Genomic DNA, 72,089 nt, shown 5'->3' on the forward strand with positions numbered 1-72,089 from the left:
TTATTATTTATTTTTTTAATATAATTAAACGAACATATTACCGAACGTTCACGAACGCAATCGAACGAACGAGACCTGTGTTCGTGTTCATTCGCTAAGCTAACCGAACAAATTTTTTGTTCGTGTCCGTTCGTTAAGCTAATCGAACGAATATAACCGAACTTCCCGCCGAACGGTTCACGAACTGTTCGCTGAACGTTCGGTTCGTTTACAGTGTTGGTCAGTTCTGTTTTAGGCATAATGGAAAACATGAAAACATACCTTTGATTGCATCAGTACAGGTCAGCAGAGAATCCAGATGTAGTCGCAGCATTAGGTTCGACATGATTGTCAGCTTGATCTGGTTCCTCCTTAGGGTGCAATCTAATAATGGTGATGATAAGAAACCGAAAAGGGTATCGGTTAGGAGAAGAGGTCGATTGATGTTATGTGCTATTAGGGTTTGTGAAATTGTCTAACCCTTTAACCTCCACATTATTCTCCTTATATATGCACCCAGGAGGAAACCCTAATTAGTTAATAAGGGTAATTAGGCCCATCAACAATTACAAACTAATTATATAATAGGATTGTTATATATTTTGATCCATATAATGTAAATGATTATAATGGCTACTAGATTAAATATAAAATAATATATTTAATCTTACATTCTCCCACTTAGCCGAGTAATCATTTACTATGAGTATTAGATAAGCCTGATCAGGAGTTAACACTCATTTTAGCCTTAAACAAGTACAATAGCAGAGAAATACAGCCGTTGAATCATTATGCGACTCAGGACCCCCATTAATCATACTATAGCCTTAATTTAAAACCTAATCGTTATGATCAAAATACGCATAAGCCCTTTGTTTGATTTGTAACTTTATTTGTCTATATGCCATTATGCCGGCTTGACATATTCTTAGAGACATACAAAATCAAACTGATGAGGAAAATTAACTAATACTTAGTCATTCATAGTACGATATGCAATTGCGCACGACTATTAATTAATACCCGTCTATGAGCTCTCTTAATAAGACTTATGGGTAATAGCCCTTCAGTTATAGGATCCTTAAGCATATCATGAATGTATTCGATACAAAACTTAGTTTCCTCAATTCGTTCATAAACGAATAATTAATTGCGTATCGAAACTTAATGCAGCACCTCTTGAACTGTTACTGTTCAAGGAGTTATGGAAGCTGACTTTATCACACTAATTCTTCAAAACATTAATTATATGGAGTTAATAAACTTATGAGTCCACTGATAAATTTCCAACAACATTTAGTGACTATGTTATGTCGTTATAACTTAGGTTGTTAAAATCAGTGCATTATGACTCCTCCATGAAACAGGTTTTGTCTGCTGACATAAAGATATACCCGAAATTACATTTTATCACCTTTGAATATCTCAAAGTTAGAGTAATAAACCGGTTTTAATTCTCACTTCTTCTTTAAATTGTAGTCTCTCGTTTCTTTTAAAGATATTGTAATACTCCATTAGATGCTACACATTAATCAAGACATATCTAGTGTGTTGCAATGTGAGTAATATCTAAACGAGTATAGACTTAAACTTACATAAGGCTTCTAATTAATGAAGCGTAAGGAAATAATCTCATTTATCCTATTATCCTCTAAAGGAGAGCAAAATTGTTTGTTACATGTGTGAGGACCCATTTAAGGTTAAACTTATGGAACGGAACTAATATCCCATTGGGTCTATCTCAGTATGTTATGATATCAATCACGTAAGAGATATCTCTGAGATTTATTATATCAAAGTTTGTGTTAACAATGCTTTGACTTATGTAACATATACTTGTCAAAAGAATATCATCTATATAGACAAGTTTATCTTAGTTGCTCCCACTCATCTTGAGGTAGGTACATTAATCCACTTGATCCTTGATGAAAATAATTACGTTAGTTTTTCATCACATTATGATGTTTGCATTAACCCATACATGGATTTTGTTGGCTTACAAATAAAGTGTTCTTTAACCTTTAGTTTGGAACTTTAGGTTGTTATCTAATGAACATGTAAATGTGTCAGCCATTTGTTAAGGAAAATTGTTTTTAATGTTCATCTAATGTAGCTTTAAACTATTATAAGCTACTAGAACAGTGATGATCCTCAAAGAAATCTTTTGTTAGATATGTAATAAAGATTCTTTAATAATTTATCTCTTCCTGAGTACAACCTTTGACAACCAATCATGCCTCTTTGTGTCTTAACGCTTATATTAGGATTTGGTTTAGTTATGAACACTCTTAGGTAATTCAATCAAATCCCAAACGTTATAAGAACACATAAAATCAGTTTTACTAGAAAACTGTTTTATTCCATTCAGATGATTGATTTACGCTAATGGCTTGATTTTAAGAGATAGGATCATTAAACATTTCCAAAATCCATTTCAACTTCATTAGGGAGGGAATGTAATCATCAAAGTTAGTAGGCTTTTAAACCTAGATGACCTCCTAAGTTGATTATTGGGTTCATTAGAAGTTTCAGTTTTAGAAGTTTCAGTTTTATGAATTAGCTCTTAGTTAGGTTGCTATCATTTTCATTCTAAGTTTGTCAGGGTTGGTGCAGTATGGTGTACAAGAGGTGTAATCGGAGTTAAATTCGGAGTGAAATTTAATGACACTCTTCCCCCCGCCTCTTGTATTCCTTGCAAGTCATGATAAGGACTTTGACTGCTCCCACCGACTTTAGAAATCTTTAGGAACTCAGCATGCGTAAGGTCAATATGTAACGACCAACAAATTCTAATAGAGAAACAAGTTAATGACATTAGTTGTTGTAGTTTCTCTTGTTGAGGATTATGTTAGTTTAGGTAAGAAATCTAAGTGTGCCCACAATTAAGCAACAATGAAACTTTTGTAAGAGTAGCATTAGATTTTAATGAGACAAGTTTTGATAGAACAGTGTCGTGATGGAGCGGTGTCTTATACAAGAGGTGTAAATTTAGGTAATGTAAAATTTTCACTCCCCACCTCTTGCAACTATTGCAAGTTATTATTAAGACACTTAATGCTCCCACTGATCTTTAATATCTCTAGAATGCCACAAGAGAAGTTTCAATAAGTTACGTGACGTGGGAACCTATCATATATATACGTTAGACTTTATTTGATTTCTTTAATGTCCAGATATCATAAGAAACTTTAGGGACATATTTAATAGAAATCTTATTAAGTGCATATATGAATAGAGTTCTTCTAAGACAGTGGGCCATATGTGACAAAATTTAGATACAAGTTGATAGTCTGTTAAATGATAAATGAATTATGTCTGAATATTCCATTTGGAATAAGTTCCACGAATGTCAATGAATGACTTATGATGGACCCATGCTTATTCCTTAAGCCAAGTCATATTTTAGGGCTTTAACGTCATGATTTAAAATCACTTAAAATGAGATTAGATGAAAAAAAATCATCCTCATTAACCATGTTATGATTTCTCATGAATTTTGGTTCTAATGGATGAAATTTATAAGTCTCATTTTCCTTTTGTCATATTCTCATTAGCATGATGACAAAAGTTGTGAAAAGTAAGGTATCATCTAGTTTCATCTTAGTAATGTTTCTATCCAGATATTTAGAACAAATAAAAGGAGAGTTTAAAATAAGTGTGACTTTATGATGACCATGCAAACCTCACAACCTTCATAACATTGCTTAATTATGATACTATATTCTGATTAATCTTCAGAATATATAAGGTATCGAAAAGCGTTGTTAGAAGACTGCTTATTATGGTTCTTATAGCCTTAACAATTAGTTTTGTCACTAACTCTCATGTTAGTTATTTGTCGAAGTCTGGTAAAGAAACGTATGGAACTAGAGTCAACTAATCATGTGTTAATTGGAATATTAAAATTATCAGACTTAAATATCATTAGTAAGTTACTATCTAATTAATTTATCCAACTGTTCTTTAGAATAATGGATAGTCTCGTTGCTTATGCCTAGTCTAATGACATAATTATGCAGTGAGATTTTCCCTTGAAGAACCTTAACGTTGGGATTAGCACTTGTAATTTGTCTATGGACCTTAGAACAATCCTCTTTTTAAAGTTTTAGTGGTTGTAAGGTGAATAACATCTTATTTTCCAGTTTCAGACATTTATTTCTATGTACATATGTTGCTTATCAACACACTCGTTATACTTTGGTATTTTTTGAGTGTTATAGTTGATTTATAAGGCATCAAATTGTACAAGTGAAAATCTTAGTATGTAATGTGCTGGAAAAATATACTTATTTCCATGTGTAAGCCCTTAACTTTATGGGTCATGGTATTGTACATTGTTATGTATTCACATATACCACTTAGCTTTATAATTTATAATTTTAAATGAAGGCATGCATCTTAGGAGTTCTACTGATTATTTCACAATTATAGATTAGTCTTAGGAAAGACCTAATCTGGAATAACCTTTTAGTGACAGCACTTATATTACAGAGTTCTTGATTATCATAAGAGACATCATGTTCGATTTATCCTAATCATCATGCTCTACTTTTCTTCTGTAGTGTCTTAAGAGATAATCAAGGATTTAACTTAAGAGCTAATTCTTATAGAAACTTTAAATAAAGCAAACATTTTAGGTTTAGGAATTAGAGTGGATGAGATTTATAGAAGAAAATTATAGTGAGTAAAATTATGGGTACTAAGAATAAGGCAGACAAAATGATCACAAAAAAATAATTGAGGATCATTAATATAAGGATCATTATGTGAAGAGATTGTGATACGTCTATTACTAACATCAAAATAATAGACTACTTAAAGTTCTACTTAAACGAAGACAAAACAACTTTGGCCAGAAGTGTAATCATTTAAGCATGTGTGCAAAGTGGTTGTAACAAATCAGCTTTGGCCAGAAATTGAGACAATCACTTTAGTTATGCACTTGTTAAGTATGCCATCTATGAAGGAATTAAATCAGCTTTGGCCAGATATTAAAACATTCATGCTTATGATGCACACTTAACATAGCTTTCGTAATACTTGAACGATAAGTAGATGTATCAAGTCAGCTTTGGCCAGAAATGATATATCAAAAACTCATTCAAGTTAAGCCATTTTGGTTTTGTAAAACATTATTTGATCCTCATTAATTAACTAATTAATTACAAAAACCAATCATTTAATAGCAAACCACCCGTTAGCGCGGATCGAGTCAGGTCTCGACTGAGTTATGAGATCTCGAGTCAGTTATGAGGTCTCGAGTCGCAACCTTGTTGTCACGAGTCGGAGCCATGGTCTCGACTACTATATCTTATGAGATCTCGAGTCATGATGAGGTCTCGAGTCGCAACCACGGTCTCGAGTCGGAATCATGGTCTCGACTACTGTGTTTTATGAAATCTCGAGTGCTTGATGAGATTTCGAGTCGCAACCATGGTCTCGAGTTGTGACCTTTATGGTCTCGAGTCGCAACCTTATGGTCTCGAGTCATGACCTTATGGTCTCGAGTCGAGACCTTTGTCTCGAGTTGTACAAATTTAAGCCCTTAGTCGAAACCTCAGTGGTCTCGAGTCGATACCCTGTGGTCTCGAGTCGAAATCGTTGTCTCGAGTTATGAAGATTTGAGAACACTTATGATTTCGAGTAGAGACCTTATGGTCTCGAGTCGAGATCTTGGTCTCGGCTCGTTAAAGGGATCTCGAAACTTCCTGTTACAGCTGTTAGTGATAATAACTGAAAAATCGAATTCTAAGGGATTTCGAGATATGTTTTCCTGTTTTAATGATGATCTAATTTTGTCAAAATATTTCAAAAATTTTATCTGATTATCAATTAACAGTTTTCGAATAAACTTAGATGATAAAATTGGATCAAAACAGGAAAAACACTCAATAATCCTAATTACATTCCAAAACATAAAGGAATTTTCGAATTTTCTAAGAACACATGATGAACCCTAAAAAAATAAAATAATAATTCTGGAACCCGAAATCTGAAAATTAAGGCTTCTAAACAGATTTCGGACATGAACTTTAACCATATTGGTCTCGAGTAATGTAATAAACCAATTAAATTTCCGAAACAGTGATATCGATGACTTCATGAGGGACTCGAAACCATGCTGATTGATTATATTAGGCTTTTAAAATTTCTGTTTTCCAGATTTCAATCCCAGAATTAATGGATACGAAAAACAGAACTGACTAATCAACATATGCTCTGATACCACATGTTGGTCAGTTCTGTTTTAGGCATAATGGAAAATATGAAAACATACCTTTGATTGCATCAGTACAGGTCAGCAGAGAATCCAGATGTAGTCGCAGCATTAGGTTCGACATGATTGTCAGCTTGATCTGGTTCCTCCTTAGGGTGCAATCTAATGATGGTGATGATAAGAAACCGAAAAGGGTATCGGTTAGGAGAGGAGGTCGATTGATGTTATGTGCTATTAGGGTTTGTGAAATTGTCTAACCCTTTAACCTCCACATTATTCTCCTTATATATGCACCCAGGAGGAAACCCTAATTAGTTAATAAGGGTAATTAGGCCCATCAACAATTACCAACTAATTATATAATAGGATTGTTATATATTTTGATCCATATAATGTAAATGATTATAATGGCTACTAGATTAAATATAAAATAATATATTTAATCTTACATACAGCCCTACTTAGGTGCGATCCCATTTTGTTCAATGTAATATATTCAAGATTGTTGGAGCACATTAATGTCGTTTAGTGAATCGGGTAGACCAGACCTGCTGAGTTCGAGTTCCAATGTTGTACAGTAACTTTAGCTCCCTATCACTAGCTATTGGCGTATCAGCTTCCTGTTAGGAGTCTCGAGCTTCTTATTTCCGTTTTTTTTATTATTCTTTGTTAGTTATTTGCGATTACTATTAGTCTTAGTTTTGCTAAATGGGATTTTCGAGTAACCACTTCGTCATGTTTGTTTATTTAATAACTTCCATCAAACAATTCGAGAATGAATTACTACACGTTTTCTTATAAACCTAAATTTTATATTAAAATAAACCCTTGTGTTATTAGTTATTACCAGTATCATACACGAACAGAACGTGACGATACACGACCAGAAAGAAACACATGACAATATTCACATATAATATTTATTATCAGTTAACTACAACATACACAAATGTGCGTACAAAAACACACATGTAATTATGTGGGATGTGATAAGGTATAACCGGACGCTAGTGAAAAAAAAAAAAAAGAAGAAAAAAAATCACTTATCCATGACTTGTGGTTATAAAAATGATTTATATCTTTACTAAAACAATTGATTTTTTCTTAATATAAACCCATCCTTATTTCAGAAGTTTCTTCCCCACGGCCTATTATATATATTGGCGGGAATACATTTTTCTAATCCAAAAATTATGTACGACCACGAGTTTGACGGCGCCGCCGCCTTCTCCGGCGGCGGCTTTATGCCTCCTCCGGCTACCCAGACTGCAGACCCTTCACCCTCTGTGTTTACTAAGGTAGGTACCCATTGCTTTTGTTTTTTCACAAAATTAAGGTAGTTATGTTTTGTCATCGTGTGATTTTGTTACATGCAGAAACGTGAGACGCTGCTACCATTGACCGTCAACCAAATCAATAAAGCATTGCTGTTAAATGATGATAAAGTGAATTTTCTCATAGATGGTGTTGATGTAAACAATGTAGGGTTTTGGGTTTTGTTTTGATCTTTGTTTTTTGTTTGGTTTTGAACTTTATAAAAGTGTTGGTTTGTTGAATGAAGGTTAAGTTGGTGGGGATGGTGTTGAATAAGGCTGAGGGAGTTAATGACATTCGGTTTGTACTCGATGATGGTACTGGCCGTATTGACTGCCTCAAATGGTATACAAGTTTTTGTTATGGTAATATGGTTATGGTTATATTTTTGTTTTTGTTATGTGGTTTTACGACGTGATTTTGTTTTGGTTTGATGTTTTAGGGTTAATGAGCCCGTTGACATAAAGGAGATGGAACCGGTTATGTATGTTACGGTTTTTTTTATTGATTTGTGAATCAATATTTAAGTTGGATAGATGTTGTTTGGTTAGAATCTTAACGTTGATTGTATTTAGGAAAGGAGTGTATGTTCGAGTTCATGGCCAACTTAAAGGATTACAAGGGAAACAGCACTTGATGGTCTTTGGTATCAAGTATGATCTTTACTTCTTTAGTTCTTAATTAACTTTCTTCGTTGAGCAATACTTTAATTTGTGTTTTAAGTCATAGATAGTGAATTATGTTGTTTTCGTTAACCTGAAACGCGTATCATATTTGGATTTTGGAGCTTCTTTAAAAAACCTGAGCTATCCCGTGTTACTCAATCACGCATACAATGCTTCAACTTGCAGGCCTGTGACTGATTTTGATGAAATCACACATCACTTTGTGGAATGCATATATGTCCATTGTTATAACACAAGGTTAATGGTAAGGTTTCACAACTTTACTCTGATTTCTTCGTATTTTAGGTGTAATATTCATCAAAGATGAGTTTTTGTAACCTTTAAACTGTAGTTGTTTATAACAAAGATGATGTTTTGTCTGTGTTAGAAACAACAAGCTGGTACTAGTAATCAAACTCATATGCCAGGCTCTGCTGTTAACACACACGCCTATCAAACCGCAACATCAAATCAAGTGAGTCAATATAAAGCCTCTCTTTTCAGTTATCTCTTCGGATTAAGCTTAAGCGATTTAACTAGAAAAGAAACTTGTTAAATGGGTTGAACATGTTTAAAGTGTATCTGAATGCATAAAACTTACTACTAAAAAGGTTGATTAATTTTTATAATCATATCTAGCATAGTTATGAAATGCGCTAGCTAGGCGCACCCAAGGCGCATAGGCATCGGCTCTCGCCTAGGCGAGAAGCGCAAAAAAAGCGCGGACCTGAGAAAAAAAAGCGCAAGCAAATAAAAACATAGAAAAATAATATAACGTATTAAAAACACATTTTTTTTTTCAAATTGAGAAGCCATAACCTGTGAATATGAATCAAAATATAAATGATAAATACATATGAATTGTTGAATATACTGCAGAATCGTCATAAGGTAATATTGTAGTATTTTGCCGGCCAAAAAAAGAGCATAAAATTATAAAAAGATAAGATATCTTAAACTTTTTTTTTTAAATTCAAATATATATAAGATTTGAGTGAGATATGATTTCCAAAAAAATAGATAAACATCTGTAAATATAATCTGTTAAAAATAGATGATCGTCAATAAGATAGGCTTTCAAATCACGTAGCTTTTTTTACCTAGGAGGGAAAAGGCGCAAGAAGGTCGACTCGCCCAAATATGTCGCCTAGGCGGGAAAAGCGAGCGCTTTTCATAACTATGATATCTAGTATATTTATACCTTTTAGAATTATAAAAATTGTCCCAACCCTGTTAACCCATTACTGACTGAATGTTACTAACTGCATCCTATTTATTTATTAATTGTAAGTTCACTGGTCCTTATGGTGCTGCGGATGGGCTCAATGGAATCGATAAAATGGTGTTAGATTATTTGATACAGCCGGCTAGTGTGTAAGTTTTACAAGTACTTTTATCAGTTTGATTTTTTTTTTCAAATATAAACGAATATAATGTTCAAATGTCCATGTATATGAAATCTTATAAGTTAACATAGAGAGAATATTTTATGTATTAGAGCAATGCAACATGGGGTACACCTAGAAGAACTTGTTAAGCAACTGGGCATCCCTTTGGACAAGATAGTGTAACTCTCTTGCTCTTAACTCTGTGCATTTACACACTGACACACATGGAATGACATAGTAATGTTTGTTTTGTTTTTAACAGGGCTGCACTTAACACTTTGGTAGATGAGTCACTGGTTTACAATACGGTCGATGATTATCACTTCAAGACAACTATCAATGTTTGATATCTGTTTCGTCACTCTAGCATTGCTTCTGAACATTTCCCTTATAAGCTAGAATTTTTTTATTTGACCCATTTGAGATGCAACACAACCTAAATCTGTTTATTGGTAGTACTTTTTATAACTTTTATAAAATGTGTGATTATGCAAAGTATTTTCTACTTGAGTATGTTTATGACCAACATGGGAAACCAAATTGTTTTGAAATATATATGATGTTGAACATCCGAAACATCATCATCATATGCATATGAATATGCAGTTGCAGCGGAAGGTTTTTCTTGATTTGCAGACATAGTGATATAAATATGCAGTGTAAGAAATGATGCAGAATATGCAGAAAATAATGAGAATTGAGTGGACAAATTCTGTAACTTGAAAATGTCTTGGTAACCAGCAAAGTTTGCCGGTAAACTACTATATAAATTACATAATGGCGGTTAATCTTGGCGGGTAACTGCCTTGGCAGTTTAGTTTGAAAGTTTAACCCGCTTATCTTCTTAAACCGATTATCATCTTGTCCTAATACGTTAACATCCAGACTACATATCATACACACATACATATTCGAATAATAATAAAGACATAACTAAAGTTTAATTATAATTGTAACGATGATACTTCCAACACAACCCCCTTAAACTTTGGTTATGTTAGAGCCCTGTTGCATGACACTTCGATTAGCATCTTCTACCGCTTTCTTCATGTAGCTGAAATTGAAACGCGTCCTCCTTTTGTGCAAGTTCCAATCATCCTCCCATCCATTTCCAGCAAATAATGCAAATTGTGTCGAATCTGCACCATTGCGATCATTACTTGCATCTTCATCATGAGCAGTACCTGCACTCCGTGTCTTCCTGTGTCTGCCTCCTGAGAATCAGCACCATCATTCACCATTTCTTTCACATGCACTACTTCCTGCACCGATTTGAACTTATAATAGTATTCTAGGACATCAAGGTACATAGCGTATGTAATCCTCATGTAATCTCCATCTTTATATTCAAATCCTAAATCTTTTGCTATGATTGGCCATGTGTTTTCAGTGGTCACTTCTCGGTATCCGCCATCTCTTGCCACCAAAATATACAGACTTAATAAATCTATCTTTCTTTGATCCGAGAAGTAGGGTGGAACAGGCCTTGAAGTGATTCCCATATACTCATTCAGGAACCAGCGGATCATTTCTTCAAACTTCTTTTGAAGATCAACCTTATACTTGAATACGTATTCTTGATCATCGAGCATATTAATTAGGGCCTTGCAATCAGCAAATTCATGAAATTCTAATGTCTTTAGAATCATCAGATTCCAGTCAGCCTCATATTCATTCGAAACATTTAGAGTTTCGAAATAAGAATTCAGATAATCATTTTTAAATTCATCATCTATACCGCACATGTCTTGCAGTCTTCTTCTCTCCTTTAAACCCAATTCCTCCTCCTTCGTCAATCCAGGCACATCATTTATTGTATTTATTACCGGAGATGAAAACATGGGAAAGATTTTGCATGTATCGCCGGATTTTCTGACCGTGAAGCTTTGAAGTGTTAACTGTTCTAGGCTTAAAACATTCCGGTCAATATCCGACGAGTAGAAAACACTAGAAATACACAGTGTTTCGGTTCCCATTTTCATTTCCACTGTACCCACTCCTCGAATGAATAAGAAATTATTCATTCCGGATCTTGTTTCGACACCCATTATATGTTTTACTCGCTTGAAAACATCGAGATTACCCACAAAATGATGATTAAATGTCGGATTAACATACCAGATTTCTTTCCATTGTCCACCGTCGGTTCCGGTGACAATCATCTCCTCTCGGCAGTGCACATCATCTTCTTGCTTTCTGATTCCGGCATTAATTGCTTGTCTAATCAGTTGCGTCGCTTCGTCATTCTCCTTGGCCTTACACATATAAATTTGGTGTCCAGGCAGATGGCAGTAATAACATAATCTTTCACGAGGGGTTCGGCGTTTTTTCTCATTTTTCTCATCAATGCAATGTTGGCAAGGCATAGATGTTGCAGTCGGTTTAACTTTTGCATCGATTCTTGTAGTGGCTCTGATACCACTATGTTGGACATCCGAAACATCATCATCATATGCATATGAATATGCAGTTGCAGCGGAAGGGTTTTTCTTGATTTGCAGACATAGTGATATAAATATGCAGTGTAATAAACGATGCAGAATATGCAGAAAATAATGAGAATTGAGTGGACAAATTCGGTAACTTGAAAATGTCTTGGTAACCAGCAAAGTTTGCCGGTAAACTACTATATAAATTACATAATGGCGGTTAATCTTGGCGGGTAACTGCCTTGGCAGTTTAGTTTGAAAGTTTAACCCGCTTATCTTCTTAAACCGCTTATCATCTTGTCCTAATACGTTAACATCCAGACTACATATCATACACACATACATATTCGAATAATAATAAAGACATAACTAAAGTTTAGTTATAATTGTAACGATGATACTTCCAACATATGAAACCACATGGGGAAAAAGAGTAGTTACATTCTTAAGCTCTATTTGCAAGTCTTAACATAGTTTACGAGCTAGTGCATAAAACGCTTAAAAAAGTTCATAAGGAGGCCTGTTCTATACCCCGCAAACTGTTACAATTTGCTTAAGAACATGCGTTATGGTTTCACGAAAAAGTGAAAAAAAGTGGCTGCAACGTCACTGTCACGTAGTCAAGAGGGCTTTCACTCATTTTCTTTATGAGGTGTATAATGGTAAAAGATAAAAGAAAATAAAGTTTATGTGGTTAATTGTGATTTGTTGAGGTGTGTAATAGTTCGGCCCCACAAAGCTTCGCCTCTACCCCACTCCCTTGAATTACCTCATCCATGCGCCCCTATCAACTAACTCACGCCCCTTTGGGGCAGTGATTAATGCTCCCCCTCGCTGGCATTGACAGGGGCCCGAGCGCATAACATTCATTTCAATGAATTTGATTAACTGAATGCGCAATTGAACACCATTGCCTGAATAAATTTGAAATGTTATCCTTTTGAAGTTCATGAAGTATTGTAAATGTTAAATTACACTGTTCAATATAATATGTTTAAGTTATACATTACCTTGAGGGGGTTGTATAGTTGTATTCCAAAGTTGGAGGGTTGAGAAGAAGCTGATGGAACTGAAGAAGGTTCGGATGGTTATTCAGAACATGTGTAAGACTTTTGTGAAAACTGGTCTTATTACTTTTCAGTTCTCACAAGTGAAATCTCATGCGTTGCCTTTCGTAGGGACTTGGCTTAGTAAGTGTCATGTGGTCATAACCATCCACAATTAGTCCATCTTGAAGATCGGCATTTTGAGGGTGACACATGAAGGCAATTGTCTGCGAACAAAAGAAGAGGATAATACTCTTATGTAGTTGATTAGTCCGCAATGAATAATGTACTTCTTGTCGCCACCCACGCTATCGTTTCTGGACAACTACTTTTGCGTGATGGTATCGACAAGGTTTGTGCATTGGCTAGAGTAAGAGTTTAGGTCGCAAACATTTTTTGTTTATTATTGAAAAGGTTAAAATGTAATTCTACTTAATTTTAACACAATAACTATGTATAGTTGTTTAACTAACTACAAAATAAAAAGAAAAAAAATAAAACAAATAAAATAGACATGATTGGTCAAAGAGGATGGACCCCATCTCTCAAGTGTTTGGCACTCATTATTGGGTTGGCCAAACCCTTCATTGGCGCCCCTCGTTAACTAAGCGTAATGGGTTAACACCCTTAATGGTGAGGTGTCATGGTGATATGTAGTGAAACGCCAACCCATTACACATGACCTTATATCAACTCTTGAATCGAGGTTTCCAAAGTTATAATTAGTTTAACCGGGTCTAAGGGAGAAGGGGCACCCGAGGGTAGTACCCTTGCCCTAACCAACCAAATCCCGCCCATGTCAAATTTCTTATAAAGTACCAATTAGCCAGCGACACCTTACCCTTGTCATAAACTACTTTTTTAATAAAGTCAAATGCAAAGTAAAATTTAAACTTCATTAAAAAAAAATCCGTAATTCAAAATAAACTAATAAAATTAAAAAATAGAAATAAACTAATCCTCGCCTTCCTCCTCGAGGTACGGTAGATCTTGAGCTGCAAGATGGACCACAAGATCATTTCTAAGTCGAAAATGCGTATCTCGATCCATCAACTCCTCAAGTACAGTATTGTGCAATATGATACATGTATACCTTTCGCTCATAATCTTGTCTACAGTCATAACACACATGAGCCTCTTAAGTATGTCCCATTTTCCTTTTAGCACACTAAAAGCACGCTCCACATCTTTTCTTGCCCATTCTTGCAATCTCTTGAACTTCTTTTCATTCGGATCGACGGGATATGGATACGTTTTCATAAACGTTGACCAAGTAGGGTAGATCCCGTCAGTTAAATAGTATCCACGTTTGTATGTATGTCCATTCACTTGAAATGGACACTTAAGTGCGATTCCATTCCGTTCCGCGTTCAATGAGATATATTCAAGATTGTCGGAACACATTGATGTCATTTAGTGAACCGGGCGGACCACAATACGCAAGCCAAAAACATAAAGCTTGTGACGCGACCACTTCGACCATGACCGTTGGGTATTCGTGATCACCTCTCATATATTGGCCTCGTAACTCAGTGGGACACATCCTTCAAACAAGATGCGTACAATCAATGCTACCTAACATTCCTAGAATGGGGTATTTTTTGTACAAATTCGCTACGTCGGTGCTTGTCGGCCTACGCAAGAACTCGTCATCGTACAATTGATTCACGGCATTACAAAAAAAAATTATAGGCATTCCCGTGAAGTCTTTTCGAACATTTATAAGTACTCGTCATTCTCATAGGGAGTATTACCGCTCGCGAGTTGTTTAATAGCGGATGTGACTTTTTGTATTGTGGTAAAACTCTTTTTCATCCGCCCGCCATATCCCTTCTTGATACCAAGGATATTGTGTTTCCACATCACCAACAATTTTTAAGTACAATTGTTTCAACATACGAAACGGGTAACAAAATGTTTCATGATTATGCTTTGGTTCATCAACAAAATAATCATTCATAAGATTTTTGTTACCTTATACGTGATCACATTTGATGATTTTTTTGAATGCCCGACAACGTTGCCATGTCTTCCGCTTCGGCTTCCTCAGGCATCTCTTTAAAAAAGTAAGCTACTATCGGTTGAAAAATCATCTTTAAAATTGTCGATGGGTAAAAAAAACCCAAGTCGTCGTAGGAGAAATTAGCTATTGAGAAATGATATTGATTAGAGTGAAACTGTAATAGGATTTGAGGGAGAATGGTATAAGATTTGAGTGAAACGAAGTATGGGGTGGTTATTACAACCCGCCAACTTGTCGACCCGTTTGATTGTAGAATTCAACACCAAGTTCAAGCCAAATCAATCAAGTGAATTCAATACAAGAATTCAAGAAAACAAAAATCCATAATCGAACAAAGCATAAAGCCTTCGTTTGTAGATTCTTTTCCATATATATCCACAAACGCTCGTTAGTTATCATTATTATCCGCATAAAGTTATATCAGCGATTATAATTATTATACCATAAACGAATAACATAACATGGATTGGTTTGATACAGGGCGTTTCCCACGTCTTTTAAGATGTCTTATCAATGTCACTTTTCCATTTTTAACCTTGTCTGCATTGATAACCATCGTGTAGTCAGCTGTGCTTGCATCTTGCCTTAGTATTCCTGTCCTCATTAGAAAACTTCTCAAAATCATCCCAAACATTAGTATTTGCATTAATTATGTTTCGAACCATTAAGTATAAACAAAAACAACAAAACGACACCGAATTAAATTTGTTGAAATCATTATAAGTTCGTGAGAAATTGCGAACTATGTGATACGGTCGATTTGTTTTCTTTGCGAACTATTTGCATCAATTTTTGTTGCCTGTTAAATTAAACTTAGAGCATGTCATGTACCTAACGTAGGCTTCAATTGATGAATTCAGCACAGTACTAGTATCAAAGAATTAAGCACAGTAACTTAATGATCAAAAAAAGCGAATGATGAAAGTTGGTTTGTTTCTGTCGTAAATTTCATCAAGTAGGTTATAAAGAAATTATAACTCAAATGGGTCGCTTATACCAGCCCATAACCTAGGGTCAAAACTCAAAAGTCCAAAACTAGAAAGCCTATCTGTTACATCTTTCATAATTCGGTCCAACAACTTGATTTCCGTTATTACCCTGTTTTTGGACTGAACCGACCCGAACCCAATTATAGTATAAATACAGGAACCGAATTTCATACCCACCAGATTCGGTTCAGTCTGATTTGGGTATCTTTTCATGTTGGTCCTCAGTTATTTTCGGTCCAGATCTATTTATGTTCACCCTTAGGCAAGCCGAACCCGTCCGCCTAACATGCATGGGTGACGACGATGTTCCGGCTCTGATTTAAACCCGGGAGGGGCATAGCCGTACGTACCCCGTCCCCTAACAACAAGATCAATAAAAAAATGAGAGTAAATTACAAGTTTTGTCTTTTATCTTGGTGGTGTCCTTTGCCTTTAAAACTGACGAGTTTTGTACTTAATGTTTCAAAATCTTCAGTTAATTGTGTCTTGTTTGATGATAGCAGTTGAGTGGGAGATTTTGGAGCTCCACCTGTCATTCTCTACAACGTCATTCTCTACATTTGCTGTAGAACCGGAAAACACATGTAGAATCATTGATCTTAGCAAGATGTAGATCATTAAACTTAAAACCAACAGAAGCATCTCTTGAAGATCAAGAGATTTTAGTAGTGACTCAGATTCGTCATCATTTTTTTATGAGAGCGGCATCCAATTCAACAAAATTTTAACCATCAGAAGCAAAGCGAGAGACATTGGCTGGTGAGTAAAATTCATCACCTCTACCGATAGCAAGTCTGGTTCATCAACGTGAGGTAAAGCCATGGTTTTGAGAAGCAGTCACTATCTCACATCCCTTCAAATCCCTACTTCTTCAATCCATAACCCTAATTTACCCCAGATGCCCAAATCTTTATAGATCTCTGATTCAAATCACGAAGGCCAGTAACAATGGTGATGGTGAGGTTGTGACGGGTGTGACAATGCTGGGGTTGGTTTGCGGTGGTCTAACGATGGTGATAGAGAGGTTGTGATGGGTGTGACGGTGGTGAAGGACGACGCTTCGATGAAGTGTTAACCGATTGTTGTGGTGGTGGTGCTAGTGGCGGTATGTGGTAGTGAGGGTAGGGTTTGCCCTATAGAGGGAGATAATAGATACAAACAGTGGGTGTTTAATGAGATATATTTTGTTTTAATCATGAAAATGGTTTTATAGAATAAATGGGTAAAAGACCAATTTGCCCTTCACTTAATAGTTAAAATTAACTGGGTTAGGACTAAAGGACAAAGCGTGTAAGATTTTGAAACATTAAGTACAAAATTCATCAATTTTACACCACCTAAAGTTTGACACACAAAATTTCCAATTAAATCAAAAAAATAAAAAGTAGATTAACCCCAATGGGTGATGATCAAATAGGAAGTTTATTTTGGCTAGGAAGGATAGGAATCAATAGGATTATGACATGTGGCAAAATTTAAAATAAAGAGGAATGGTATGTTAGTCAATCGTATCTAATCTTCTTCCTTCTTCTCCCCAGTAACTTCAAAACCCACTATCTTCAACCTTTTCTTCACTTTCTATCTCAATAATCACTACAATATAGTGCGATTTTCGTCACCAATCAATGATTCAAACACCCGATCAACGTGTTCTTCAACTTTTTTGAAGAAACCCAGTTTAACTTCATACAATATCTCATTTTTTTCCTGTGATTTTGAAGTGAATCACTCGATCAGTTTGTTTCGATCGCTCGCTGATAAGTGTTTTTATCATTCAAATTTCGTCAATCGTTGAAGAAATCGGCTTCGATCCATGTAAGAAATTATTTAATTGCATTTTTACGATCTGGGTTTTTGAATTGAGTCATTGCGTTTTACGATCTTGACGGGGTCCGGGGGCAGCGCCCCTAGGAGCAGGGTCCAAGGGGCAGAGCCCCTGGCTGGGGTCGAGCTTTGATTAAATTGCTTTAATGAAACTGCATCAGAAAATTTAATTTTCTGGAAATTGCCTCATTTTCGTAGACAGTTTTTGATCTCCTACTTCTTGGTTCAGACAGTTTTTGAAGTGTTTTTAGTCATTGCGTTTTAGGTAAAACACATTTTTAAGTGTTTTCTGGCCATTGCGTTTTATAGAGAACACTTTCTTTTCTGTTTTTAGGCCATTGCATTTTAGAAATAAGACAATTTTATGTGTTTTCTGGCCATTGCGTTTTAGAAAAACACATTTTTGAAGTGTTTTTAGTCTATTGCGAAGATTGTTCAACTGGAAGAGACTATCGTTCAAAAGAATCAGCAAATTGATCAATTGCAAGGAGATGTGGGTTTGTTATTCTCCATTGTTTATGATATTCGTGGCAAGTTGGAAAAGAAGTTTGGGCAGGAATTTGCTGATCCAACTGATTTGGAGAAATATGAAAAGGCAGCTGAAGATAGAGCTAGAGCGTTTGCCAAAGATGATGCTGAACGTGAAGCTGCTATGAATTTGTACTTCAACACTCCTACTGATAAAGAGAAAGCAGCGAGACTTAAAAAGAAAAGGGAACTGGTTGTGCTTAAGAATAAAAACTTGAACCCTGCAGATCCTACTGTTGAAGCTACTCATCATCTGCTGGATGTTGGTTCGAGTTTGTATGACAAGGTTGGAAATAAGTCTGGTATAGTGAGTTGGGGATACGATCATGATAGAAAGATGTTGTGGATTAAACGGAAGATTGGTCCCTATCAACCAGGTCAATTTCAGTCTCTAACCAAGGTCGATTTATCCATGCTTGTGAATGCTCCTTACAGAGATGATAAGCCAAATGGAAAAGGATATATGTTCTTTGAAAGACTTAAGAGAGAGGTTGAAAGAGGGTTTCCTTCCATGAAGACTGCAGAATCCTATCTTAAACCTACTCTTGGAGTTCGTGATCCGAGAACTAATAGGCGAATGAAGACCGTGATCTGGCCTCCTACAAACAAAGAGAAATCAATTCCGTTAGTGAAGAAAATCCCAGAAGGTGGTCTCAGGAAGCTGAAGTTCTGGGTATATGATGAGTCTGTGGGGCAAGCTTTGATGGTGTGTGATGGTGACGTGCAATATAGAATGGCAGATCAAGTTGATCTGTTGACAGTAAGTTTGTAAGAACTTGAAGTGCTAGCACAGCATCAGATTCGATCTATTGAGAAGTATGAAATGATTGCTAAAGAGTGGAATGGAGTTGTTGCTGGTGCGTTACACATCAAGAAACAAGGATTTACTGGCTTGAGAGATACTACTGGCGGCAGCGGAAGCGGTTGAAGATCGAAGTTCCCTTATGCTATAAACCTAAGGGGAGATTGTTGGAACCTGAAGGTTTATGCATAATGGGTTAGTTAGTTAACTTGTTTGAGCTTGTGATGTAATCAATTAACTTATAGTTGGGTCGATACTGTGTGGGTCTTGGGAGGTTTCGGCTATACCATGTTAGGGGCTTTAGGCCCAAGTTTGGTAGTATATATGTAAAACCCTTTGTTTTGTTTAGGGTTAATCAGCAATTGTGAAGTCTAAGAGCCAACCGAAACCATAAACACTCTTGTATCCAACATCACTTTGGTGTATGCAAGAGAATCTTTCTGATTTATATTCGTTTGTGTTTGGTTTCCGCACAAATACAAGATTTGTGGTTGATATCATTGAAAGATCCTTATCGGGACTTACAGTGTTTGAAACTGTTGTGCATCTTGTGTTGCTGGTGCGACCTGAAGTCCATCCCTTTTGATGGAGCAGCTGCCTACTCTGGGAGTAGCCGGAGGCAAGGAACTGCTCGAAACTTCCTTCGGATGATGATCCTTTCCGGCCATAAAAGAGGTGATAACTTAGGAACAGGGCTGGACTACCGGAAATACTGTTCTAAGTAGAGCAACCCCACGATCGGCGCCACTTGTTAAAGCAAAAAGAGTATGGCAGGGGGAAGGTCCAGGATCAACTCCCAAAGATAGCTCACTGGTCGGAATGTGCAATCAAAGAACACTGTTAGCCTTAACGCGAGAGATGGCCTCCCACGTTTGGACTCCGGTGTGAGAATCAGTTGGTGATTCTTAAAAGTCTTAGCGAAATGGTAGGATAAGAGCTTAGAGTGAGAATGAGAAAAGTGAACTTACTTCAGGTTGAACAAGTTTCCCCTTTTATAGACAGATTGCTCTGCACAAGGGAACCTTATGCCAGCTCATACCTTCTTGTCTTGGTAAACTTATCCTCCCTTGACGTTGCTTGCAGATTTAGCCTGACCTCTTTGGGTAAAATTCAGGTTGTGTGTTTCGACATCATCTTTATGTGTTTTATGGAGAAATCTAATCACTTTGACATGCTGAGTTCAAGTTCCAATGCTGTACAGTAACTTTAGCTCCCTGTCACCAGCTATTGGCGTATCAGCTTCCTGTCGGGAGCCTCGAGCTTCTTATTTCCGGTTTTTGTTTATTATTCTTTTTTAGTTATTTGTGATTACTACTAGTCTTTGTTTTGCTAAATGGGATTTTCGAGTACCCACTTCATCATGTTTGTTTATTTATTAACTTCCATCAAACAATTCGAGAATGAATTACTACACATTTTCTTATAAACCTAAATTTATAGTAAAATGAACCCTTGTGTTATTAGTTATTGCCAGTATCATACACGAACAGAACGTGAAGATACACGACCAGAAAGAAACACATGACAATATTCACATATAATATTTATTATCGGTTAACTGCAACATACACAAATGTTCGTACAAAAACGCACGTGTAGTTATGTGGGATGTGATAAGGTATAACCGGACGCTAAGACCATGAGGTATGGTGAGGACAGTCCCCAAAGGGACCATCCGCCATGTAGGCGCCAACTAAGTAAAGGTGGAGGACCATCCCCTTGGGGACTACCCAAGGGTGTGGTGGATGGTCCTCCCCCATTTTTTATTATTAGTTTTTTTAATTTAACTAAAACAAAGTAAATAAAAATAAAAAAACTTATATTTAAATAAAAACCTAAAGTTACACTAAAAAAATCCTAAAGCTACATTAAAAAAAACCAAAAGTTACATTAAAAAAAACCTAAAGTTACAAATAAATAAAAAAACTACTCGTTGTTTTCTCCGAGATTCCAAATGTGATTGATCAAGTCCGATTGAAGATTGGCATGTGTGAAATCGTTATGTAACGAGAACCTATTTATTCTGCTCCACCGTATTCTCTTCATACTCATAAATTGCATGTCCTTCATCTTCGAGGATGATGGTATGCAGCAGAATACAAGCATACAAACAGTATCGCAACTTTTGGGGTGTAAAAGCGCGTATTGGGTTTTCAATAATATGCCATCTTTGTTGGAGAACCCTTAAACAACGTTCAATATCTTTTCTAGCCGCTTCTTGAAACTTGGCAAATTTCTTTCTTTTTTCATCTGGAGGATGCCTAACCGTTTTAACAATTGTAGAGTACTGTGGGCATATTCCATCGGCAAGATAATACCCGCGTCTGTACTCCACTCCCGAAACCGTAAACCTCGTATCAGGACCGCTCCCATTTTATAATGTCGCAACCCCCGTCCCCTAACTACCCGGGAACGGGCGGCCGCGGCCAGTTTCGGTGGTATCCATGTTTATCATTTTGGCAGCGGAATTTACATCAGATCGTAGTTAGGAAATATTTTATCAGAGTAAAATACCATACTTCCATAATATTAAACACGTGGGAAAATCCCAAGTTTTAGGTACACACATTTTCATAGGGATAAACCCTATTTTATTTAATAAAAACATCTCTTTATTTTAGGTAACTTTATAACCACTTTTCCAAGCCTTCAGTGCTGTCCAGCTGGCTTCTATTTGGCTTTCACATTTTGTTACCTGAAACGCGTTTAAAAACATTTTGTCAGTGGGAAATACTGGTGAGTGAATCTCAGTTTAATCAAGTTAAGTAAAATCATTGTACACTGTTGAGGGCGGTCGCGCAATTACATTTGTTTCCATCTACTTTAATTACCACCCACGGTACTGTCAACCCGACTTGTGGTCATGTTACTACTCACAATGTAGTAACAAATTTTGCATACAAAACCCCAACATACCGATGATAATTGTAGAATACAAATACTCAATCACTGTTTAATATAATATTAATCATATGAGGTTTTGTAAAAACAGTTTGCAAAAAGGAGATTACTCGCATTGCTGTCTTAGGGTTTTCTTTAAGGTTTCCATGGTGATTATCTATAATTTACACAAATGCACACGCGTTAGTATAATAACTCAATATTTACATTAGTAATACCCTCCCCGAGACGGCATTCCAACGACTATGTCGGGCAGAGCCATGACAGCCGTTACGGAACCCTGGATCAATCGGGCAGCGTATCTAATACGTAACCGGGGTTATGATACTTACAACAAGGCAGAACTTCGTTATTTAGGGGGGGTACTAGGCCTGAGAATAGCTTATACTATAAGAAAATTCGAGAGAGAAAAGTGTGTGAGCAATTTCGACAGAACAGCCGATGGCCTCTATTTATAGGGCCTGATTCTGGTTTTGTCACGCCCCGCATAGGTGGTAGTCAAGGGCTACGCGGCCTGCGAGGGTGGCTAGGGTAGGCCCTAGCTGATCCGACTCAGGTCCTAGCTTCGACACATTGCATGACACATGGCAGCACCGGCTGTGCCTCATGTCCCTTCGCTCGCGCCCCGCGTAGACCAAGGAGGGGTCTTACGCGGCCCGCGACAGACTAATAAAATTGTTTTTAATTAATTTTAATAAAAATAAAGGTATTCGGGACCCGTTTTCGTATTCGGGGTGTATTTAGGAGCGTCTAGAGTCACGTTAAAGGTTCCGGGAGAGCTGCTACATCTGTGGAGGTAAAGAAGTACATGACTTTAAATTTTATGTTAGATTTGTTGTCATATCTATATGCCTACCTATGTTTAGTTATCTTCAAACATGTATATATATAAGTGTATTTTAGGACATATAGGGATATTCTAATTATTTTTAGGGTGTCGAAAAATTTAGGAGGGTTGTTATATCCTCCCCACCTTGTTTTAGAACTCGTCCTCGAGGTCTACTAGAATAGGTGTGGGTATTTCCTTTGCATTTCTGATTCAAGCTCCCAAGTGTATTCTGGTCCTCTTTTGGAATCCCATTTCACTTTAACCAGAACTAATCTCTTGTGTTTGAGATTCTTGACTTTCCTGTCTTCGATCTGTAGAAGCCTCTCTACAAATTTAAGCTGTTCATTTACCTCTATCTCCTTAAGAGGTACTACCAGTGATTCATCAGCTAAGCATTTCTTGAGATTAGATACATGAAATACATCATGTATTCCTGCCATTTCCTCTGGCAGTTGTAGCTGATAGGATACAGGTCTTATTCTTTTAATAATCTCAAAAGGTCCAACATACATGGGGCTTAGCTTTCCTCTTTTGATGAATCTTAACACTCCTTTCCAAGGAGATACTTTCAATAACACTTTGTCTCCTACCTGAAATTCCAATGGCTTTCGTCTGTTATCAGCATAACTCTTTTGTCGGTCACGTGCTGCTTTCAGCCGTTCCTTGACTTAAATGATTTTGTCGGTTGTTTCTTGTACTATCTCGGGTCCGGATAGTTGCTTTTCTCTAATTTCTGCCCAACAGACTGGGGTTCGGCACTTTCGTCCATAAAGTGCTTCAAATGGTGCAGCATTGATACTTGTGTGATAACTGTTATTGTAAGAAAATTCTATCAGTGGCAGATGATCGTCCCAATTACCTCTGAAATCAATTACACAAGCTCTAAGCATGTCCTTCATTGTCTGAATTGTCCTTTCGCTTTGCCCGTCCGTTTAAGGATGATAAGCTGTGCTTAGATTCAACTTGGTTCCCATTGCTTTTTGGAAAATTTTCCAAAAATGAGAGGTAAAACGACTATCTCTATCAGAAACAATTGATAAAGGAATTCCATGTAATGAAACTATTTCATTTACATACAGGTTAGCCAATTGTTCCATACTGAAAGTTTCCTTCATTGGTAGAAAATGAGCTGACTTAGTTAGCCTGTCTACAATCACCCAGATTGTATCATTACCTTTCCTTGTCTTGGGTAATTTGGTAACAAAATCCATTGTTATCAATTCCCATTTCCACACTGGCATTTCTAACTGTTGCAATAAACCTGAGGGTTTCTGATGTTCGGCTTTGACTTGGGAACAGGTTAAACATTTGGATACATAGGCTGCTATATCCTTTTTCATTCCTATCCACCAAAAATTTTTTCTTAAATCCTGATACATCTTATCACTTCCAGGATGCATCGTATACTTAGACTTATGAGCTTCTTCTAATATAAGGTGGCGTAGGTTTCCTAATTTGGGTATCCACATTCTTTTCTTATGGAATCTCCAAATTCCATCTATTCCTTGTTCTAATTCCTTAATCATTCCTTTTAACTTTTCAGTATCATCCTTGATTACTGATTCTTGTGCTTTTCTAATCTGTTCATTTAAATCTACCTGCAGATTTAATTTAAGAGAACGCACTCTTTTTGGCTTTTCATGATACTTTCGACTTAAAGCATCAGCCACTACATTGGCCTTTCCTGCATGATACAAGATATTACAATCATAATCACTAAGTATCTCCATCCAGCGTCTTTGTCTCATATTCAATTCCTTTTGCCCAAAAACATACCTTAAACTCTTATGGTCGGTGAAAATGGTAAACTTACTACCGTAAAGGTAATGTCTCCAAATTTTAAGGGCAAAAATTATTGCTCCTAATTCTAAATCATGGGTTGAATAATTCTCTTCATGATTCTTAAGTTGTCTAGATGCATAGGCTATAACGTTTTGACGTTGCATCAATACACATCCATAACCTAACTTGGAAGTGTCACAATAGACTACAAAGTCTTCAGTTCCTTCTGGTAACGCTAGTATGGGTGCATTGGTTAGTCTTAGCTTAAGAATTATAAAGGCTTCTTCTTGTTTTGATCCCCATTCAAACTTAACAGATTTACAGGTTAGCTTAGTTAAGGGAATGGCTGTCCTAGAAAAATCTCGAATAAATCTTCTATAATAACCGGCCAATCCTAAGAAACTTCTAACCTCGGTTGGTGACTCAGGGGTTTTCCATTTAGTAATCGCCTCGATCTTGGTGGGATCCACAAGAATTCCTTCATGATTAACTAAGTGTCCAAGAAACTGTACCTGTTCTAACCAAAATTCGCACTTTGAAAATTTTGCATAAAGCTTTTCTTTTCTCAATAAACTTAGAAGTGCGTGCAAATGATTTGCATGTTCCTCTTTAATCTTAGAGTAAATGAGAATATCGTCTATAAAGACAATTATGAATTTATCCAAATATGGCTTAGATATTCGGTTCATCATGTCCATAAATGCAGCTAGGGCATTGGTTAAACCAAATGGCATGACAGTGAATTCATAATGGCCATACCTTGTTCTAAATGCAGTCTTCGGAATGTCCTCTTCCTGTACCTTTAATTGATGATATCCTGAGCGTAGATCGATTTTAGAGAAAAATCGAGCTCCTTGCAATTGATCGAACAAATCATCGATCCTTGGTAATGGATACCGATTCTTAATCGTGACTTTGTTCAATTCACGGTAATCAATGCACATACGCATTGATCCGTCTTTCTTCTTAACGAATAAGATCGGTGCTCCCCATGGTGATGAACTTGGTTGTATGAATCCTTTCTCCAACAATTTGTCTAACTGTTTCTTCCGTTCCTGCATTTCTGCGGGTGCCAAACGGTAAGGTGCTTTGGAAATTGGTGCTATCCCTGATAGCAGATGCATCCTGAATTCAACTTCCCTGTCTGGCAGTAGTCCTGGTAATTCTTCTGGAAATACATCTGAAAACTGAGATACTACTGTAATATCTTTTAGTTCTTTTCCTTTAGTGTTAGTGATTATAGAAATCAAATACACTAATGTTCCTTTTCTTATATAACTTGATGTTTTCATCACAGAGATGAATTTCGTGGACCTAGATGGCTTATCTCCTTTAATTGTGATTTTTTCACCCCTTGGTGAATTTACTTGGATCGACTTTTGATCACATAAAATACCGTCTTTATTGGCTATTAACCAATTGATGCGTGCGAAGTGTTATATATATTAGGTGTATATTTTAAGCCCCTTTTACACTTTTTCGCCAAGTTTTAAATTTATAAAACACGATATTTACTAACACTAAACACACATATGGGCAAGTGCACCCATCATGGACGTAGTATAGTGTTGATAAGATACTGAGGTCGTCCAAGGACACAAGAGCTTTTAGTACCGGTTTATCCTCAACGTCTAATCAAATAAAAAAGTAAGAAAAAGGTTTTAAACTAGAAAAATAAAACTAACTAAAATGCTGAAAATTAAAATAAAAGTAAAAACAGATAGACAAGATGAATCACTTGGATCCGACTCGTGTGTAGTGTAACCTTTGATTATTTCCGCACTTTTGCACATTTTAAGAGATTATCTTAGTTATTGTAGCAGGCCCCTCTTTTGAAGGCGACGTTACCATCAACCCAGTAGTTTGAGTCAGCAAGGATACAATCCTAAAGGGTCGGATTATTGAAAGATAATTAATTAAGTTATTAATGCATAATGTAGTAGGCCCTCTTTTGAAGGTGACGTTACCCTCGGCGAACTAGTCTGAGCCAGCAGGGATACAGTCCTAAGTAGTCGGGTTAAAGTTTTAATAGTAGTTTAACTTATGAGGGGGTCAAAGAGTTTGGACCCCCGCCATCCAATACCGGTGGGTATCGAAGGAGGTCCTACTAAATTTAACCCAGGTCCTTTGCAAGATCTATACACTGAACAATGGCAAGACTCTAACCAAACCGTTCCCTTAACCCAAGACCAGGCAGCCAACATATCTCCATATAGACCGTGGAGATATGAATGGTGAAAATCTTTTATTTTATATAGACAGTAAAATAATGCCAAGACACCACGGACAAACGATAAGGAAGAATCACCTTCAACATAAGAAACTAGTTATCAAAGTCATTAATACATAACCAAATAAAAAGTGCGAAAAGATTAAAAATAAAAAGTATTACACTAAACACTTGTCTTCACCAAGTGATGTAAGAGACTTAGGTAAACATGGCCTTTGATTGTCAAGAACTCTTACTATCAATCTTGGATCCCGAGACGACTCACACACTCCATGATGGACAATGGATGATGGTGGTAGATGATGGTGTTGTGATGGTGGTGGGTGGTGGGTGAAGTGTGAGAGTGGTGGTGTGCCAAGGGATGAGTTGCAAGTGAACCAAGCACTCCTATCTATAGGCTGAACAGAAGCTCGGGCACGGCCCCATGTCCATCCTCCTCTCTTTCTTCATTAATTGCATTTTGTCTGCATTAGTTGACCACGCCCCCATGTCCTCTGAGCACGACCCCATGTGAAGAAGCATATCTATACTATCAAGATTTGCCTGGATTCCGCGAATCTTATAGTTGACCACGGCCCCGTGTCCGCTGAGCACGGCCTCGTGGTGGGCGATGGAAGCTTCTACAACTTTGTCTTTTCTGCTGACACTTGGGCACGCCCCCATGCTCACTGAGCACAGGGCGTGTTCAGCCTTCTGTTCTTTTGTTTTGCTTGGGAAGATACTGTCGGGGGGTCGGGCATGCCACGTTTGTTCCTTTTCTTGTATTTGTGTTAGATTTAGCTGCCTTTATGCTTCTTTTTTTTATTTGAGCTCATTTAATCCTGAAAATGCAAAAGGAAGACAAAAACATACTTTTTCCAACATTAGTACTAAAAAAGGGTTAGTTTTATGCGACAATTGATGTAATTTATATGTTGCATTTTGTGCACATCAAATACCCCCACACTTGAATCTTTGCTTGTTCTCAAGCAAAACTCTTTATAATGTGGCTTTACACTCCCAAATGGAATGGGTAGAAGAGAAAGTACTCTGGACACGACCCTGTGGTAACCGGGCACGGCCCCGTGTTCAAGTGCCAGTAACAGAAGTGTTAAAAAGAAACAGAAGCCTGGACACGGGGGCGTGTTCAGTGAACACAACCCGTGTCCAGTTACCTGAACTGGGCATTTTCTGCAGATTGTGCAGCACGGGGCCGTGTCGGGCAGACACGACCCGTGCTGAACTTGCTGTAACGAAGAAAATTTGTCGGATGGCCCTGTTTTCGTGCATGGAGCGTTGGTGCAAGTTTCCCTTATTATCCTTCACCATCCTGAGTGTATTTTATTCCTGAAAATTAAAATTAAACTAGAAAACATAAAACTTAATCTAAACTAAGGATAGTTCCGCGAAATGCCTCCGTGGTGCGCCACATTTATAAGGGTCCTTGGCTAGACCCAAAACCTGGTCATATGTTACCCAAGCGGGATGTTTTGCATCCCATGCACCATCGGAGAGCATCATCCAAGCCTGAGTCGATGACCTTCATGTAGTGTACCGGATCTTCGTCTTCTACTCTTTTTCCAACCCCAAACTTTACTTCTTCTTCCCTAAACTTCAATGTTAGTGTTCCGTCATTCATGTCTACCACTGCTTGTGTTGTGGCTAGAAATGGCCTCCCTAGGATGAGAGGGACTTCAGCGTCTTCTTCCATGTCTAGTATGACAAAGTCGGCCGGGAATACGAAATTTTCGACTTTGACCAATAGATTTTCAGTGACACCTTGTGGATATTTGACGGATCGGTCGGCAAGTTGTATGCTCATCTTTGTAGGGCTCGTTTTTCCTAGGCCGAGTCGTTTGAACATTGAAGCTGGCATGAGGTTTATGCTAGCCCCAAGATCGGCTAGTGCATTGCGAATGGGGGATTCCCCAATTGAGCAAGGAACTGTGAAGCTTCCAGGATCAATCTTCTTTTGCGGGAGTTTGTTGAGTAGTAAGGTGGAGCATTCTTCGCCTAAGTTAACTAATTGCAATGATTCAATTTTCCTTTTATGAGTGAGGAAGTCCCTCATCAATTTTGAATATTTAGGCATTTGAGTTAGGACTTTGATAAATGGAACATTAACATGCAATTGTTTTAATAAATCTTTGAACTTTGCAAACTGCTCATCGGTCTTTTGACGAATTAACCGACCAGGGTATGGAACTTGAGGAGCCTTAGTAGGCTCTTGATTTGGTGGAGAAGCCTTCTCTTGTTGGGGCGGGGTTGTGTTTTCCTCAGTTGGCGGTGGTGGAACTTCTTCGGAACCCACGGTACGGTTTCTCAATGTTATGAGATGGACTTGTGCTTTTGGGTTGGTTTCGGTATTACTTGGTAACGCACCTTGTGGTCTCTCGGAGAAATTTTGAGCTAATTGATTTATTTGTTTTTCAATGTTTTGTATACTAGCTTGTTGATTTCTAAAATTCGATTCCAATTGTTGAAATCGATCCGAGTTTTTCTTTTCGGTATCGGAGATGAGGCGAGATACAGTATCTTCAAGCCTTTCTCGTCCACCTTGTTGTTGAGAGAAATTTTGTGACTCGTTTCTTAGTTGTTGAAAGTTTGTTCGTTGGTTTAAGTTTTGTTGGTTACTACTATTTCCGAGTTCTCTCCAGCCAAGGTTAGGGTGATTACGCCATCCTTGGTTGTAGGTACCCGTTGGAGGACCCAACGGCCTAGGTCTATTATCAATGTAGTTTACCGACTCTGTTTGATCATCTAACTCTTTCATACAACTCCAGTTTTCATGTGGCCCACCACACCCTTCACAAGCCATAACCGAGGCGGTTTTTGTCATTTCTAGTTTTTTGATTTTTGAAGAAAGGGCCTCAATTTGGGCTTGTAAAGAAGTGCTTTCATCAACCTTATGGGCGCCCGGGGCAAATAGATTTATTGCCTCGGGGGGTGTGCCACTGAAAATTGGTTTGAGCAATTTCCTCAATTTTATTATATATTTCATTTGGGCGGCGATTACCTAAAAGTCCCTCAGAGCTAGAGTCAAGTGTCTGTCTTGTTTGTGGTAACAACCCATTGTAGAATGTGGATACTTGTTGCCATACTACAAGATCGTGATGAAGACACTTTCATAGTAGCTCCTTGAACCTTTCCCAAGTTTCATATAAGGATTCCCCATCCTCTTGTGAATATGTATTAATTTCAGTCATTAATTTAGCCGTTTTAGCAGGAGGGAAATACTTATATAGAAACTTTTGGGCCAGTTCATCCCAGGTGTTTACTGAGCCAACTGGGAGGGCGTTGAGCCAAGCCTTAGCTCGGTCTTTTAGTGAAAATGGAAACATTCGAAGGCGGATGGCGTCGTTGGATGCTCCATTGATCCGAAAGGTATCACATATTTCTAAGAAACTAGTAATATGTAGATGGGGATCCTCATCCGCAAGCCCATGGAAGGTTGCGGAGTTTTGAAGCATTTGTATCAAATGTGGCCGAAGCTCGAAGTTATTGGCTTCGACATTCGGTGCATTGATAGCGGCGCCTAGATTACCTACGGTGGGACGTAGGTAATCCATGAGAGTACGTTGGTCCGCCATTGGAAGTAGGTCCCCCGAGACTTTCTCTTGATTTTTAGCTTTGAGTCGTTTGCGTAGAAAGAGTTCTGGTTCGTCTAGGGGTTCTTTTATGTCTCTGTTGGAACTGGAGCTCATACGCTATGTGGAGAATGCTAATGTGGCGCCTGAGTTCCAAGTCCTGCAATAAAAATATAAAGGAATGTCGGTCAGAAGATTCACCACGGCCCCGTGCTCAGGTGAACACGGCCCGTGGTCGGAGATACAATGATTGTTTCCCGGATCCCTGTTACTAGGGAGTTGGACACGGCCCCGTCCTGCACCGACACGGCCCCGTGCTCAGCTCTCTGTAACTCGGAAAATAAAAACTGCTAGTGACAATGCTGAACACGGCCCGTGTCCGACCAGGCACGGCCCGTGCTGAGCTCTGCAGAAACTGAAAAATTACGAAAATCCTAAAAATGAAAGAAAAATGAAAGAAAAATTCAGAAAAAAAACGATTAGGCCGTTGATTCCTAACATTCTTAAAATCCTTGTGTCCCCGGCAGCGGCACCAAAAACTTGATGCGTGCGAAGTGTTATATATGTTAGGTGTATATTTTAAGCCCTTTTTTACACTTTTTAGCCAAGTTTTAAATTTATAAAACACGATATTTACTAACACTAAACACACATACGGGCAAGTGCACCCATCGTGGACGTAGTATAGTGTTGGTAAGATACCGAGGTCGTCCAAGGACACAAGAGCTTTTAGTACCGGTTTATCCTCAACGTCTAATCAAATCAAAAAGTTAGAAAAAGGTTTTAAACTAGAAAAATAAAACTAACTAAAATGCTGAAAATTAAAATAAAAGTAAAAACAGATAGACAAGATGAATCACTTGGATCCGACTCGTGTGTAGTGTAACCTTTGATTATTTCCGCACTTTTGCACATTTAAAAGATTATCTTAGTTATTGTAGTAGGCCCCTCTTTTGAAGGCGACGTTACCCTCAACCCAGTAGTTTGAGTCAGCAAGGATACAATCCTAAAGGGTCGGATTATTGAAAGATAATTAATTAAGTTATTAATGCATAATGTGGTAGGCCCCTCTTTTGAAGGTGACGTTACCCTCGGCTAAGTAGTCTGAGTCAGCAGGGATACAGTCCTAAGTAGCCGGGTTAAAGTTTTAATAGTAGTTTAACTTATGAGGGGGTCAAAGAGTTTGGACCCCCGCCATCCAATACCGGTGGGTATTGAAGGAGGTCCTATTAAATTTGACCCAAGTCCTTTGCAGGATCTATACACTGAACAATGGCAAGACTCTTACCAAACCGTTCCCTTATCCCCCGACCAGGTAGCCAACATATCTCCCTATAGACCGTGGAGATATGAATGGTGAAAATCTTTTTATTTTATATAGATAGTAAAATAATGCCAAGACACCACGGACAAACGATAAGGAAGAATCACCTTCAACATAAGAAACTAGTTGTTAAAGTCATTAATACATAACCAAATAAAAAGTGCGAAAAGATTAAGAAAAAATATTACACTAAACACTTGTCTTCACCAAGTGATGTAAGAGACTTAGGCAAACATGGCCTTTGATTGTCAAGAACTCTTACTATCAATCTTGGATCCCGAGACGACTCACACACTCTATGATGGACAATGGATGATGGTGGTGGATGATGGTGTTGTGATGGTGGTGGGTGGTGGGTGAAGTGTGAGAGAGGTGGTGTGCCAAGGGATGAGTTGCAAGTGAACCAAGCACTCCTATTTATAGGCTGAACAGAAGCTCGGGCACGGCCCCGTGTCCGTTGGGCATGGCCCCGTGTCCATCCTCCTCTCTTTCTTCATTAATTGCACTTTGTCTGCATTAGTTGACCACGCCCCCGTGTCCGCTGAGCACGACCCCGTGTGCAGAAGCATATCTGTACTATCAAGATTTGCCTGGATTCCGTGAATCTTATAGTTGACCACGGCCCCGTGTCCGCTGAGCACGGCCCCGTGGTGGGCGATGGAAGCTTCTACAACTTTGTCTTTTCTGCTAACACTTGGGCACGCCCCCGTGCTCACTGAGCACGAGGCGTGTTCAGCCTTCTGTTCTCTTGTTTTGCTTGGGAAGATGCTGTCGGGGGGTCGGGCATGCCACGTTTGTTCCTTTTCTTGTATTTGTGTTAGATTTAGCTACCTTTTTGCTTCTTTTGTTTATTTGAGCTCATTTAATCCTGAAAATATAAAAGGAAGACAAAAACATACTTTTTCCAACATTAGTACTAAAAAAGGGTTAGTTTTATGTCACAATTGATGTAATTTATATGTTGCATTTTGTGCACATCACCAATCCATTCCTAATACAACATCAAATCCTGCCAGATTCATTGGATAAAGGTTTGCAATAAACTTTTGATTTAAAAATTCTATTCTTGCTCCTTGCAAGATTTCTGAAATCTTAATGGTTTCTCCATTTGTTGTTTCTACTAGACATTCTTGTGGGAGTTTAGTTAATGGTTGATTGAGAAGTTTGCAAAATGAAGTATTAATAAAACTTTGGTTTGCACTAGAGTCAAATAATACTTTAGCGAAAACATCATTAACTAAAAACGTACCGGCTATCACGTCTGGAATCATCTTTGCTTCTTCCGTAGTCAGAATAAATGCCCTAGCATTCTTAGTAGTCTTGTTGTTCATGGCTGGAACTAGTTTCGAACAGTTCGGATTGATGTGACCTTTTTCTCCACAGTTGAAACACATTCCATTATTTGGTTTCTTCCTACAATCTTCTTCCTTGTGTCCTGGTATCTTGCAGAAATTGCAGTAGGTAGAGCATTTTCCTAAATGCTTCTTCTTGCAGGCTTTGCATTAAGGTGCAGAAGTAGAACCTATATTTTTTCCATGGTTGGAATTTCCATAACGAAATTCTTGGGTAAGCCGTTGAGCTAGGTTTCTCCTCTGGTCCTCTTCTCGTGTACGCACTAACTCATCTGTCAGGGTGTTTGCTAGTTCTACAGCTTCTTCTATAGTTTGAGGTCTAGCTGTCTTGACTACATGCCTAATCTCACTAATTAATCCCTAGATGTAACGGGAGACTAATACTGGTTCTGGTGATGCAAGGGTCGGTACTATTCTAGCATATTCAAAGAATAACGTAGTGTACCCCTTACTATCCACTCCAGTCATTCTAAGGTTTAAGAACTTATTTGCTATCTGTTCTTTTTCATTGGGAGGGCAGAATTTCCTTTCTACCATGCTCTTAAATTCTTCCCATTCCATATTGTAAACCCTGTCACTTCCCCTAGACTGGAGGATAGTGTTCCACCATTCTAAGGCTAAGTTCTTAAACAGATTGGAAGCAAACATTATCTTATCCTCTTCCGTACATTTGCTTATTTTTAAGACAGCCTCAGTCTTTTCTATCCAGCGTAGAGCTGCAACGGCCCCTTCATTGCCCGAGAATTCCATTGGTTTAGAAGACCAGAATTCTTTATAAGAACAGCCATAAGACATGGTTCTTCTTCTTTTGGGAATGGGCACTTGAAGTATGGGTCCATTGTTTACGCTATGTTCTGGTTCAGTTGGTCACTTACTGCCAATATTACTTTTATTATCTGCTTCCTTTACTGTTTTGATAATATATGGCATTGTGTCTATAATCCCTTGTGCCACTATGTGTTGAATGGCACCGTTATCCACTTGGTTTCCATTATTATCATTGTTCGGGTTATCGTTGTTATTCTGGTTTTCATTATTCTGGTTTTCCTGGTTCACTTCGTTGTCCATCTGAATTTTAAACATTTGCCACATATTAATATCACAAGTTAATATTTAATCAATCACACAACACGCATATTGATCAAAATCGTCGAACATTGCGACTTACTCTTTCTTATATATAGTATGCATCTAATACAAACTGAAACTGGAATTTAAAATTACAATACTAGTAGGCATCTATAGCTATCGTCTAGATTTTTTTTCAAACATACACACATATTATATATTATTATTTTATTATTATTATTACTACCACCACCATTACTGATATGGGTTCATCCAGAACTCCATATTACGCTCATCATACTTCCAGACGAGTCGTTCTCCGACCTGCCTCATCCTCTCGCTACTTTCTAAAATCTCCTCACCGAAGGTATGGAGTTCTTGCACATTTTCTGCACTCATTGGGGGTGCAGGTGCTGGTACTGGGTTTGGGAACTGGGGCATGGGTTCCTGGTACGGATATGGATTCTCTAAAATTTCCCTGATGTATTCATCGTTATCATAGTAGGGATCTAGAGGGTCCAAATCTGGGTAGTCTGCTAGGTTTGGCATGGGTTCCTCTTCTGGTATTGGGTAGCGTTGCTGGTAATCCCTATGGTCGTCAAACCACGGGTCGTAGTTTGGGTCTAAGCGATTGGGTGCTGGTATTCTAGGTATTTCATCTGGGTTGAAATTAGGCATTGGGATTTGATTTTCTGGATTGTTTTCAATTTCCATTGGCTGGGTGGGAAACAGTGGTAATGCTTGGGGTGCTATGAGTTGCTCCAGGTAAGGGTCGGCAACTGTGGTTGCTAGGATATGGAAATTTGCTAAACTTCTATTGAGCATATCCTGGGTGTGAGCATCTGTTTCTCTCTTGGCGGCTGCTACAGCACGCTGTTGTTGTAACTTTTTCATTCTCTTCCGATGTTCATGCGCTCCCCTACTGAACCATCCTCTCTTTTTAGGAGGGAATGACTCTTCAAACTGAGCCTTAAACACGAATATCCCATCTTCATTATCAGCTGAATACCCTAAGAGGGCAGGCTGTAAAGAGGTGCCTTTGCTCCTAGGAGAGTTGGACAATTGACGGTAGGCATCGGAAGGCCCTTGGTCGCTCATACTATAAACTAACAAATAGTCAAATAACACACAACAATAAAATACAATTATGCACGTATTTCCGTAATTAATTTCCTAACACATTAAATAAATTTTGGTGTCAGCAGAACACTTATGTGGCTGAATCAGTGGCTTAGCTATGATACCACCTTCTGTCGCAACCCCCGTCCCCTAACTACCCGGGAACGGGCGGCCGCAGCCAGTTTCGGTGGTATCCATGTTTATCATTTTGGCAGCGGAATTTACATCAGGATCGTAATTAGGAAATATTTTATCAGAGTAAAATACCACACCTTCTTAATATTAAACACGTGGGAAAATCCCAAGTTTTAGGTACACACATTTTCATAAGGATAAACCCTATTTTATTTAATAAAAACATCTCTTTATTTTAGGTAACTTTATAGCCAGTTTTTCAAGCCTTCAGTGCTGTCCAGCTGGCTTCTATTTGGCTTTCATATTTTGTTACCTGAAACGCGTTTAAAAACATTTTGTTAATGGGAAATATTGGTGAGTGAATCTCAGTTTAATCAAGTTAAGTAAAACCATTGTACAGTATTGAGGGCGGTCGCGCAATTAAATTTGTTTCCATCTACTTTAATTACCACCCACGGTACTGTCAACCCGACTTGTGGTCATGTTAATACGTAACTGGGGTTATGATACTTACAATGAGGCAGAACTTCGTTATTTGGGGGGGGGGGGGGTACTATGCCCGAGAATAGCTTATACTATAAGAAAATTCGAGAGAGAAAAGTGTGTGAGCGATTTAGACTGAACAGCCGTTGGCCTCTATTTATAGGGCCTGATTCTGGTTTCGTCGCGCCCCGCGTAGGTGGTTGCCAAGGGCTACGCGGCCCGCGAGGGTGGCTAGGGTAGGCCCTAGCTGATCCGACTCAGGTCCTAGCTTCGACACATCGCATGACACGTGGCAGCACCGGGCTGCGCCTCATGTCCCTTCGCTCGCGCCCCACGTAGACCAAGGAGGGGTCTTACGCGGCCCGCGATAGACTAATTAAATTGTTTTTAATTAATTTTAATTAAAATAAAGGTATTCGGGACCCGTTTTCGTATTCGAGGTGTATTTAGGAGCGTCTAGAGTCACGTTAAAGGTTCCGGGAGAGCTGCTACATCTGTGGAGGTAAAGAAGTACATGACTTTAAATTTTATGTTAGATTTGTTATCATATCTATATGCCTACCTATGTTTAGTTATCTTCAAACATGTGTGTGTATATATATATATATATATATATATAGTAGGGATCCTACGGAAAGTGTGTTTTTCCTAAAAAGTGTAAAAAGTCATAAAACACAATAATTTCAGGCATAAAACACACCTAAAACTCACAAATAATAGAATGAATATTACTAAAACACCATATTCAAACTCTAATAGTCCATAAAAACTTCAAACACACCATCGTAGAACTATGAATATAAAACACACAATGCTAAACAACATAAAACACAATAATATTTGTCATTCCACAATAAGAGCCTTAACATCTAAAACACAACACAAAACCCACATACATGATGTTTTACTAATCTTCATCATATTATCATATTATTTGTTGGTTTTTGGTGTGTTTTATGGTTGACATTATGGTGTTTTATGACTGTTTACACTTTTTAGGAAATTTGCACTTTCTGGCCAACTCCTATCCTATATATATATATATATATATATATATAAGTGTATTTTAGGACATATAAGGATATTCTAATTAATTTTTAGGGTGTCGAAAAATTTAGGAGGGTTGTTTATATAACATCGTCAAAAACCTTGGAATTTTGTAGAACGTTGATGTCGTTATTCGAACCAGGAATCCCAAAGAAAGCATGCCAAATCCATAGGTCTTGAGACGCAACAGCTTCTAAAATTATTGTTGGATGTCCCTAATCGCCTCGCGTATACATTCCTTGCCAAGCGGTAGGACAATTCCGCCATGGCCAAAGCATGCAATCAATGCTCCCGAGCATGCCTGGAAAACCGTGCCTTGCTTGGTGGTGTTGATACAAATTTTGGACGTCATTATAATTTGGTTTTTACAAATATTTTTGGCTGTAGAGCCTCACCACAAATTTGCAAAACTTGTATAAACATTATCTAGCACTTCTTTCGGACATCTTTAAGTATTCGTCCCAAGCATCGGCTGCCATCCCATAAGCTAGTTGACGAATCGCCGCAGTGCGTTTCTGTAAGGTGGTGAAGCCCATTTTGCCTCTAGCATCGGGTCGCAAGGTAAAAAACGGGTCATAAGCGGCTAAATCGTCGGCTATACGTAAGAAAAGTCGACGACTCATTCTGAAACAGCATCTAAAAATAGCTTCCGAGTACAACGGTGCGTCGGCAAAGTAATCGTCGACTAATCTTTGGTTAGCTCCTACAAGATAAATAAAATATATACAACTCATAAATAAAAATATAATGCAACGCTATAAAAATAGGAATAAAAATATAAAACTAAAAACATAAGAATAAAAATATATGAATAAAAATATAACTAACTTTCTCGGTCTCGCTCGATGTGTGGGTTCCTGTTTCGTGGTTGTGACGAAACCTCCTCGTTTTCTTCTTCTTCCAGAATTAGTTGTGTCGACTCTACCACCTTGTTTATAAAATATTTTACGGCTTCCATGGTATCCGTCAAACCCGATGAAGAGGAAGATGACATTGTGTATTTTTTGTAGAAGATTATGTGAGAATGTGGGTGAATATTTTGTATAAAATGGTGTGTAAAGGGAGTTGTTTGGAGAAAGTGGGTGAATTTTTGTTTAAAAATGGTTAAATGTGTGGGTATTTATATAGGTTTTAAATTAAATGAATTTTTTTTTAAAAGTAGCCGTTATATCAACGGCACAATTGAAGGGCCCCACCACATTTTGGCTCGTCTCCAGCGTCCAGGAGAGGACGCCACCGACGCGACGGGGCGGGAGGAGCGGTGTGGGACGATCCGGGACGGCGGCGACGGACCGGGGACGGAGCCCATACCCTTCGGTCTAAGTGAAAATATATATATATATATATATATATATATATATATATATATATATATATATATCACGTATTCGTGACTTGTGGTTATAAAAATGATTTATATCTTTACTAAAGGCTCTCACTATTTGCACACCATGGCAGGCTATCTGCACACTTAGGGTTTACATACGTTGCGTATTGGTCAATACGCAGCGTATAGGGTTACCTCAATACGCTGCGTAGAGGCCTATACGCAGCGTATGTAAGGGGTAGGTACATGACCAGACAGTCAAACCTAGTACCATGTCAAATCAGTCTGACATAGGGTGCGTATTGATCAATACGTAGCGTATAGAGGTAACCCTATATGTTGCGTAGTGGTCAATACGCAGCGTATGTCAGACTGATTTGACACCGATACGATGTTGTCCAGGAACGTGAATAAAGTAATACGGGGAGTAGAGAGCAATACGCTCCCTATTGAAGTGTCACATGAAAGTCTATTTATCCATCCATTCATATCTGTTCACAATTCGAGTTCAACTCCTCTGCTTTCTTTTTCATCTTCTTCTTCAGTAAACAATTTACACACTAAACCAAAATCATTTGTTCTGTTTTTTGTTCAATCTTGTTAAAATGTCATCATTTTGGAACGATAATTATTTCGGTAATCGCTATTCTAACGACACATGGGGAGCAAATGCTGCCAATGAGGAGGAGGAGGTTGTGTCTGGAGTCCCTGTTGATCAAAAAACACAGTTGCCAGACTTGAACAAGACTCCCACTCCACCTGTTGATGAACCAAATTACCCGGCGCATCAACTGTCTCCAGATTACGGATACGGGTATGAATCTCCGTACGTGCAACAAAGTGGATACGATGCTGAGAATGCACCTGTTGATGAACCATATTACCCGACGCAACAATCGTATCCGGGTTACGGGGTATACGGGGATGAAGGTGGATACGGAAGTTACCGTGGATACGGTGGTGAAGGTGGATACGGGGGTGAAGGTGGTTACAGTGGATACGGGGGTGAAGGTGGATACAGTGGATACGATCGATATGTGGTGAAGTTGGTTACAGTGGATACGGGGATGAAGGTGGATACAGTGGATACGATAGATCTGGGGGTGAAGGTGGATACGGTGGATACGGAGGCTACGGTGGATACGAAGAACATGGTGGATATGGTTATGAGTCCCGTAACACATCACTTTATGAACCATCTACCCCGGGCAATCCGTTTCAAATAAATGAGGTATCACATTAAAATAATTATTATTATTATTGTTAAAAATATTATAATTATAATTATTATTATTATTATTGTTAAAAATATTATAATTATAATTATTATTATTATTATTGTTATTATTGTTAAAATACTATAATTATAATTATAATTGTTATTATTATTATTATTATTGTTATTATTATTGTTATTATTATTATTGTTAAAAACTATATTTCAATTTAATTATTTAACTTGAATATCACTGATTTAAAATAATTATTATGGCCTTGGAATCATTTTAAATAAATAAAATGAATTAAAGTGGTTAAAATAACAATAAATAAGTTTATCTAAAAACTATATTTCAATTTAATTATTTAACTTGAATATCACTGATTTAAAATAATTATTATGGCCTTGGAATCATTTTAAATAAATAAAATGAATTAAAGTGGTTAAAATAACAATAAATAAGTTTATCTAAATAATTTAATATAATAAAAATTCATATTCTAACACATCCCAACTGGTAGCCTAGTTGGTTTCTGCGCTATTTTGTTTGCGGGAAGGCGCGGGTTCGAATCCCGTCCTTGTCCGGTTCGTTTGGGTTTAAAACCCTTTTTGTTTTCTGAATTTAATTAATAATTATATTAATCCTAACTAGTGTATATAAGGAATTAAGTTTCATATTCTAACGGCTCCTAGTAGGAGGATAAACTGGCTAAGGCGTTGCGGTTCTAAACGAGAGGTCACGAGGCCGGTTCTTTAAAGAAGACCCCCTTTTTACCGATTTTTTATATATTTACACTTTGGTCCCTGAAGTTTCAAATTTTACAAAAATAGTCCTTGAAGTTTCGAAAATTGACACAAATGGGTCCCTGAAGTTTCGAAAATTGACACAAATGGTCCCTGAAGTTTTGAAAATTGACACAAATGGTCCCTGAAGTTTTGGAAATTGACACAAATGGTCCCTGAAGTTTCGAAAATTGACACAAATGGTCCCTGTACTGTTCAGTTAAGTATGCTAACTGAGTTAGTGTTTAAAGAAGAAATCTTTATATGAAAGTTAACCTAGTTAAACCATTCAGTTAAAATAGTTTCAATAATGACCATATTAGTCCCTGAAGTATGAGTTTCAATTATATTATAATTATAATTATTATTATTGTTATTATTTTTAATATTATTAACGTAACTTTTTTTAGCGTTTCATGTATCTAACTGATTTGAAGAATTGGGTACAAGAAAAAGGAAAGGAGTATGGTTACGTAATTGTTACCCGCCGATCAAAAAATATTGGCGGTACTACTGGGATGGTATGGCTTGTGTGCTACCGTAGTGGTGAGCACCGTAGTAAAGCAACAGTTAGGAAAGCTGGTAGCAAAAAAATCGGTTGCCCATTTTCATTACTCGCCATCCGGGACATGACGAATGACACGTGGGAGTTAAAAGTGGACAACGCGAACCATAACCACGAACCTACGACGAGTCTGTTGGGCCACGCTTTTGTGCGAAGATTTACTGAAGCCGAATACAAGCTAGTGGAGCAGCTAACTGCTCAAAACATGGAGCCACGTATCATATTTCAAACCCTAAGAAAGCAGTTCCCTGACAGCCTGCATGTTCAGAAAGACGTGCAAAATGCGGTACAAAAAATTAGAGCGACACTAATGGACGGAAAGACTCCTATGCAGGCACTGGAAAGCCTGTTGCATGACCACCGATTCATTTACGACACCGACAGGAACCCAAAACAGATGTCGTAACAGAGATTTTCTTTGTTCATCCTTATTCAATCACTATGTGGCGTGCATTCCCGCACGTGATGTTGATCGACGCGACCTACAAAACAAACCTCTACAACATGCCATTTGTCCAGGTTGTGGGTGTGACGTCGACTGGGAAGTCTTTTTGTATCGCACATGCCGTTATTTGTAAAGAACGAATGGGTAACTACGTGTGGGTGCTTGAGCGGATCAAGTCAATCTTGCATGAATGTATGATGCCGCGTGTGATAGTCACGGATAGGGAGCTTACCCTAATTAACGCGTGTTCTAAAGTATTCCCAAACGTAACCAGGCTTCTATGCCAGTTTCACATCGAACAAAATATAGTTAGACAGTGCAAGAAAGGGTTCGATAAAGAAGATTGGGGGAATTTATGACGTACTGGCGGAGAGTGTGCGAATCTACTTCAGAGCCCATGTACAAGTACAACTTGGAGAAAATGTATAACCGACTCGTGGTTGCCAACCGAGAAAGTAAGTGTTCCTTCAACAAACGACTCACCCAATCTATTATATTTTACACACGCTTTTACATTTCATTATTTTATTTTTGCAGGTGTCTATGATTACGTCTACGAAAACTGGCTCAAAGACTATAAAGAAATGTTCGTTTATGCGTGGACCGATAAGTGTCGCAACTTTGGTCAGCGCACCACCAGCAGAGTTGAGAGCCAGCACGCAAATTTAAAAAGATACATTACGCGCGGGAGTTCATTGGTGCGAATAGCAAGATGCGTCATTGATATAGTTGAAACTCAGTACGATGAAATACAAAAAAGTTTCACCGAGAGCATCGAAAAAACGATGAACCACCACAGACACCCGCTGTTGGACAACCTACGTGGAAAGGTTTCCCATGAAGCACTTAATTTGCTGGCAAAAGAGCTAATGAGGAAGCTGGAGGTGTTGCGGAAACTTAACGCATCATGCGGTTGCCATATGTGGCTTAGCCGTGGATTGCCGTGTGCTTGTAGGCTAGAAAACTACAAACGTACAGGTAAAAGAATATTAAAACCACAAACCTTTTGTTATTTTGTACGATTTAGCTGTTTCTCACACCGTATTAACTTAACTGTGCAGGGCGTATGATACAACTCGACGACATAGATGTATTCTGGCGTAAGCTTGACTTGCTCCCGTGTAAACTGGTAGACGAGGAAGTCGATATTGTAGCAGAGCTCAATAATGTGCGGCAACATTTAGAGGCGCAGTCCCCCGTTCAGCAAAAGAGTATGCTTTCAAAGATAAAAGTGGTCTTCACCCCGAAATCGTCAACCAAGAAACCACCGATCGTCCAGCAAAATACTCGCGGTCGGCCTACATCAAAGAAAGTACAAGAAAGGCTAGATGAAGCTGCGAGGTTAGACGAAGCTGCGAGATACAGCTCCTATGGCGAGGACAACAACGTATATACCGCTTCCCCCAAACATAGGTACGATTTACCCCGACACAGCTCATACGTACCGTCAGAGGGCTCTCGTGGAACTGGTTCGGTTGTGAAGTCTGAAAAACCTAAAATGCAACGAAACAGTTCAACAAGTTCTAAAAAGAAGGAGACGCGGGATCATAAGAGTTTTCCATTAATAAAGGGGGACGAGCACTTGTTAAGCATTAAGAGGTTTAAGAATCAAATTCCATCAGAGTTTCACTCTTACATATCGCGTATACAAGACGTGACCCCAGACGGTCATTGTGGGTACAGGTCTGTGGTTGTCGGGTTAGGTTTTACGGAACACGTATGGCCCAATATTCGAAGAGATTTACTACTGGAGATTGACCATAACGAGTCGCGTTGGAAGCATGTATTCGAAACATATAACAAAGGAGACTTTAAACGAATACGTAACAGCATCGAATGGCATTCAGTGAAAGGGTGTGGTCCAAGTCACTGGATGGAAATGCCCCAGGTAGGGCTTCTCGTAGCGCAAAGGTATAATATTGTCCTCCACGTGCTAAGCATCGAATGGAGCACTACCATCTTCCCATTAACGGATGCCCCACTAGATCCACTACTCCATGTTTTACGGCGTGATTTTGTTTTGGTTTGATGTTTTAGGGTTAATGAGCCCATTGACATAAAGGAGATGGAACCAATGATGTATGTTACAGTTTTATTTTATTGATTTGTGAATCGATATTTAAGTTGGATCGATGTTGTTTGGTTAGAATCCTAAGGTTGATTGTATTTAGGGAAGGAGTGTATGTTCGAGTTCACGGCCAAGTTAAAGAATTACAAGGGAAAAAGCACTTGATGGTCTTTGGTATCAAGTATGATCTTTACTTCTTTAGTTCTAGATTACCTTTCTTTGTTGAGCGTTACTTTAAGTTGTGTTTTAGCTAAAATAGTTATAAAGGTAATTGAAAAATTAAAGTCATGGAGTTGTATGATAGTAAATTATGTTGTTTTCGTTACCCTGAAACGCGTATCATATTTGGATTTTGGAGCTTCTTTAAAAAACCTGAGCTATCCCGTGTTACTCAATCACGCATACAATGCTTCAACTTGCAGGCCTGTGACTGATTTTGATGAAATCACAGTAACACATCACTTTGTGGAATGTATAGATGTCCATTCTTATAACACAAGGTTAATGGTAAGGTTTCACAACTTTACTCTGATTTCTTCGTATTTTATGTATGATATTCATCAAAGATGAGTTTTTGAAACCTTTAAACTGTTCTTGTTTATAACAAAGATGATGTTTTGTCTGTGTTAGAAACAACAAGCTGGTACTAGTAATCAAACTCATATGCCAGGCTCAGCTGTTAACACACACGCCTATCAAACCGCTCCATCAAATCAAGTGAGTCAATATGTAGCCTCGGTTAGTGATCTATTCGAATTAAGCTTAAGAGATTTAACTAAAAAAGAAACTTGTTAAATGGGATGAACATGTTTAAAGTGTATCTGAATGCATAAAACTTACTACTAAAAAGGTTGATTAATTTTTATAATCATATCTAGTATATTTATACCGTTTAGAATTATAAAAATTGTCCCAACCCGGCCTGTTAACCCATTACTGATTGAATGTTACTAACTGCATACTATTTGTTTATTAATTGTAAGTTCACTGGTCCTTATGGTGCTTCGGATGGGCTCAGTGGAATCGATAAAATGGTGTTAGATTATTTGATGCAGTCGTCTAGTGTGTAAGTTTTACAACTACTTTTTATCAGTTTGATTTTTGTTTTATATTCAAATATAAACGAATATAACGTTCAAATGTCCATGTATATGAAATCTTATAAGTTAACATAGAGAGAATATTTTATATATTAGAGCAATGGAACATGGGGTACACCTAGAAGAACTTGTTAAGCAACTGGGCATCCCTTTGGACAAGATAGTGTAACTCTCTTGCTCTTAACTCTGTGCATTTACACACTGACACACATGGAATGACATAGTAATGTTTGTTTTGTTTTTAACAGGGCTGCACTTAACACTTTGGTAGATGAGGGATGGGTTTACAATACGGTCGATGAGTATCACTTCAAGACATGGTTGCAAAAGTCGCTAGGCATTCCCTAGTCGGACGACCGGGGAGTTAAGAGTACTCGGCCTAGGCAGAGAGTACTCGGGGAGTACTCGGACATGTTAAATTATAAAGAAATTAGTTTTTGGAAATTAAATACATGTCAAATAACATAAATTTACTAATATCTATAACAAAATACGTGAAAATATTATTCATTCTTTAATATAATAGGCATAGAAATTATGTTTTATTATTTTTAAAGTCAAACTCGGCCCAAGTTGACCTACTATATACGATTTTGGCCTCGGTTGACCGCGTTTGACCGATTCCGAGTAACTAGGCGGAGTCAAAGAAAGTCACCTCGGCAGCCTACCTTGTAGCGACTACTCGGGGAGTACTCGACCTTGGTAACCTTGTCTTACAACCATGCTTCAAGACAACGGCCAATGTTTAATTTGATATCTGTTTCGTCACTTTAGCATTGCCTCTGAACATTTCCCTTGTAAGCTAGAATTTTTATTTAACCCATTGGTGGTAGTTGTCATCTCTGGAGCAAAATTATGCACATGTGTGATTATGCAAAGTATTTTCTACTTGAGTATGTTTATGACCAACGTGGAAAACCAAATTGTTTTGAAATATATATTTAAAAAGAGTAGTAGCATTCTTAAGCTCTATTTGGCAAGTCTTAACATAATTTACGGGCTAATGCATAAACCGCTAAAAAAAGGTTCATAAGGAGGCCCGTTCTATACCCCACAAAATGTTAAAATTTGCTTAAGAACATAGGTTATGGTTTCACTAAAAACTGAAAAAGTGGCTGCAACGTCACTGTCATGTAGTCAAGAGAGTTTTCACTCATTTTCTTTTCTTTTAGGTGTATAATGGTAAAAGATAAAAGAAAATAAGGTTTATGTGGTTGGTGTATAATGGTAAATGATAAAATAAAATAAGGTTTATGTGGTTAATTGTAATTCGTTGAGGTGTGTAACAGTTTGGCCCCACAAAGCTTCGCCTCTGCCCCACACCATGAATTGCCTCATCCATGCACCCCTAGCTATCAACTCACTCATGCCCCTATGGGGCAGTGATTAATGCTGTAACGACTCTCACTAAAAACAATAATTAGGGTGATAATTAGTCAATAAGAAAACCTTAATTGAGACACCCAAGTAATTCCGCATGAACCCTAAAATTTCCAGAACAATCAGAATCAGGATCAGGGCCCCTAAAACTCAAGGGGGGTAAAACCTAGTTGACGATTATCCTCTTAAAACGTTGTCAAAATATAAACTTTCGAATTCATTGACTCAGCAAGCCTAGTCCCACGCGTGGCAACCCTATGACCCTTAGGTGTCCCTTACGGACCGTAAGGGATTAGGCTTACGGTCCGTAAGCATGTCAATTTTCGTGTATAAATAGCAGGCATCGGCACTTGCAGTCTGCTGTTCATTCGACGATTAAATTCCGATTATACACCGAGTTATCGTCCAAATACTCTAAAAACACACACGCGAATCACTAATTAGTATAGCAGGGTGCTGCTACAATACCGAGTATTAACTCGATCGCTGTTCAATTCTTTTCTTTCCGTCAGCTTTTATTTTTGTAAATAATAGCTCGGGATTTTACCCTCTAAATCCCTAAACTCTGCCCGTTATTAGGGTAATAACTCTAATCACTGGCACGATACTTTATCCGATCGATTATAACTATCCAACGATTGTCTGAGTGCTGCTCAAATTGAGTTATACTTTGTTATTCATCGTGATTTCGACTTGAATGTTTGAATGCTGTCCGAACTCGGGCTATACTCTGTCATTCGTTGTGAATCCGCTGAATTGTTAAGTATTGCACTTGTAAATCGTTGTGAGGGTTTTATCTCGTGATTATCGTTAAAGTGGAATTGAGTTAATACACTAATACGAGTTCTTGTGTCTAGAAATTAGAACTCATAATCAGGAAGCTGTTAAACTAAGTATATTAAACTTAGCTATTAAGATAATTTAATGGGTTAGAAAACTTACTAGCTACGACAACTTAACAGGAAAGGAAACTTAAGTAAACTAAGTAAGTTAATTAGTCAGCTAGTTATGTTATTTAATTAATCGGCTAAATAAATTACTTGATTAAACCATTAGGATTAATTAATCGGTCATGTAAGATTAATTAATCAGTTAATCAATATTAATTAAGCTAAGCAAGATTAATTAAGCTAAGTAAGTTATTTAGTTAAATAGTTAAGGAAACTTAATAGTTAAGGAAACTTAATAGTTAAGGAAACTTAATAGTTAAGGGAACTTAATAGTTAAGGAAACTTAATACTTAAGGAAACTTAATGGTTAAGGAAACTTCCTAGCTAAGGAATAAATCTACATATAAATAGGAAGCTTAGGATTCGTTTTTCTTTGCTCATTTCTTTTCTTCTTCTCTCTATACGTTGGTGTTCTAACCAATAATCACCGATGCGATATTCTGTCCGATCGATTCAGGAACCAACTAACGGATGCCAAAGTGCTATACTTTGAGAGTTCGTTAAACGGATGCCAAAGTGCTATACTTTGAGAGTTCGTTAAACGGATGCCAAAGTACTATACTTTGTGATTTCGGTAAACGGAATCCAAAGTGTTACACTTTGTGAAATTCATTAAGGTTCGAATCTCATGACTACCGTTAAGGTTTGATTTGGGTTTTACACAAATACGTATTCCATTCCGTTAAACTATATGTTTAACTACCAAAAATACTCCCAACTACACACTCACAATCAAACAAACTATTAAATCATCAGAAGATCCAGAATTATAAAGTGCATGCTTAATTATCGGAAGAAGTAGAATCAAGAAGCTTGTTAACTCAATCTTGCATGCTTATAAAGTGAGTCATTCTCTTTTTATCAACTGTTTTACAAAACTCCAAATTATTTTCAAAGTTATAATTACAGGGATTAAGTCTTTGTAATCACCATATTACAGCCGGTATGTGGGGTTTTGTATACATTACTTGATAATCTTCAACATTGGGGCAGCCAATGGGTGATATGACCATAATCACAGACACCACTGGACAGGTGGGCCAGTGGGTCGAGTGATAAAGTACCGTGGGTAGTTGGTTTGATATCAGAAACATTGTAATCGCTCTTAATACTGTGAATTATAACAAATCTGTTTTTGCATAAAACCTGAATGAACTCACTCAGTATTTCCCGCTGACAAAACCTTTTTAAAACGCGTTTCAGGTAATTACAGTAGATTGGAGTAAGGATTGGATCCAGCACTAAAGGACTTCAAGAAGTGGCTTATTTTATTAAATAAATCAACTTAAGAAATATTGTTTTGGGTTTATCCCGTATTAAAAGCTACCTTTGAAAAATATGGAATTTATTCCATCTATTTAAATAAAATCCGGTATTTCTAAACTCTGATATTTTTCCTAACTCACGGTCCTGATGAAATTTCCGCTGCAATGTTTTTAAAAATAATCACCGGTACCACTGGACTGCTCGCGGCTTCCGATTCCGGCCAGGATGGGGTCGGGGGTCGTGACAGTAAAAGGTGGTATCAGAGCCAAGCCACTGCTTTAAGCCTATAAGTGTTGTGATAATAATACTTAAGCTTAAATAAAAAGAGTTAGGATATTACTGTTAAATGGTAGCACAGCCGATGGCAGTTAGACTTGAACATAAGAAAAGATGCCTTAGTATAAGCTAAGCCACTTGTTTACGCAATTAGGTGTTATAATAATACCTAAGTTTAAACGGAGAATTAGAAACTTAATATTATCTGATAGCACTCTGAATGATATTTAGACTTGAACTTAAGAATTTTGCCTTAATATAAGCTTCAAAATAAAATTTCTTATATAAAGTATAAAGTAATGGATAGTGGTATGCTATAAGAATGACGGTTGGAAGGTAATAGCACTTAATTGCTATTAATTCTTGTTTATTGATATTACTTGGTTTAGAATAAAGATATGTTATGGAAATATAAATTTCCTTGACTCTGGATAAAAGCCCTAATAAAAGAGGCACTTTTAAAATCTTGAAAAGATACTATTTATGGGAAATGGAAAATTTTCTCCGGCAAAACTGGGTATAGAGTAGCAGACTCTCCAGCTTGTCCGGATATACTGAGATTACCTCTCCGGCGCGAATCGGATAAGATGGGGTATATAGTATGTCAAACAAGTGACAAGATTTCCCTAAATAATATCATGAGCTGATATCTGACTTATTTTGGAAATATGAATCTATTATATACATTTAACCTTATGAAAGGTATGTATATTACAGCATGTGAAATATATAAATATATAGATATGTATATCTATAAGGAATTCCAAAAGTCGATTAAGAATAAAGCACAAGCATATGTGTCAATAATAAATATAGATTTCTTTATCAGGAATCTCTCGCATATATCTTTAATTTCGATGTCAAACATTCTTTCGTTTGATCATCTACCTCGTAACTCGTGCAACAAAATAATACTGGAAACCCATTAAGTTGGGACACCATCCAAAAATATAAGAATTACCAAAGCGTTATCATAAACTATTAACGCAAGTAAGAAACATCTAAAGTTGTGCTAATGCACCAGAAAACACATAAAACCTAAAATTTCACGTCCATAAGACATCAAAGTGTATCACGTACAATTTCAAAGGCAAGACCTTTGAAAAATATAAATTTGGGCACGATGATACCAATACTAAATTCGGTCAGTAAAAGAACTCCTAATAAAAAAGCAGCACTTTGCCACATGATCTTACAAACGATCAAAATCTCGTTGAGGTACGTTGGAACAATATCTCACAAACATCGGTGCATAGTCTAACCTGAGTCATAATTATTAGCACTACAAAAGAAGTCATATATTTTTGCAAATCCCCTATTTCATTTCACTTCATTCGACATTCTCTGGTAATGTCATTTAACAAATAGTTATCACACGAAATTCCAGATAAGAAGTTCTTATATTTCTTTCATTGCAATTATGACTTCTGCCTATAAAGAGTTGACTTTCGTGTTTCTACTTCCTCTAATAGGCATCATACCATGAGGATTTCTTTCATAGTAACAAATATTGATCTATTCCATTTCTTGGTAAATCCACACTTTACACATGCACTGTTTGTTGCGCATGTGGTTCGTTTGATTTATGAAGACCACTGGAGGGCTTCATTCCAATTTGTTATTTCTATCAAAAGTTCAAATATCGTATCACTATACTTGATCTTTGCATTTATAAACCACGTTTATTGCAAAACGTTGACTCTTTGATATCGAGTCAATAAGTTTCTTGAAAAATTCAATTTCCTTTAGCATACATGGTTTTTGTTGTAACCATATCCAAAATTTCTTATTAATACATGAACTCATTTTGTTTACACCAAGTTCAATTGTTTGAACTTGCTCGCATTACGTATTCAATTCAAAGTCCCATATGATGGATTGAAGCCATCATGTTCAAAATAGTCCCAACAAGCACTTCAATTCTCTTGAACCATAACATGCTTGTTTAGTCTTCGAATTCATCAAATCATTTCTTTGATTACGATCACCTTGTGGTAACATTTTTCACAACATTTGAAAATTGCGCTAATCTCGTTTAAATTATTTATTTTTGGTAAATATTTGTAATAAAATATTAATAATAGTAGGTATTAATATTATTTTTAGACATTAAGGGTATTATCAAGACAGGTATTGGATAGAGTAGCCTTAGTTAGGCATGGACTGATCACCTATGCTTAAACAAGGCAGCACTAACCAATATCCAACCATGATAATAACTATTTAATATATATAAAAGTCATCATACTTATTTAGTAAATTTCAATTATATATTATATATATAGAAATACATATACTTTGTACTATAAAGAGAAGACATATTTTTCATAAAACAATTAAAAGAACGAATAAAATTATCTAAATAATTGTCTAAGTATTCATGAACAAGACATATTATAAATAAATGTCCATCTTGATTAATATTTCACAACTATTAATACATCAAATGTTATTTACGCAAGCCAATATTTAAGTATGCTTGATATTAAAATAAACATTTACTATTTTACTTTTATGATTTAAAATACCCTATTATAAAATCTTATAGTTAAACATACTTGATTTCAAAAAAAATGATAATCGTGAGTTCTAGAATATTGGGTAAACCTATTTATAAAACATATATCATTATTACCACGGGTTTTGATATTTTAAACCTATCTATATTTATTATTCTACTTTATGATAACATAAAAGAAAAAGGTATTTAATAAATCAAAATATTACCTATCTTTAATCAAACATTTTGATTAAAAGCATCTGAATACAATTATGTATTAAGACAAAGATACACTAACTTTATTATCTTTTCGTGTATTCTTAAAAATCACCCATCACAGCACATTGAATTTCTCATATCATAATTCAATATTTGATGAATCATTTCCATGGTTTCATTTCATTTTGAACCAGTCAATCTTAAGTCTTCCTTAGGTACCAATCAAGGTAAGTTTTCTCCTGACAAAGAATTTTACTAATTCCAAAAAGTTCTTCACAGTCATTCTAAAAATCTATAGACCATATATCTTTTGGCTTAAACATAATCACCTTGGAAACTATATCATTTCATCAGAATGTCTCATCTTTTGAAATATCCAGATTCGCTTCTTTGAAACTCTCAATTAATTTCGAAAACGGTAAATTTATTATTAAGTTCTTTCAATCATAACAATACCTTGCAGTATCCATATACATTTGTAGTCTGTGCTAATATTAAACCCTATTCATACGCCATTCGTTTGATTTATCATATTATTGGTACAATTATGTACTCCGATTACGATACACTAAATTCTATTGTCCAGTACCATTTAAGTAAACAATGTTGATTTTCGGATAATCATTAACAAATCATTTTCCATACTCCCATTCACAAATAGATATTTATCAATTCGGAATCTCCCTCAATTGATCAAAGTAAGTTCATTTCGGATATTGAATCCAATTGTTCCTATAAATCATTTTTACTTTCAAAACTCATACCCCTCGAAATATCTTTTGATTCCATCCCATAATATATTGTTTCTACTAATTAAAAGGAAGTAACATAACCCCAAGAAAATATCATAGTCCAAATCTCGAGGACGAGATTTTATTAAGGTGGGGAGGATGTAACGACTCTCACTAAAAACAATAATTAGGGTGATAATTAGTCAATAAGAAAACCCTAATTGAGACACCCAAGTAATTCCGCATGAACCCTAAAATTTCCAGAACAATCAGAATCAGGATCAGGGCCCCTAAAACTCAAGGGGGGTAAAACCTAGTTGACGATTATCCTCTTAAAACGTTGTCAAAATATAAACTTTCGAATTCATTGACTCAGCAAGCCTAGTCCCACGCGTGGCAACCCTATGACCCTTAGGTGTCCCTTACGGACCGTAAGGGATTAGGCTTACGGTCCGTAAGCATGTCAATTTTCGTGTATAAATAGCAGGCATCGGCACTTGCAGTCTACTGTTCATTCGACGATTAAATTCCGATTATACACCGAGTTATCGTCCAAATACTCTAAAAACACACACGCGAATCACTAATTAGTATAGCAGGGTGCTGCTACAATACCGAGTATTAACTCGATCGCTGTTCAATTCTTTTCTTTCCATCAGCTTTTTTTTTTTTTGTAAATAATAGCTCGGGATTTTACCCTCTAAATCCCTAAACTCTGCCCGTTATTAGGGTAATAACTCTAATCACTGGCACGATACTTTATCCGATCGATTATAACTATCCAACGATTGTCTGAGTGCTGCTCAAAATTGAGTTATACTTTGTTATTCATCGTGATTTCGACTTGAATGTTTGAGTGCTGTCCGAACTCGGGCTATACTCTGTCATTCGTTGTGAATCCGCTGAATTGTTAAGTATTGCACTTGTAAATCGTTGTGAGGGTTTTATCTCGTGATTATCGTTAAAGTGGAATTGAGTTAATACACTAATACGAGTTCTTGTGTCTAGAAATTAGAACTCATAATCAGGAAGCTGTTAAACTAAGTATATTAAACTTAGCTATTAAGATAATTTAATGGGTTAGAAAACTTACTAGCTACGACAACTTAACAGGAAAGGAAACTTAAGTAAGCTAAGTAAGTTAATTAGTCAGCTAGTTATGTTATTTAATTAATCGGCTAAATAAATTACTTGATTAAACCATTAGGATTAATTAATCGGTCATGTAAGATTAATTAATCAGTTAATCAATATTAATTAAGCTAAGCAAGATTAATTAAGCTAAGTAAGTTACCTATACTATATTAATAAGCATATCCAAAGGACTTCTTAAGGTCATAAGAATTTCCTTAAAACACCCCTAAAGCATGATGTACAAGTCTTTTAAACACTATAAAATATCACTTTCCACTTATACCCTTATTAACTCCAACAAAAACACACAAATCAATGATCCTACCGTCCATCACTATCATGATCCTATCCTACCGTCCATTAACTCACACGGATCATGATCCCCACAACTCTCCTACAATCCCTACTTTTGTACAGCTTTTGTGACATTTGAATTTTGAAACAGGGTTTCAACATCGATTTGAGGATTTGGCTCCATCTTCTCTCTTTCTCATGTATATTGAATGACTCAATCTCATCTCTTTCTCAGAACACCACCGACTTGAAGATTACATCTGGGAGATATGACAACGAATAAGTCCGTTCTTCCGATTCAACAACCATCAGGTTTGTGTTTTTGAATCTGAGTATCCATGAGTTTTGGAACAATAATTACGATTTTTAGATCTAGGGTTTCATAACTCACCAAATCGGGCATCGTGTAGTTTATAGTGAATCAAGTCTGCAAAGATTGGTGGCTACGGAGAAGAGTTCCTGGCTGTAGATGGTGATTGAGGTAGGTTCCGACAGACAAACTGAGGTATGCTTCTTATAATTGCATTTCATCTACAACTACCATATGTGTCTTTTTCTCTATCTGAAATCAAGATTGATATCTCAGGATTTAATAAGGTGTGGCCGATATTTGATTCTTTTCAATCTTGTGATTTTCGGAAGGTATTTGCCTCTTCAAATTTAGGATCTTCACCAAGTAGGTTTGACGTTACTTTTTAATTGGGGTTTTGTTTGTTATCGGGTTGTACACAGCATCATAAGTGAATGTGAATCACAAGGGGGGCTTCTGAGTAGTAATTTGAGGGATTCGTCGTTTGCTACCTGTTGTGAACCAAGTTTGGTTGATTACCAGAATTCTTATGTCGTCTCTTGGTCGAATCATTTGTAAATTTAGTGCTTTTGGCTTATGTTCAGTCCTTGCTTCTATATATGCTATATACAGTAACATATTGCTTGGTTTAGTTGTGATTTTGCTCCCATTCTTGCTGGGTTGTCTGTACAATTTTGGTATGCACCTAACATTTTCTAGATATCTTACCAGAATGCACAAAATAAAAGACACAACTTATACTTATGGAAGAAACAAACTTTTAAATAATGTGTACTTAATTGTTCACCGAGCTCAGCATATATTTGCTAAGTTAAGTTATATGGAGTTTTTTTAAAGCATTCCACTTGTATATTGTCATGGAGCTTTTGTTTTATATGAATGAAAATGTGATTATTTGATTATGACTTATGTAACCCAGGTAAATTGAAGCCACCAACGGGCTTGTAGCCTAGCAGTGTGATGGTATCATGGTGCGCAGATAAGTTGTTCCTCCCCTGCTTCAATGGCTGATGTATCTGCCTTTCATGCAACTTCATTTCTTCCTGTAAAAAAGGTACACCATGCTTACATTTTGCTTCTTATAACATAAAAATAGACTGACATTGTTTTCTTTCAAGGCATGTTTTTAAATCTTAAATAGCACTAAGCTCTGTTTGTACCATCGATAAAAGAATCAATGTGTTTTTAATTTTAACCCTCTTCAGCAAATTTACTGAATAAAAAAACCTAAATTTGTTTTCTTGTTGAACAGGCTAAGGCTATAACAGATCCAGAGAGAAGAGGGTTTCTAAAAATGTAGAGATAGGCGTAGAGAGGCCATGTGGTGAAATTTGGCTCATGAAATGACAACAGAGTATGGTGTTTATTTATGGACTGTGCTTTGCATTGCTTTAGTAAGTTTTTATTATTTTTAGGAAGCACCAGATATTGTTTATTTTTGGTCTCACCTTTTCGGGAAATGGATGTTGCCAAAATAATATCCGAACCCCAGTTACAGCTATTAATTTGTATTGTGGTTTTTTATTTATTTTACTGTTTTTATTCATTTATTTTAAATCTAAAGATAAGGGGTTGCTATTTTGGTTACTTGATCTATCCCTGTTACAAGTTTCCCTCTAATATGTGTCCTTTACCGGGACTTGAATAACACTCTGGTTTTGTAGGGCGCTTTCTACCTTTTTATTGATTTCAACCATTACTATGGCACACAGGTTGATGGATTCAAGTTGATTAAAAACTCAGGATCCGTGTGCTGGTATTTGTTGGAAACGGGTCAGGTAAGCATTTTACCAAATGCATAAGTTGGAACTTCCGCATTATGTTTTACAAGTCGTACCAATATTTCTCTTAATTTAGAGTTGTGTTTGGCAAAAATGGTCGTCTTTGTTTAAGTAGGGATGAGCTCGGTACCAACCGGTAGCGATTCCGAAAATCCTCAAAAACGGGTACCAGTACCAAAAATACCTGGTATGCTATGGTTCCCGGTACCATTTGCTCATCCCTATGTTTAAGTACATAGAGATGCACAAATGGTCCATGTACCGTAATCAGTCCCATGGCCACTGTGGTCATCATACTTGCCCAATTTGAAGTCTAAGGACCGGTTAAAGGTGGCTTGGGAAGAGTTAGAGTTTGATTCAGAGTTAAAATTCTTGAACTCAACAAGTGCCCCAGCTATAATGAAAAAAAAAAACTCATTTGTAACTAAGACTCTCTTTTAGAAAAGTGTAATATTTAACTGTTCAGTAGGTTACTACATATTCAAATTTGTGAAATAATAGGTAGGCAAGAAAACATGAAAAATTAAGAAATGTATATTAAGTTTCAGGTTGCCCTTGTGTCGAAAATGATTGTTAAAGCTGACAAATACTTGGTCATGGGATGCTATGATAATGATGGTCTTGTGAGCTCTCCACACACCAACACATGAATAAAAACGGTTAAACCTGATTACAAAAACTAAACGTATTTCTAATTGTTGCAGGCTATTCGTGAAGTGGTTGGGTAGTACAAAGAAAATACAAAGATTATAGCGGATACATTTACCTCACTAGGTTTCAAAGTATATGGCGGAATGCATGCCCCATATGTGTGGGTCCACTTCCCTGGTCGAAATTCGTGGGATGTCTTCAGTGATATTCTTGAGAAAAGTCATGTTGTGACCACACTTGGGAGTGGGTTCGGACCTGCTGGTGAAGGGTTCGTTAGGGTCAGCGGCTTTCGCCCCAGGAGCATCGTGTTGGAAGCCTGTAGGAGATTCAAGGAGCTGAGAAAATGAATCCATTTTCATATTAAATTAATTCTTCAATCAACCTGCTTGTTTGTTGGAGGAATTTAACCTGCTTGTTTTTTTTTTCGATCTACTAATTCCCCCTTGAATGCTGTCACCACTGATTACTAATTGGAGTTTAGAATCAATTAACAAATCACACATGTTTAGGAATAACTCTCCAGTTATATTATATTATAGTTATATAGCTGAATCCATCTATATATACTAGCCTAACTTGCTAGCCTAATTGAAACACATTTAGAATGTTACAAAATCAACGAAAAACTATTCGAACCTACTTGTAACTTATTATTTCAACATAATCCATAGGCTTATGGACCAAGTAATATTAAACGGACTTAATTTTTTTTTTTTGAAAGATAATTTTATTAACGCAAACTCAGCCTCCAAGGAGAAAGAGACGCGACCAAAAAACAAACCAATTACACTATCTCGAATTTACACCATGTTTGCCAATCTATACAACCCTTTTTATATCTACATCTAAACCACAGAAGGCTCAAAACCTTTATCTCCGCAACCACTTCGACAACATTTAGATTTTTATCCGAGAAGATGCGATCATTCCCAGCTTTCCACATACACCATAAGGCAATGTAAATAATACCTTGAAACGCTACTTTCTTATCTCCTTTCAGTCCTACCGATTGATGAATCGTAACAACATCCCAAACCGAAAAAACAAAAATGTTTGGTATCCTACACCAAGTCGTAATCAGTGCCCAAACACCGGTAGCAAAACAACCCGAGAACAAATGGTCTGCCGTCTCCAAGTCGTGATCACAGAAAACACAATTTTTTCGTCGAACCTGAATAATTCTTCTTTCTAAAGCTGCCGTTGTTGCAATTCTGTCCATCTCCGCCCCCAGACAAATATATTTACTTTAGAAGGGACCCATTTGCACCACCACTCCTGGCTTGGGTGAGTCGGTCATCAGAAGTTTGGCCGAACAGTAATCAGTTTGATTTAGACTGTAACTTTTGAATTTATTATACAATTAACAAATAAAAATGAGAGATATCTACACTACAATACATACACACTAACATACACAAGCTAAACGAGCAACCATGAGCTGAAAGCTTGTGGCTCGCTCGAATCTTGGTTGCAAAAACGTTGTACTAGACCGAACCGACTCGCCTCATGAATGAAACCAAGTCAATTTTGAACGAGCCTTTTTCAATCGAGATTTGAGCGAGCCACGAGCTTTTTGAACGACCCTACTCTTCACCCCTTTTTCATAATACTTCAAATTTACCTTGTATAGATAATTAAAGAGTTATATTAGTTAAAGATTTATATTACCGGTACTGTAGCGAACAACACTAATACCGACCGAATGGCCGCCGCAACGCATGGATAATTCCCTCTAACAGAAGTACCATACTATATATCACAAGAAGATTGATAAACAAACGTAAAACAAGTACCGCATTTTTAGTTATAGCTGCCGCTGCATCGCGCGGGTTTCTGCTAGTATAGTTAAATAGTTAAGGAAACTTAATAGTTAAGGAAACTTAATAGTTAAGGGAACTTAATAGTTAAGGAAACTTAATACTTAAGGAAACTTAATGGTTAAGGAAACTTCCTAGCTAAGGAATAAATCTACCTATAAATAGGAAGCTTAGGATTCATTTTTCTTTGCTCATTTCTTTTCTTCTTCTCTCTATACGTTGGTGTTCTAACCAATAATCACCGATGTGATATTCTGTCCGATCGATTCAGGAACCAACTAACGGATGCCAAAGTGCTATACTTTGAGAGTTCGTTAAACGGATGCCAAAGTGCTATACTTTGAGAGTTCGTTAAACGGATGCCAAAGTACTATACTTTGTGATTTCGGTAATCGGAATCCAAAGTGTTACACTTTGTGAAATTCATTAAGGTTCGAATCTCATGACTACCGTTAAGGTTTGATTTGGGTTTTACACAAATACGTATTCCATTCCGTTAAACTATATGTTTAACTACCAAAAATACTCCCAACTACACACTCACAATCAAACAAACTATTAAATCATCAGAAGATCCAGAATAATAAAGTGCATGCTTAATTATTGGGAGAAGTAGAATCAAGAAGCTTGTTAACTCAATCTTGCATGCTTATAAAGTGAGTCATTCTCTTTTTATCAACTGTTTTACAAAACTCCAAATTATTTTCAAAGTTATAATTACAGGGATTAAGTCTTTGTAATCACCATATTATAGCCGGTATGTGGGGTTTTGTATACATTACTTGATAATCTTCAACATTGGGGCAGCCAATGGGTGATATGACCATAATCACAGACACCACTGGACAGGTGGGCCAGTGGGTCGAGTGATAAAGTATCGTGGGTAGTTGGTTTGATATCAGAAACATTGTAATCGCTCTTAATACTGTGAATTATAACAAATCTGTTTTTGCATAAAACCTGAATGAACTCACTCAGTATTTCCCGCTGACAAAACCTTTTTAAAACGTGTTTCAGGTAATTACAGTAGATTGGAGTAAGGATTGGATCCAGCACTAAAGGACTTCAAGAAGTGGCTTATTTTATTAAATTAATCAACTTAAGAAATATTGTTTTGGGTTTATCCCGTATTAAAAGCTACCTTTGAAAAATATGGAATTTATTCCATCTATTTAAATAAAATCCGGTGTTTCTAAACTCTGATATTTTTCCTAACTCACGGTCCTGATGAAATTTCCGCTGCAATGTTTTTAAAAATAATCACCGGTACCACTGGACTGCTCGCGGCTTCCGATTCCGGCCAGGATGGGGTCGGGGGTCGTGACAAATGGTCCCCCTTGCTGGCATTGATAAGGGCCCGAGCACATAACATTCATTTCAATGAATTTGATTAACTGAATGCGCAATTGAACACTATTGCCTGAATAAATTTGAAATGTTATCCTTTTGAAGTTCATGAAGTATTGTAAATGTTAAATTACATTGTTCAATATAATATGTTTAAGTTATACATTACCTTGAGGGGGTTGTATAGTTGTATTCCAAAGTTGGAGGGTTGAGAAGAAGCTGATGGAACTGAAGAAGGTTTGGATGGTTATTCAGAACATGTGTAAGACTTTTGTGAAAACTGGTCTTATTACTTTTCAGTTCTCACAAGTGAAATCTTATGTGTTGCCTTTCGTAGGGACTTGGCTTAGTAAGTGTCATGTGGTCATAACCATCCACAATTAGTCCATCGTGAAGATCGGCGTTTTGAGGGTGACACATGAAGGCAATTGTCTGCGAACAAAAGAAGAGGATAATACTCTTATGTCGTTGATTAGTCCACAATGAAGATTGTACTTCTTGTCACCACCCACGCTATCATTTCAGGACAACTACTTTTGCGTGATGGTATCGACAAGGTTTATGCATTGGGTAGAGTAAGAGTTTTGGTCGCAAACATTTTTTGTTTATTATTGAAAAAGTTAAAATGTAATTCTACTTAATTTTAACACAATAACTATGTATAGTTGTTTAACTAACTACAAAATAAAAAGACAAAAAATAAAACAAATAAAATAGACATGATTGGTCAAAGAGGATGGACCCCATCTCTCAAGTGCTTGGCACTCATTATTGGGTTGGCGAAACCCTTCATTGGCGCCCCTCGTTAACTAAGCGTAATGGGTTAACACCCTTAATGGTGAGGTGTCATGGTGATATGTAGTCAAACACCAACCCATTACACATGACCTATAACAACTCTTGAATCGAGGTTTCCAAAGTTATAATTAGTTTAACCGGGTCTAAGGGGGAAGGGGCACCCGAGGGTAGTACCCTTGCCCTAACCAACCAAATCCCGCCATGTCAAATTTCTAATAAAGTACTAATTAGCCAGTGACGCCTTACCCTTTTCATAAACTACTTTTTTTTTAATAAAGTCAAATGTTAAATAAAAATTAAACTTCTTTTAAATAAAAAAATACATAATTCAAAATAAACTAATAAAATTAAAAAAATAGAAAAACAATAAAAAAATAAACTACTCCCCGCCTTCCTGCTCGAGGTACGGTAGATCTTGAGCTGTAAGATGGACCACAAGATCATTTCTAAGTCGAAAATGCGTATCTCGATCCATCAACTCCCCAAGAACAGTATTGTGCAATAAGATGCACGTATACCTCTCACTGATAATCTTGTCCACAGTCATAACACACATGAGCCTCTTAAGTATGTCCCATTTTCCTTTTAGCACACTAAAAGCACGCTCCACATCTTTTCTTGCCCATTCTTGCAATTTCTTGAACTTAAATTAAACTAAGAGCATGTGATCTACCTAACGTAGGCTTCAATTGATGAATTCGGCACAGTACTAGTATCAAAGAATTAAGCACAGTAACTTAATGATCAAAAAAAGCGAATGATGAAAGTTGGTTTGTTTCTGTAGTGAATTTTATCAAGTAGGTTATAAAGAAATTATAACTCAAATGAGTCGCTTATACCAGCCCATAACCTAGGTTCAAAACTCAAAAGTCCAAAACTAGAAAGCCTATTTGTTACATCTTTCATAATCTGGTCCAACAACTTGATTTCGGTTATTACCCTTTTTTTGGACCGAACCGACCCGAACCCAATTATAGTATAAATACAGGAACCGAATTTCATACCCACCAGATTCGGTTCGGTCTGATTTGGGTATCTTTTCGTGTTGGTCCTCAGTTATTTTCGGTCCAGATCTATTTATGTTCACCCTTAGGCAAACCGAACCCGTCCGCCTAACTTGCATGGGTGACGGCGATGTTCTGGCTCTGATTTGAACCCGGGAGGGGCTTAGCCGTACGTGCCCCGTCCCCCTAACAACAAGATCAATAAAAAATAAGAGTAAATAACAAGTTTTGTCCTTTATCTTGGTGGTGTCCTTTGCCTTTAAAACTGGGGAGTTTTGTACTTATGTTTCAAAATCTTCAGTTAATTGTGTCTTGTTTGATGATAGCAGTTGAGTGGGAGATTTTGGAGCTCCACCTGTCATTCTCTACAGCGTCATTCTCTACATTTGCTGTAGAACCGGAAAACACTTGTAGAATCATTGATCTTAGCAAGATGCAGATCATTAAACTTAAAAACAACAGAAGCATCTTTTGAAGATCAAGAGATTTTAGAGAGCAACATCCAATTCAACAAAATTTTAACCATCAGAAGTAAAGCGAGAGACATTGGCTGGTGAGTAAAATTCATCACCTCTACGATAGCAAGATCTAGTTCATCAGCGTGAGGTAAAGCCATGGTTTTGAGAAGTAGTCACTACCTCCACATCCCTTCAAATCCGTACTTCTTCAAACCATAACTCTAATTTACCCCAGATGCCCAAATCTTCATAGATCTCTTATTCAAATCACGAAGGCCAGTAAAATGGTGATGGTGAGGTTGTGACGGGTGTGACAATGCTGGGGTTAGTTTGTGGTGGTCTAACGATGGTGATAAAGAGGTTGTGATGTGTGTGACGGTGGTGAAGGACGACGCTCCGATGGGTGGTAGTAGATGTGTCGGGTTTAGGGTGTAAAGTATTGATTGATTGTTGTGGTGGTGGTGCTAATGGCGGTATGTGGTGGTGAGGGTAGGGTTTGCCCTATAGAGGGAGATAATAGATACAAACAGTGGGTGTTTAATGAGATATATTTTGCTTTAGTCATGAAAATGGTTTTATAAAATAAATAGGTAAAAAGACCAATTTGCCCTTCACTTAATAGTTAAAATTAACTGGGTTAGGACTAAAGGACAAACCATGTAAGATTTTGAAACATTAAGTACAAACTCATCAATTTTAAAGGCGAATGACACACCTGAAATTTGACACACAAAACTCCCAATTTACTAAAAAAAAAAAAAAATAGATTAACCCCAATAACCAACCATTATGACAATAAAAAAAATAAAAAGTAGATTAACCCCAATAACCGACCATTATGGTCAACTACCGACGCATAATGTAAACCAATCATCCAAAAGATAACATTAAATTATGTGTTTAACCAATGTAGAATCCCATTCAATAAAGCAACTCAACACCCCACCCCCACCCCTAGCATTCATTCTTCTTCCACTTTCTCTCTCAAACAACACACACCCTATATATACATATGCCTTATTTGTCTCTATTTGTACGTGATAGAGTCGTGCTGCAAAAGCCCAGAAAAACGGTTGGATTTATTCAACAAAACATGGTGCTTTAATTCTCTCTTGAACACCACCGGTTCTTCATGGGTTCCGAAGGTAATCAATCAATTCGATTTTTTTTATAACTTTTTTTAATCTTTTTTTGAATATTTTTTCTGGGTTTTGATTGTTCTTCAACATACATCTTAAAGATTGGATCTTTTTCCTGGGTTTTGAATATGTAAGGATTTCTTGATGTGGGTGACATGTATCTTGATTTGAATTGATCTGCTTCGGTAAATAATTATTGCATGATTGTTATAACTGAGTCTAGGTAGGGGCTAGTCTAAGTTTAGCTATTTCTGACAACCATGAAAAAGATTCTATTGATCAAAAATCAAATCTTTTGCAATGATGCCACCGTAACATGGTTGAGTCATCCTGGTTTTTTCTTTTGGACTCGGGTTCGAATTTCACCCATTGCACTTTGGGCGGGGCACCATAGGCGAAGCTTTTAAGGGGTGGTCGACCCCCCGAACTTTTCGCTCAGTAGTGGAGAGTATGTAGTTTTCGTATAGAAAGTTTTGGGTGTATAAGTTTTCGACCCCCGGTTTTATAGAAATTTTTAGGTCCGATGACTTCCGTCCCCCGGTCGGAAATCTCAAGCTTCGCCACTGGGGGCACTCAACTGGCTGGGAGCCTGGGGAGGTATTCATAGGGTTTTCTCTAGTTGAATGTCGTGTCATTCTCTGTGCTAGCATGGACCCTGTTGTAATTAGTGGGACTGAGCCTCCAATGGGGAGGTGTGATGGGTCGATGTAGATAATTTACCGTTCAAAAAAAATTAAATTTTTTATTACAAGATTAGATGAAGATGAATCATACACAAGTGGATCAAGCAGTTTAATCTTATTTAGTTATTTTTTATGGTCAATATAAGTTCCAAAGAAGAGAGTTTGGAAAATTTTGTGGCTGGATTTAGTCTGATATGGAAAAAATGATGTTAATCATCTATTTGCATCTCACAGCCAATAACGCCCCCTCTCACATAATATGTGTAGGGGCGTTTTTACTCGAAACGTTTCTCTTTCTCTCCTCCACGTGAGCTAAAAAAGCGAGCGTTTGATAATGCTCGTATGTGTCAAAATGTAATTGGTATGAATTCGGTTACATGTTCATAACCATAAAAGTTGTGAAATTAAGGACAAATCTAAGGTCAAACTTATATAAATGTGAGATTTAGAATAAGTCTAATCTATTAATGAATCTTGTTTTCAAGTCTTGATCATCCATTTGTCCTTCTGCCTTCAGGGCATGAACTAGATAAATCAAACTATGTTTTTTTTCTAACCTGTCTGCTATCTTATTGAAAGTTCTTGGTCAAATTAGAAAGTCAAACCTACTACTTTTCACTGTCAAATCTTGTATTTGTAGAACTTTATTCTACACAAAACTCTGAAATAAACAATAATTCAGGATTTGTATATTCACACCACTGGCACACTATCCACACATTACTAACAAGTCACATAGCCCGTATAACATTTTCTATAGAGCTATACGGCATGTATAACTTTATAGAATAGGTCAAGCGTGCGCATATAACAACACAGTTGTCAATAGCGATCGCTATAGCGCGCTATGTAGCATATAGGTATAGTGTCGCTATTAGGGTTGTAGCGATGGATAGCGAGAATAGCGACACCTTATTTTTATTTTTATTTTTTTTTAAATATAAATAGCAATTAAATATAGCTATAAAATAGCTGGATTTTAGGTTTTTGTTAAATATACGTGTAAAATAGCACATATACCAGGGTAATTTTATATAATATACGTATAGAATTTTTTAAAATGTTTTTCTAGTGTATCGCTATTTATAAAATAGCCGTCCGCTATTTATCGCTATTCGCTATGTAGCATATAGGTACCTTATCGCTACTTGTCGCTATTCGCCATTAACAACTTGGTATAACAATAAGATAACGTTTTGTACTAGCCGTTGTCCATATAACTTTACTGAAACAGACAGATGTGACATGACAGTGGTCCACAAAACTTAAATGGCCCCTATAACCATTATACGGGCCGTCGTCTGGGATGTGGGGTTGGTGTACATATAGCAGCACCCTTAAATCATGAAATTCATGATCCAATTATTTGTTTTGCTTCAGGGTTTGAGTTAGATCCGTCAAAGTCTAGCAAGTTAAGCATGGAGGAGAAGAGAGAGTTCGTATATGAATTATCAGATTCGCCACAATGTGCACCAGAACTATTGCATTCATGGAGCCGTAACGACATTCTGCAAATTTTAACCGTTGAAACCGGAAAAGAAAGAAAGTTTACAGGATTAACAAAGTTAAAAATCATCGAAATCCTTCTAAAGGTTGTGACCGATAAGAAATCACACGAAAAGACCGCCAAAAGGCAGAGGAAATCCGAGACTTCAACAAATACTTCTTCACTGAACAACGTTGACTGTAGTTTAGCGTCTAACGATGTCAAGATTTGCAAAAATTTGGCTTGTAGAGCTAAGCTAAGTCAAGAAGATGGTTTTTGTAAGCGGTGTTCATGTTGCATCTGTCATCGGTTTGATGATAACAAAGATCCGAGTTTATGGCTGACTTGTAGCTCAGAATATCCTTATGAAGCGATGTCATGCGGTTTATCATGTCACCTAGAATGTGCTTTGCAACATGAAAGATCCGGTATTCCTAAAGACGGGCATAGTAGAGGGCTCGACGGGTGTTTTTACTGCGTGTCGTGTGGTAAAGTCAATGACTTGCTTCAGTAAGTTTTTGACTTTTTCATATCCTTTTCTTTCTTTATGTTTTTTTTTTAAATGAGCCAATATTATCTATATACAGATGTTGGAGAAAACAAATGACAACTGCGAGGGACACGAGGAGTGTTAACATATTATGCTTTCGCGTTTCTTTAAGCCAAAAGCTATTGACTGGGACCGTGCGATATGAAAATCTTCACAAAATTGTGAATGAAAGTATTCAAAAACTAAAATCAGATGTGGGTCCGTTGACCGATTTGCCGGTCAAACAAGCCAGGGGTATTGTGAACCGGCTCGCTTCGGGTCAAGAAGTTCAAAGACTATGTGCATTAGCAGTCAAGTCCCTTGATACACTCTTATCCAATACGAATAAACCTCTTGCAAAAGGTTCTTATTTCTTGGTCTTTTTACTCTTTGGTTTGCTAAAGTTTGACTTTTGAGGTCAAATGATTTTGCAGATGATGAGGAAGTCAAAATAAGTCAAAGTCAGAGCTTGGTAACGAATTCCAGCAGTCTTTCGAATCCCTCTTCGGTTGAAGATGAGAACAACAACGTTGTTGGCTGCAAAGACACAAAAGACAGAAAAACCGACACATGTAATGAACAAGAGAAGACCGCCCCTGATGATGTAAACAACAACGTTAAAAACGTGAAAGAATTTGATTCATTTGTTCATATAACCGATGGTGACTTACCTGTTAATCCTTGCAAAACCAAACAGATGAGACCGGAACCTTCAAAAGACAATCTTGATGACGGGTCTGGTAAGGAACAGGATGGCAGCTGTTCGAAAAAGAGAAGTGGCGAAGATCGTGATTTTGGATATTATGTTAAGGTGATCAGATGGTTAGAGCGTAAACAACATATAGATGCGGATTTTAGACAGAAGTTTCTAACGTGGTACAGCTTGAGAGCCAGCCCGCGGGATGTTAGAGTTGTGAAGGTGTTTGTGGACACATTGATGGAGGATCCGGCTTTGCTTGCGGGTCAGCTTGTTGATGCGTTTTCAGAAGTGGTTACGAGCAAACAATGTTCGAAAGGGTTGTGTTTGAAGCTTTTTCATTGAAAGATTCGTATAGGGGATTGGAGAGTATTGAAAAGAATGTTAGGGTTATTGTTTACATTATTGATTTATTGGTTTAGATGATCATCATTCATGTTATATTTGGTTAAGAATTTTATACAGTCATGTATACAATAGTTCTGATTTTAATATAAGTTAGTTATGGAAGTTTGTTAAGGCGAACCGGCTTGCGTGATCCATGAACGAGCACAAACGACCACGTAAAGTTGATGGATGACTCACCCACCAATGTAGCGTTGCACGCCTATGTTTGCGGGGCGTACAAAGGGAGTGGTACTGTAGATCCGGTACGTGTGTAATTTCTTGGTTGCAGGAAGGTTCAATCATTTTTGGGGCCTAAAGCGAAGTTAAAATGTGGGGCCCTTTGCAAATGATATTATTTTTTTGTACGATCTCAACCCATAAAATATCCACCTTTTAACCTACTCAATGATTTTCAAAGTAGTTAAAAAAATGCATGAGGATGAGATATGATAATTGAGAGATATATAATAGCTAATGTTGCAACAAAAGATGCTTGACCTAGAAATTTACTTATGTTTTACATTTCCATTTAGGATAAAAATAACATTGCTAGTCTTACCATGATAGTTAGGCTCGAGACCTCTATCTTCAGTGGCGGATCCAGGAACTTCTATCAGTGGGTTCGTTTTGGTAGATTCTCACTATTTTTTCCGGATCATACAAAGTTCTTACTATTTTTTTCCAACCCGAGTGGGTTCATGTGAACCCATAAAACAGGGCTGGATCCGCCACTGTCTATCTTAAAGGTGAAGGGTTCCAATCCTGCAATGTACAGATATTGGTGGTTAATAAAAGTATCTTAGTTTGTCATTCGAAAAGAAGAAAGTTAGCCTCATGACCAAACTCAAATAAGAGAGTTAGCAGGAGAATATTGAGCGACTATTGAATGCATAGCTAACAAGTTTTTTTTATAAGAAACTATTTATACTAGGGGTGTGCATATTAACGAGTACCTTGCTTATATCTTAAATGAAACCAGTCGGTTTTAGGTACATGACATTTTGATTATTTGTTTTGTGCCGCGTTTGGTTCTGTTGTTTTTCGTTCTGTAACCGGTTAAGATGTTGGATCCAACAAAGTATAATGGCGCGCAGTTTTGTTGAAGTTTTGGATACTCTATAGAAGGTTTAGAGAGAGGGACTTCCTTCGTTTTTCACTCTAGCGTCGACGTGGATTAAAGAAAAACTGCATTTCCCTTATAGACAAAGGCTCCTTAGAGTTATGCATTCCAAATTCGATGTGAGGTAAAGAAAAGCTACATTCTCATGTACAACAAACCAGATACAATCTGCATGGATATAAGAATTGTGTTCTCTTGCCTTTAAGGTATCAGTTGTGTTAAAATACATATAAACTATCATATTTCTAGATATTCATATGTTGTTTTATAGATCCGGACCATCATTGGTACATAATAAATTATCTTCCAAAGCTGACATTTCAAATACATATTTGTATTATAAAAACAAGAGTGAAATGTCATTTTCGTCCATGAGGTTTACTCACTTTTGTGACTTCCATCCAAAGGTTTGTTCTTTCACATCTGAATCCAAAAGGTTTGAAATATTGTCATTTTCTTCCGACTCATTAACTCCATCTATTTTTCTTTGTTAAATGAGGGGCATTTCCGTCTTTTTAGATTTTTTTATTAAAATAAAAAACACTATAAGAAATAAAGATCCACCTCTATTGACTTTCTCCCCACCAAGCCCATCATCACAAAAATGTCTAAAAAGACAAAAATACCTATGACTTAACGTTAAAAACGGATGAAGTTAACGAGTCGGATGCAAATGACAAGATTTCAAACCTTTTGGATTCAGATACGAAAAAACAGACGTTTGGATAAAAGTCGCAAAAATAGTCAAACCTTAAGGACGAAAATGACATTTTACTCTAAAAACAAATTAATTAAAAATGGATTTTAAGTGGATGAAATAACATGAAAGGAGAAGCATGAAAACAAACATATATTAAGAAAAACTAGAAAGGGGTGTCGATGCATGCAGCAGGAAATACAAACACTGCAAGGATGTGTATGGTTTGATTGGTTCGGTTTCTCAACCGAAGTAATCGGTTAGTCTATTTTGTTAACCAATTTTTTTTTCAGTTAAGCAATTTGGTTTATTCTGTTAGATTAACGGTTTCTTGTTCATTTATTTTCGGTTAATAGTCCAAACCAAATTTGGACTAAAACTTTTGTCTAGAAATAAATGAAACTGAGGTACACATACATGAAATTGAGGTATAAATACAGGAAATAGATGTATAAAAGCTAGAAATATGAGTTGTTCGATTCGGTTCAGTTAATTTTGGTTAAATAGGGGGTACAAAAAAAACTGATAATTGGTTTTCGGTTAGTTCAGTTTTAGGTTAATTGGTTTTCAGTTAATTTAGTTTTTGGTTGATTTCGGTTCTATTTCCTATGTTTATGATTCAGTTACTACTCACCCCTAGACATTGTTAATCATGTAATATATCATTTTTTTAATTAAAACAGTTATAGCAATACTATACTCAAATGAAAGAGTATAAACTGTCTGTTTTTATGGTGTAATCTAAAAAATTATATAATAACGTACATAAAAGTTATGTTCATTTAAAAAGCATGGTGAGAGTTAGTTTTTTATAAGGTGGATAAAGTGTAACTATTAATTAATTATCCGTAATTTGGTTAAAGATGATGGATTAAAGTGCAATTAGTGTTTGAAAGACTAATTCACCCTCATTTTAGGCTTGTACCTTATGCATTAACCTAACAAAAGTTCTTAACTTTTAGGTATCTTAAAATGTCCTTTTCTATGCATTATAATATAGTACTAGCAGGGTGCCCGCGCGATGTGACGGGGACGACACTTGGCATTGAGGTACCCATTTCTGGTAGTTTTCTTATTCCTTTGATATTTATTATAGTATCATTGTGGTGAATATATGCAATAAGCGAAGTCATCGGTCAGTCAATTTCATTGTGGTGTGCATTGTTCGGTCGGTTCGGCTATTATACTCAATCGAAGCCGAAACCAAAGTCATTGGTTAGTCTATTTTATCAAACAATTAATTTTCGGTTAATCAATTTAGTTTATTTGTTTAGTTTGATGGTTTATTGTTCGATTCGTTCAATTTCAGTTTAACCAAAATCAAACTTGGGCTAAAACTTTTGCTTAGAAATACATGAAACTGTAGAGTAAATACAATGTGTAAATACATGTAATAGAAGTATAAATACATGAAATAGAGGTATAAAATAAGAAATACATGAACTGAACTGGATGTATAAAAGTTAGAAATATATGAAAACACTAATGGTTCGGTCCAGTTCGGTTAGTTTTGGTTAAACGAGGGTACATAAAAACGTTGATTACTTGTTTTGGTTAATTCGGTTTTCAGTTAATCAGTTTTTAGCTAATTCAATTTTTTGTTGATTTCGGTTCGGTTTTGTCTATTTTCGGTTTGGTTTTGGTTAACGATTCAGTTATTACTCATCTCTAGACATTGTTAATCACATAATATATCAATTTCTTTAATTATGAAAAGAGTTAATTGCCCGGATGGTCCTTGTGGTTTCACGTTTTTTCACATTTAGTCCCCACCTTTTAGAAAAAGCAGGTATGTTTCCTATGGTTTGTTATTTTGTTACTCGGATAGTCCCCTGACATTTACTTAGGGGACTATCCGAGTAACAAAATGACAAACCATAGGGAGCATACCTGCTAGTTCCAAACTAACTGACATCCACTCAGGGTGCTATACGAGTAACAAAATAACAAACCATAGAGAGCATACCTACTATTTTCAAAATGTGAGGACTAAATGTGAATAAAACATGAAACCACATGGACCATCCGGGCAATTAACTCTTAAGAAAAAATAACAATACTATACTTAAATTAAAGAGAATAAAATGCTTGTTTTTATAATGTAATTTTTTTTTTTAAAGTTGAGGGATTAAAGTTAATAAGATAAGAGATTAAAATGTAACTAGTGTTTTTCAATGACGCGCGTTGCGCGAAAGGCATTGGTGTTTTCGACCGACATCATTCTTCAAACGATTCGAGATAAACGATGCGTAACCAGCCATATCCGACATAGTGAAGTGTATTAAAAAGGGAGCAATTGGATGATTGGATGATGGGCTAGGTGTTTCTTCAAATGCCCACAGATTGTTCGGATCAAAACCACGATTATGAGGATTAGTTTTTCGTATTGTGGTTGGATGAGAATTTTTTTTTTAAATAAGATAGAGATGATTATAGAAGAGGTGGAGTAGTTGTGGTAAAAAAAATGAATAGAAGTGTGAGTATTTATAGTGAAAAAATTATTTTATTTTTAAACACATAGCCGTTGTCCAACAGCTAGCCCAAACGGCTACTTGTCTTGGCCAATGAGATCCCGCCATGTCATCTTAATAGCCCTCGTCCAAGGAGCCACGCCGAAACCAAAGCCCACCCGGGATGGTGATTTAGACAGTTGTACCCAACCCACGCCACAACCCCCACCCCATACTCATAGTCTAATATACCCTAAATCACAATCACTGTTCATTCAGTTGAATTTTTATTATATATAGATTTGTGTTTAAAAGTCTAATTTACCTTATTCTAAGGTTGTAACGTATGTATTAAACTAAAAAAGAATTCTTATTTTTTTTTGTATAAATGCGTCTCACTCATACATTAAATTAAAACCTTATTAAAAAGCAAATACTTTATGCATATGCTACTTGTAACAATCGCTTTGGGAGTTTCTCAAAAAAAAATTGGATTTTTTATTTTTAACCCTAAATTTTCAATTTTTGACAAGTTAAGTTTAAAATTTTAATATTTGTTTTCTTTTTAACCATAAAGTTTTAATATTTGTTTTCTTTTTAACCCTAAAGTTTTAATCTTTGACAATTTGAGTTTAAAGTTTTAACTTTGATAATATTTGTTTCCTTTTTAACCCTAAAGTTTTAACCTTTGACAATTTGAGTTTAAAGTTTTAATCTTTGGTAATTTAACCCCTTTAATTAATTTGATTTTTCACTTCTAATTCAAAAATTTCCATCTTATACAATTTAACCCCTTTGATTAATTTGATTTTTCACTTCTAATTCAAAAGTTTCATCTTTTGCGATTTAACCAGTTTCATTTTTTTACTTATGTGTTATAACCTTCGCTTTGGGGGTTTTACATAAAAAAATTATTTTTTTACTTTTCACACAAAAGTATTTCATAAATTACTTTTAACCCAAAACTATTTGCTTTTACTTTTAACACAAAAGTATTTCATAAATTACTTTTAACCCAAACTATTTGTTTTTTACTTTTAACACAAAACATTTTATCTTTTGCAATCTATCCTCACAACTTTTTTTGCTTTCAACTTTTGTCCTTTATAGTTTTCATTTTCTGCAAAATTTTCTCTTTGTGCTTCGTTCTAAATTTTGTGACTTAACACATCGCAAACGTGCGTCTTTGGTTTAATGTTTTTACATTTCGTTCTAAATTTTGCGAATTAACACGACGCAACGTACGTGTATGGGTGAACGTTTTTACATTGTCTATTTTTTCCCGTTTGACAAGTTCAACATAAGTTGCGCGTCCTAAATCGACTTAGTTATAACTAAAGAATTCCCGCCGCATTGCGGCGGGTCGTAATTCTAGTTATAATATAATTATAATTATAATATAGTATAAATAGATAATGCATGTTGTTCAAATTATATA

At 36.8% G+C, this 72,089-nt stretch overlaps 5 protein-coding genes, 1 long non-coding RNA gene and 1 other non-coding gene across 11 annotated transcripts; 5 read left to right on the forward strand and 2 right to left on the reverse strand.

Moving 5' to 3' along the window:
- The first annotated feature begins 7,365 nt into the window (after positions 1–7,365).
- Positions 7,366–10,058, forward strand: LOC110943171 (replication protein A 32 kDa subunit B). Its single transcript, XM_035990250.1, has 10 exons — positions 7,366–7,494; positions 7,573–7,677; positions 7,758–7,855; positions 7,953–7,994; positions 8,086–8,163; positions 8,362–8,440; positions 8,564–8,650; positions 9,467–9,549; positions 9,674–9,742; positions 9,826–10,058. Exons 1-10 carry the CDS (start codon positions 7,390–7,392, stop codon positions 9,908–9,910), a joined length of 831 nt encoding a protein of 276 aa, XP_035846143.1. The 5' UTR covers positions 7,366–7,389; the 3' UTR covers positions 9,911–10,058.
- A 3,934-nt stretch (positions 10,059–13,992) lies between these two features.
- LOC118492082 lies at positions 13,993–14,451 on the reverse strand. The gene has a single exon (XM_035989859.1). It carries the CDS (start codon positions 14,449–14,451, stop codon positions 13,993–13,995), a length of 459 nt encoding a protein of 152 aa, XP_035845752.1.
- A 15,579-nt stretch (positions 14,452–30,030) lies between these two features.
- Positions 30,031–30,137, forward strand: LOC118492641. The gene has a single exon (XR_004894645.1). It is a non-coding gene; the product is annotated as a small nucleolar RNA R71 (small nucleolar RNA).
- A 7,325-nt stretch (positions 30,138–37,462) lies between these two features.
- LOC118492083 lies at positions 37,463–38,034 on the reverse strand. Its single transcript, XM_035989860.1, has 2 exons — positions 37,869–38,034; positions 37,463–37,743 (listed from the first exon to the last, which is right to left on the reverse strand). Exons 1-2 carry the CDS (start codon positions 38,032–38,034, stop codon positions 37,463–37,465), a joined length of 447 nt encoding a protein of 148 aa, XP_035845753.1.
- A 2,853-nt stretch (positions 38,035–40,887) lies between these two features.
- LOC118492084 lies at positions 40,888–41,340 on the forward strand. Its single transcript, XM_035989861.1, has one exon. It carries the CDS (start codon positions 40,888–40,890, stop codon positions 41,338–41,340), a length of 453 nt encoding a protein of 150 aa, XP_035845754.1.
- A 12,030-nt stretch (positions 41,341–53,370) lies between these two features.
- LOC110940619 lies at positions 53,371–56,554 on the forward strand. 5 transcript variants are annotated; one of them, XR_002593350.2, is made up of 7 exons: positions 53,371–53,609; positions 53,708–53,802; positions 53,884–53,939; positions 54,527–54,661; positions 54,860–55,385; positions 55,937–56,011; positions 56,093–56,554. It is a non-coding gene; the product is annotated as an uncharacterized LOC110940619 (long non-coding RNA). The 5 variants fall into 5 exon arrangements; XR_002593351.2 differs by having other exon boundaries at positions 55,968–56,011; XR_002593349.2 differs by lacking the exon at positions 55,937–56,011 and having other exon boundaries at positions 53,376–53,609; positions 54,860–55,001; positions 55,272–55,385.
- A 5,828-nt stretch (positions 56,555–62,382) lies between these two features.
- Positions 62,383–66,507, forward strand: LOC110940618 (protein VERNALIZATION INSENSITIVE 3). Its single transcript, XM_022182176.2, has 4 exons — positions 62,383–62,608; positions 64,666–65,281; positions 65,359–65,663; positions 65,735–66,507. Exons 1-4 carry the CDS (start codon positions 62,596–62,598, stop codon positions 66,340–66,342), a joined length of 1,542 nt encoding a protein of 513 aa, XP_022037868.1. The 5' UTR covers positions 62,383–62,595; the 3' UTR covers positions 66,343–66,507.
- The last annotated feature ends 5,582 nt before the right edge of the window (positions 66,508–72,089 follow it).

This window comes from Helianthus annuus, chromosome 5 (assembly GCF_002127325.2).
Source record: "Helianthus annuus cultivar XRQ/B chromosome 5, HanXRQr2.0-SUNRISE, whole genome shotgun sequence".
Lineage (NCBI taxonomy): Eukaryota > Viridiplantae > Streptophyta > Magnoliopsida > Asterales > Asteraceae > Helianthus > Helianthus annuus.

Bases quoted from the DNA above. Each gene is read 5' to 3' on its own strand.
- LOC110940618 (XM_022182176.2), top strand. The intron at 65,282-65,358 runs GTAAGTTTTTGA...ATCTATATACAG, and splicing joins AAAGTCAATGACTTGCTTCA to ATGTTGGAGAAAACAAATGA. The intron at 65,664-65,734 runs GTTCTTATTTCT...ATGATTTTGCAG, and splicing joins GAATAAACCTCTTGCAAAAG to ATGATGAGGAAGTCAAAATA.
- LOC118492084 (XM_035989861.1), top strand. From the start codon at position 40,888: ATGGTATGGCTTGTGTGCTACCGTAGTGGTGAGCACCGTAGTAAAGCA.
- LOC110943171 (XM_035990250.1), top strand. From the start codon at position 7,390: ATGTACGACCACGAGTTTGACGGCGCCGCCGCCTTCTCCGGCGGCGGC. The intron at 7,495-7,572 runs GTAGGTACCCAT...TGTTACATGCAG, and splicing joins CACCCTCTGTGTTTACTAAG to AAACGTGAGACGCTGCTACC. The intron at 7,678-7,757 runs GTAGGGTTTTGG...TGTTGAATGAAG, and splicing joins ATGGTGTTGATGTAAACAAT to GTTAAGTTGGTGGGGATGGT.
- LOC118492083 (XM_035989860.1), bottom strand. From the start codon at position 38,034: ATGTCATCTTCCTCTTCATCGGGTTTGACGGATACCATGGAAGCCGTA. The intron at 37,744-37,868 runs GTTAGTTATATT...TTTATCTTGTAG, and splicing joins CATCGAGCGAGACCGAGAAA to GAGCTAACCAAAGATTAGTC.
- LOC118492082 (XM_035989859.1), bottom strand. From the start codon at position 14,451: ATGACATCAATGTGTTCCGACAATCTTGAATATATCTCATTGAACGCG.